This window comes from Sorex araneus, chromosome 1 (assembly GCF_027595985.1).
Source record: "Sorex araneus isolate mSorAra2 chromosome 1, mSorAra2.pri, whole genome shotgun sequence".
Lineage (NCBI taxonomy): Eukaryota > Metazoa > Chordata > Mammalia > Eulipotyphla > Soricidae > Sorex > Sorex araneus.
In genome coordinates this window covers 440,449,518-440,502,386 of record NC_073302.1, presented here as the reverse complement: position 1 = coordinate 440,502,386, position 52,869 = coordinate 440,449,518, and the positions used below count along the sequence as shown (strand labels likewise).

Here is a 52,869-nt window from a genome sequence, read left to right as displayed (position 1 = left end):
CCCAGGGATGGGGGCGCAAGGCTGGAGAGGCACAGGCTGGGGGTCCCAGGGATGGGAGTGCAGGGCGGGTGGGCTTTGGCATCAGGTGGTGACTGGCAGTGCTGTGGCCTGGTGGTTGCGTTCCCTTCCTGAGCTTCATTTCTCCCCTCAGTCAAAGGCGGGCACCTGCTTCGTGCTCCTGGGCAGTAGCTGTGGAAGGTTCTGGAGAGGCTCCTGTTTAACCCTTTAGAACAGTCCTTGCTATCCATCTAAGACACCCACAGAAGCAGGGACCCTGTGTGTCTCTGGCCCATCATTTATGTCACGGGGTGGGGGGAGTGTCCCAGGGCTCAGGGGGCAGGGGTCTGCTCATTGTCTGTGTACCTGGGGGGTCAATACTGTCCTGCGCACAAGCATGGCTCCCCCTGGCCCTCTGGCCCGGAAGCCAGAAGGGGTCCCAGGCTGGGTGCCTTCAGCAGACGCTGCCAGTCTCAGTTCTCTGGAACTTCCCCAGCGAGAGCACTGGAGTCTCCCGGGCCGGCTCAGTGGGAAGCCACATGCTGGGAGGGAAGACCGTCAAGGGGCCGTGGGGGTCGACAGAAGCCCCCTGAGAAAGGAGGCCGCTAGCCCCTGGGCTCCCGGTGCGTGACTGGCCACTCCTCCCTGCCTCTCACTGTTTCCAGTCTGGCAGGCTGGGCTGATCTGTCCAGACCTTTCTATAAGTCACCGGTGTCCCAAAGTCCAAGCGCGGCCTCCCGTCCTTCCGTGGCCCGGCCCGGGAGGCAGGAAATGGAGCGGGTGTCCCTGAGAGGGAAACCCGTGCCACGGCGGGCCCGGAAGGGCTGGGGGCCTGTCTCTTTAAATCTCAGGTAATTTGGGAGCAGAGGGAGTGTCCACCGGGCTCCTCCCTGGCTCACTCCCAGGAGGAGTTCCAGGCTGGGCGCAATCCGGCTCTGTCACTTCTCTCCGTCTGTCCAGTTGTCTGTCTGTCCAGGCGGTCCCCTGGCTGCCCGGGCCAGGCGGGATAGACCAAGGGAGTTCTTGGGCGAGAGGCCAGGCCGGCCCTTGGGAGGGCCCATGTGGTCCCAAGGCTGAGTCCACTCTGGGTCTGGCCTTGGCCTCAGCCCCCCCAAGGAGCCGGCCCGGACCCCATGGGTTTGTCTCTGCCCAGGGAGAAGGGGCTGATTCTCTGCCTGTGGAGAAAGTTCTGCAGGTGGTTCCAGAGACAGGAGCTATGGACCCAGAGCCGAGATGAGCTGAACCTGCTGCAGCAGCAGAGGTAAGGGCCGCTCGCCCCATCCCGCACCCGGCACCCCTGCCTCCCTCCTCCTCCTCCTCCTCCTCCTCCTCCTCCTCCTCCTCCTCCTCCTCCTCCTTCCCCCCTCTCCTCCGCTGCCCTCCCTGCCTTTGTTTGGCACCTCTCTCTGGACAGCGTGTCCTTCCAGGCCTGGCCTCTTGAGAGCACTCCATCCCGAGAGTTTTGGGGCAGGGCAGGGCGCTCCCCAGGTGTGAGGTGGGTAGGGTCCGGGAGGCGGGGGTCTCTACCATCCAGCCCAGTGAGCCAGCCCCTCTATCCAGGGCCGCTTCCAGGCGCTGGCCGGCCGGGCCCCTGCCTCCTCCAACTCCCGCACCCACCCACCCACCCCCACTCAGCCGATGGCTGGCCAGACTCAGGGCTTGCCCGCTGTCTGCTCTCACCCCTCCTGGGCCCGTGAACACGGTGGGCATGGCTCAGTGGGGGCATGAATGAATGGAGTGGTGGACGAGTGAGTGAGCGGATGGAGTGAGTGGATGAATGAATGAATGAATGAGTGAATGATGAGGCAGAAGGGGACGCAGCCTGCACAGATGCGTTGTGTGGCATGGGGCACTGGACAGGCACCCACAGTGGGTCGCTAAGTGTTGGGGGCCCTGCAGAGGAACACAGGGGCCCCAGTGCTGGGTTCACGGTCTCTCCTGGGAGCCAGGGGCCTGGGCCGAAATCACAGCCGTGCCTAGGGGCATCGCACCTGGGGCTCTCAGCTCCTGGAAACTTCCCGAAGCTCCTTTGAGGCTCTTCTCCCCCCCCCCTCTGACTCTCCTGGGGGGCTGCAGGGTTCGACTGGAGGGGGGACAGGAGAGGAGAGGATGGACCAGGGGGTGGGGAGCCTCAGGCTGCTTCAGAGGCAGGGACCGAGGCTGTTCCTGGGGGAAGTTGAAACATTTGTGCCTGGAGGTCTCTCACCTGCCAAAGAACGCTCTCTATCTCTGTCTCTGTCTCTGCCTCTCTTTCTGTCTTTCTCTAAATTGAATTTGACTTCCTGTCTCTCAAACTTGCCACCCACAGAAAGGGTCTGTTTGGCTCCTCTCTCTTCTCTCTCTCTCTCCATCCCTCTCTCTCCCTTCTCTCTCCATCCCTCTCTCTCTCCCTCTCAATCTCCCTTTCCCTCTCTCTTTACCTCTCCCCCTCTCCCTCTCTCTTTCCCTCTCTCTGTCTCTCTCCATCTCTCTCTCCTTCTCTCTTCCTCCCTCCCTCTCTCTTCATCCACTCTCTCTTCTTTTCTCTCCATCTCTCTCTCTTTCCCTCTCTCTCCATCTCTCTCCATCCCCCTCTCTTTCTTCCTCTTTCTTCCATTTCTCTCTCCCTCTCTGTCTCCCTCTCCCTCTGTCTTTCTCTCTCTCTACCTCTCTCTGCCTCTCTCTTCCTCTCTGTCTCCGTCTCTCTCTGTATTTCTCTTTCTCTGTCTCTCTACCTCTTTCTCTCTGTGTCTCTTTCTCTCCGTCTCTCTGTCTCTCTGCCTCTTTCTGTCTCTTTCTCTAAATTGAGGTCTGCTTCCTGTCTCTCACGCCTGCCACCCACCTCTCTCCCCCCGGGCCTGGAGACTGGGGTGCAGGCATGTTTGCCTGATGACACACTGGAGCCGCAGAATGGGGCTGTTGTTGGGGACAGCTCTCACCTTCCCACTCCTGGGTCCCCGGGCTGGGGGCACAGGCACCCACAGCCTGGAAGGGGGGCCCAGGGGTGGGGATGCAATGACCTGAGTCATTGACCTGAGTGGGGTATCTCCACTTGTCTTTCTGCCCCAGTTCTTACTGCCACTGGGGGGCCTCACCCGAGCAGGTCTGCGAGGCCCCCACCGTGAGGACCCCAGGGAGCGGGAGGGCAGCCCCGAGAAGGACTTGAATGGCCTTGAGGGCGGCGTCCCGGGCTGTGCCGCCCACCAGCCTGAGTGGAGAGATTTCCATCCGATGCAGGGGTGACCCTGAAGGGCGACGCAGATGTCCTGGGGTGGAGGGACGTGGGGACAGGAGCCGGCACCCACCTTCTCACCTGTGAGCCCCTAAAGCAGCGAGATGCAGAGCCCCGGGAGCAGGCAGGGGGTAGGATGTGTGCTCTGGGAGCACTGTGGGTGAGAGGAGCTGCTGCCGAGAAGGGAGACGGGGGTGCTCCCCGCTGAGGGGACCCGCGGGCTCTCTCCGGCAGACTTCTCTCAGGCCTTAGCAGCCCCTCTGCTGCTGCCGCCACTCCGGGCGTCCCGGCCTCACTCTCAAACCCTTCCCCGTCTCCTTCAGCAACCTCCCCCCGGGGCCCTGCGACTTAGGGGGCACCCGCCGGGCCTGTGGGCACCGAGTCTGCCACCTGCCCTGCTCTCGGGATGCCCCCGGCCTTTGACAGGGGGAGCTTGGGGCCACTCCGAGCCCAGTGCTTGGGAGTCATTCCTGGCGGGGTTCGAGGACACATCCAAGGCCGGGGATGGGAACCCCAGGGCTGCTGCATGCCACCGACCCCGACTCCGGCCCCCCAGCCATGTCCGTGGCCCCACCCATGATCTTGGGCCCGAGTGGACCCCCTCGGCGCCTTTGTAGGTCGAACAAGCCGGTATTCCTTGTTCCAAAGGGCAGAAATGGGTGTCGGGGAGCAGTTTCCGGCTTCAGCTGCCGTGGGTCCAGTGGCTGAGGCTGCCCCGGAGACCCCAGAGAGGCTCCCTCCCTCCCCAGCCCCTCGCCCCAGCCCCGCCTCCTCCGCTGGCACCTTCTCTGCGCAGCCCCTGCAGGCCAGAGTCTGCGAGCACTGTGAGTGGGAGTCTCCGGCCCTCAGACACATGTGCTGCAGGTGGGGGCAGGGGGGCGAGGGGGGCGCACAGCAGCCCCAGCCCAGCCGTCTCGGCTTCCCCTGTCCTTGTCCATAACGGGGTGCAGGGATGTGTCCCCCACAGAGTCGTGCAAACTATCTCCCCCACACGCCACTGTTCCACTGTTCCTTCCTTTCATGTGGTCACCACTCGGGACTGAAACACCCCCACCCCCCCAAGAAAAAAATTGGGAAGAGTCACAAAACTAGAAGAACCACATAATTGAGTGGTGAAAGCCTGCGGCTAGGTTCCTGGGCGAGTCTGCAGCTTTAACTCTGTGTGAACCGGCTCTGACGGGGGCGGGGGCCGGGGGGCGCGGGGGGGGGGTATGCCTCAGTTTCCTTTCTTGAAAAGCTCAAGAATGGCTCAGCCAGCGAGAGGGGGTGATAAGGGCAAACGTGACCCCCAGCGAGCTGCTTCTTTGGAAGCTGAGAGGCACGTTGGTCATGTCAGGATGTTGTGACTTAAAGAAACACAGACCCCCCGAACGGCAACTCCCGGTGCTGGCGGGAACTTGGTCCTGTCAGAGGGACCCCCAGGGAAGGGCCCCGGGAACCATCCTCCAAGGAGCCCGTGAGCCACCCCCCCATGCTGGCGCATGTGTCTGAGAGGGTGATGGGGAGAAATCAGCGACCCTCCTGTGCCTCCCAGTCAGCCCCTCCTCAACCCCCCGTGATCCCAGACAAAGGGACTGAGAAGAGGCTCTGGGAAGGCTCGTGTGGACAAGTCACGGCAGGCTGCAGCTGGACAGGCGCCAGGGCTCCGGCCACTCTCTAGGGCCCGAGGTCCGCCTGGGGTTCTCCTCACACCCTGGGTGCTGACCCAGCATGAAAGCACTTTCCTCTGCAGGCCCCGACCCCGATGCTCACACGGGGCACAGGCGTGCACACACCGCCACACGCACATCGGTAAACACAGACCCCTGTGGACACAGCTGGCACACACAGGGGGGCAAGGTGGTGGGCACTTCGGGGGGGCAGGGACTTCACAGGTGGCACTACAGACGGCATTCATAGGTAGGCACACAGGGGTCGCACAGAGAGGCAAGTACTCACAAGTAGGTGCTCACAGGGAGCACACACAGGTGGAACCCACAATTGGGTACTCGCAGACACAGCCGCAGATTGGTATACAAAAGTGGTGCCCGCAGGTGGCACAGAGGTGGGCACTCACAGGTGACACACAGGTGGACACTCCAGATGAGCACTCAAAGATGGGTACACTCACAGATGGGCACTCACAGATGGGCACACACTGGCACTCACAGACATAAACACACAGATGGGCACTCTAGATGGGCACACCCAGATGGGCACTCACAAGTGGGCACTCACAGACAGCCACATAAAGGTGGGCACTCACAGATGGGCACACACAGGTGGGCACTCACAGATGGGCACAGACAGGTGGGCACACACAGACGGGCACACACAGATGGGAACTCACAGACAGGAACACACAGATGGGCACTCACAGATGGGCACACACAGATGGGCACTCACAGATGGGCACTCACAGACAGGAACACACAGATGGGCACTCCAGATGGGCACAGAGATGTGAACTCACAGAGGGGCACACACAGATGGGTACACAGATGAGCACACACAGGTGGGCACTCATAAGTGGGCACTCACAGGCGGGCACTCACAGGCGGGCACTCCCCCCTGTAGGGAAAGGCGGACAGGGTGAGAGTATGGGAAGTGGGCAAGACCCTCACTAGGGCCCTTGCACACCCGACTGGAGCAGCAATTCAGCCCCTGGGTGCTCTGTGTCTGCCCGGCCACCCTCTGGGGGTGCCACAGTCCACTGCTGTCCCCGACGTTGAGTCTGACCCTGTGCTGTATTAGTAGAGCTCAGCGGGCATCCAGAGAGGGTTCGAGCAGCCAGAGAGGACAGCCTTAGCCTGAACACTGAGGCACAGAGAGGAAGCTGAAGGAGACGGTTTCCGGTTTAGGGCCCGGCAAATCCGTACACGCTTAAGCCCCTTCGCTCTCCTGCAGTTTGGAAACTCTCCCCCTAGGCTTCCTTGGGGGATCCCATTAGCTTGGGCTTCCTTTGAACAATCTCTTAGTAGGTTTTTGATTTCTGAGAAAGTAGTCGGGGGATTTCTCATTCTTTTGAAGGTACAAAAGCCTCCTTTTAAAAGAATACGGTTGCACGGTGAGTGATTCCCCAAAAATCCTCCTTCACGCACATTTGCTGAACTGAAGAGGCTTTATTACCCTGCAGGGGCCGCCGAGCCCCAGAGCCAGGGTTTCAGTGCAGCAACAGCCCCGAACCTGAGTCCGGAACAAAGTTTTAAACATTTCCTCTCGCATCCTAAAGGCTCATCCATCCACTTTCCCATTAGCTAAACCCAGCAAGCACCACCACCGTCCAGAAGCCAGCTGCTTGCGGGCAGCCTTGGATGGTTAAGAAATGTTTTCTACTCGGCACCCACAAGGAGTACTGTGTGATAGCTACTTAGTCTGAACTGGGACTTCCTCTGGGCACCGTGTCCTTGTGTCCTTGGAGGCTCTCGGCCTGCACCCCAGCTATTTTTACACAGCCACCTGCTTCTCTGCTCACTTTGCTTCTCTGCTAACGCAGGGTCACCTCATCACAGGAGATTATGGGGAGTTAGAGCCCAGAATCTGCGCTTCTCCACCCCGGCATGAATGAGACGCGTGACCTCTGTCCTCTTGGCACCAGATGCCTGGACCGTCCCTTCCCAAGGCTCCAAGTCATTGCCAAATCTTTTGGGAAGCAGAGGGGACATCCGTGCCCCAAAGGCAGCTGGATAGCCACGTTTGTAAATACTAGGAGCTGTTGAGATTTCCACAAAGTTAAAAAAATTGATTTGACTATAGGAAAGGTATTTTGTCAGCCTCCTGTCCGTCGCCTCCCACTCAAGGGAGGTAACTGACAGACAGCTGGTATGGAGGTGTAGATTTTGCTCCACATCTAGATTTCTGTGCTGCATTGTTAGTGAGAAACTATCCATGCCCAAGGCACAAGAATCTCTGGATAGGTCCTGTCCTGCCCCCTTCGATGGAGCCCACAGGTGTGGAGGTGGCCGGCTCTGCTGCCCCCTTCTGGCCACGTGCTGCTACTTCAAGGACTGTCTCTGTCTCCCCCGCACCTCCAAGCACTGTCCCCCGCCCCCCTGGGCCGCGTCTGCTTTTTGCCAACCAAAGCAAGTTCGGTCTCAACAAACTCGGTTGCTTTGGCACTGAAACTGTTTTCTTATCGAATCCAGTCTGACCGAGGACACTGGATAGGAATTTCAGAGAAACAGTCACCTAAGCTCTTTGTCTAGGTACATCCTGGGTATGGTGTTAAAAAGAGTTACTAGATGGAGCCGGGATTTGGTTTCAGTGGCAAAGCACAAGTCCATCCCAGATACTGTCCCCAGCCTCCTAGCACCACAGGGCGTGCCCTGCCACCCCGGACCCCTCTGGCACCAGCCCTGCGGGGAGCTACTGTTCCAGCATTGTTCCTTGTGTGTCTCAAAGTCCCGTATCATTGAGCATCTGTTTTATCTGGAAAATCTGCAGGTCGAGGTCTGACAATAGGTCCCTATTCTTTCCAGGTTCGAGAGAGCTGTTGGAAGAGACAGGCAAAGGGCTATAGAGGGCATGGAGGTTTGTAGGGCACCTTGGTGAGCTTGAGGGACCTACAGGAACATGTTGGGGACCCACGCCCTGACCAGCCTTCAGGAACAGGAAGCAGAATTTGGCTGTGGGTCTGAGAGCCCACCGTCCCTTTGCTACGAGCCATCACGCCCTTAGCCAGAGGGGGCAGGATACTGGAAGTCCACTGGGTGGACAGGGCAGGGAAAGGATGCAAAAACGAAGATCTTTTTTTGATATTGAAGAATTCAAAGACTTCATTTTTTGCGTACCCTCTTTAAAAGGATTACTGGAGAGCATATTTTAGCAATCAAGAGTGACTCTAAACACTTAAATTTCTGTTTCCCTTCCACTCCCAAACAAAACAAGGGAAACTAGAAAATAGCGTGTTATACCTCTCCAGGGTGAGGGACAATTTAAAAGAATGTGTAAGGACGGGACAAGGGTCATATATTAAGCAGATGTTGATCAAGTTAAAGGGTATATTAAAAAATTGGTTGTAACAATGTAGCTTATGTAAAAATAAGTTTTCTAAATCACTGTGGGATCTGTTCATGTAATCATAGACTAGAAAATGTGTGTGTGTGTGTGTGTGTGTGTGTGTGTGTGTGTGTGTGTGTACGGGCACTCAGGGAGGGGGGAGGAATTGATAGCGAAATGCTTGAGATAAAACAAGATGAGAGAAATGGGGGAGAAGGCAAAAGTTGAACTCTTAACAAAATCTTGGTCATTTGTCACATGAATCTTGAACTTGTACTAAATCCTTTGAATTACTGAAAAAATAAAAAAGGATGCAAAGATGGGAGAGTGGCTGATGTTTACCTTCCCATGCTACAGAGAGAGAAGAAACAGTATATGTGCAACACACAAAAAAAGGAAATAAAGAGAGGAAGCACTTTGCATTTCTAGGGAAAGGTGTGTGTGTGTGTGTGTGTATGTATTTTGGGGAATATGATATTCTAAGGATCAGAACAGATGGTTGGGAAGTTGGTGGAGGTGACTGCGATGTCAAATACTTGCTTTGCAGCTGTGTTTGCATACCAAACACACTATTTTTTTTTGTTGTTGTTTCACTTACATTGTGTTTGCCCAGGGTGGGCTGAGAGGATGGATGGCTCCTGGAGATAACAGGGAGGGCCAGCCAAGCCGTCCCACCCCTTGGGGACAGTCACCAAGTCATTCAGCCTGCAGGTAGCAGCGAGGCCTGCACTGGGCCCCGTCTCTGGAGCGGGGAGCAGAGTTGAGACAAGACTAAGAGTTGCAAGGGGTTGGTTGGCTCTGGATTCAGGGTGCCAGGGGTGTTAGGACCGGGCCTTGGGCATTGAAGAACAATGTGGTCTGGGATGACGGGGCAAAGGACTGGGTCTACAGAGTGAGAGTGAGGAAGCAGGCGAATGATGCAGGTCACAGAGAGACTGCACCCATCCTTCGGTGTTGAAGGATCCGCAGCATTTGGTGACTGTGATCACCTTTGTTGTTTTTAGGGATTATCTTTGCAGCTTGGAGGAGGCTGGGTTGAGTATAAACAAGGTGCAGGGAGAGAGCTAGTTCGGAGTTTCACTCCTCTTCGGCTGGAGCTGATTCAGTGAGGGTAGTCCGGAGGAGGAGGAGGAGGAGGGGACAGATGGAATGAGGAGAGAATGTTCTGTGTTGGAATGGCTGGGCCTGGGGGCCTGAGGTGGGGACCTGGGGCTCCTGGGGGCCTCTCCCCCAGCTCAGGACTCAAGTTTCCCAGACTGACCAGCACCCCGGGTCCTCAGTAGCCATCCACGGGTAAATCCAGCTATTTCACTGGCGCCCCAAGAAAGGCCAACTCGACTGGCCCAGGGCTGAGAGAGGAACCAGACTGAGAAGAGACCCCCGAGTCTGGCTCTAAAGTGTCTCAGTGGGCGGGGCTGGAGCGATAGCACAGCGGGTAGGGCGTTTGCCTTGCACGCGGCCGACCCGGGTTCGAATCCCAGCATCCCATAAGGTCCCCTGAGCACCGCCAGGGGTGATTCCTGAGTGCATGAACCAGGAGTGACCCCTGTGCATCGCCGGGTGTGACCCAAAAAGCAAAATAAATAAATAAATAAATAAATAAATAAAGCGTCTCAGTGGGGGGTAGGGGGGTGAAGATTTGATGAAAGGAAAGCAAGTCCCTGTTCACGGCAGGAAAACTCCAGAGAGAATTCAGAGGGTCTTTGCTTCCAGAGATGCTCCTGAGGGAGGCGCAGAGAGGGTTAGAGAGACCTGGGGGGCGGCTCTGGGCAGAAGGGACCCCCTCCCTAACCTGCCCTGCCACTACACGAGCGCGCGCGCAAAAACACACACACACACACACACACACACACACACACACACGGCGGGAATGCTCCCTGCGGATACTGCAGGCCCGGGCCAAGCCACCGTCCCGGCACCCCTGCCCGGGAAAACAGGCTTATCTCGGCAGGCGTCCCTGGGCACGGAGCATAAAGCTGGGCTGTGCCCGAGGTCAGGAGGGCAGGGGTGAGTGTTTGACTCCTCCCAGCCCTCCACGCACAGACGACAGCCCCCCCTCCCCCCAGCCCGGTGCCCACGGGCCTGCCCCCACCGCAGCTGAAAAGGGTCTTGTCACCTGCCTCGGGGAGCAGGGGGTGGTGGGGGTCATTATGCCGACGCCACCGTCTCTCTGGTGAAGCCACTGCTGTCCCCCCCACCCCCCAGGATCTGGGAGTCCCCCTTCCTGCTGGCCGCCAAGGAGAATGACGTGCAGGCGCTCCACAAGCTGCTGCAGTACGAGACCTGCGAGGTGCACCAGAAAGGTGAGGGGCGCCCCCGGCCCGGCCCCTCTGGCCCAGCCTGCCACCTCCGCCCCCCACACACTCTCCCCCCCCCCCCCGTGCTCGCCAGGGGCCCTGGGGGAGACGGCGCTGCACATCGCCGCGCTCTACGACAACCTGGAGGCGGCCGTGGTGCTCATGGACGCCGCCCCCGAGCTGGTCTTCGAGCCCATGATGTCGGAGCTGTATGAGGGTGAGGGCCCCGCGGGGCTGCTCTGCCTGCAGAGCTGGGGGGTAGGGGGGGGGCGCGCTCGAGCCCCGGTTCCCTCCACTTACTTTACTGCCCGCCCTCCACAGCTGCCCCTGACACGCGCAGAGCTGGGTGGGGGCAGGAGTATGCTCCTCAAGGAACCCTGAGGGTCCATCCACCTTCCCCTCCTCCTTCTCCTCTCCTCCTCTCCTCCTCCTCTTCCTCCCCCTCCTCCTTCTCCTCTCCTCCTCCTCCTCCTCCCCCTCCTCCTCTCCTCCTCCTCCTCCTCCCCCTCCTCCTCTCCTCCTTCTCCTCCTCCCCCTCCTCCTTCTCCTCTCCTCCTCCTTCTCCTCTCCTCCTCCTCCTCTTTTATCTCCTCTTCCTCCTCCTGCTCTTCCTCCTCCTCCTCCTCTCCTCCTTCTCCTCCTCCCCCTTCCCTCCTCTCCCACTCCTCCTCCCTCCACCTCCTCCCCTCCTCCTCCTCTCCTTCTCCTCCTCCTCCTCTCCTTCTTCCCTCCTCCTCCTCCCCCCCGCCCCCCCCACACCCCAGCTGCCCAGAAGGAGATGACCACAGCGGGAGGGGTTCTCTGGGGCCCCGCAGAACCCGGGCTCCCCGTGACGGGGTCTCTGGGCTCCAGGTCAGACGGCCCTGCACATCGCCATCGTCAACCAGAACGTGAACTTGGTGCGCGCCCTGCTCGCCCGCGGCGCCAGCGTCTCGGCCAGGGCCACGGGCACCGCCTTCCAGCTCAGCCCGCGCAACCTCATCTACTTCGGTGGGAGCCGGCCCGGCCCGGGGAAGGGGGGCGCGGGGGCAGGAGCCCAGGAGGGGGCAGGGGGCAGGTCTGTGCCTGGGGCCCCGAGGGTTGGTGGGCGGGCAGGGCAGCGCCCCTCCCTGCCCCGCCTGGTCCTGCTGCCCAGGGCCTCTCCCGGGGAGCAGAGGGCCGGCCTGGGGAGCCCTGCCCTGCCCTGCCCTGCCCGCGCCGTCCCCCCACGAGCCCTGTGTGTCCCCAGGGGAGCACCCCTTGTCCTTCGCCGCCTGCGTGGGCAGCGAGGAGATCGTGAGGCTGCTCCTGGAGCACGGCGCCGACCTCCGCGCCCAGGACGCGCTGGGTGAGCACCGGGCCGGGAGGGCAGACTGGCTGGGCCAGAGGCGGGCACGGCCACTGACCCCCGCGTGCCCCGCCCGCAGGCAACACGGTGCTGCACATCCTCACCCTGCAGCCCAACAAAACGTTCGCCTGCCAGATGTACAACCTGCTGCTGTCCTACGACGGGCTGGGCGGCCAGCTGCAGTCCCTGGACCTCGTGCCCAACCACCAGGGCCTCACCCCCTTCAAGCTGGCGGGCGTGGAGGGCAACACGGTGGTGAGGGCGCCCCACCCCCTGCCCGCGGCCCTCCTCCTGACCCCTGCGGGTTGGGGTCAAAGGTCATCCCGAGGCATCACCTGGTTTTTAGAGCTTTTGTTTCAGATTTGAGGCTCTCTTGACCCCTTCAGCCAGGGCCACCCCACTGTCCCCGCCTCCGGGGTCCTGTCATTGCTCGCAGCTGTAGCCCCCCAAGTCTCGCGCCTCCCCCCTTCTCCCTTCCCGCGGGGTTACAGGACAGAAGAGCAGTTGGCCCTCCCTGTGCGCTGTCCTCGCAGACACGCGGTCCCGGCACTCTGGGCCCGCCCCCCTGAAGCCCCCCCTGGACCCCCCAGATGTTCCAGCACCTGCTGCAGAAGCGGAAGCACATCCAGTGGACGTACGGGCCGCTGAGCTCCACCCTGTACGACCTCACGGAGATCGACTCCTCGGGGGACGAGCCCTCCCTGCTGGAACTGATCGTCACCACCAAGAAGCGCGAGGTCCGGGCCGGCGGGGGGCCGGGCGGGGGGCGGCCCGGGGGCACCCGGCTCTCTCCCTGAGCGCCGGGCCGCGGGCTCTCTGCGCAGGCGCGCCAGATCCTGGACCAGACGCCCGTGAAGGAGCTGGTGAGCCTCAAGTGGAAGCGGTACGGGCGGCCCTACTTCTGCCTGCTGGGCGCCGTCTACCTGCTCTACCTCGTCTGCTTCACCGTGTGCTGCGTCTACCGGCCCCTGAAGCCCCGGACCGACAACCGCACCAGCCCGCGCGACACCACCATCCTGCAGCAGAAGCCCCTGCAGGTCGGCCGGGCGCCTGATCCTCCCCGCAGCTCCTCCTCCTCCCGCTCCCGCTCCTCCTGCTGCTCCTCCTCTGTCTGATCTTCCTGCTCCTCCTCCTTTTCCTCTTCCTCTGCTCCCCCTGCTCTTCCTCCATCCCCTCCTCCTCCCCCTCAGCTCCTCCTCCCGCTCCCCCTCCTCCTGCTGCTCCTCCTCTGTCTGCTCTTCCTGCTCCTCCTCCTCCTTTTCCTCTTCCTGCTCCTCCTGCTCTTCCTCCATCCCCTCCTCCTCCCCCTCCTCTCCTTCTTCTACTTTGGTCTTGGGCCATACCCAGCCGTGCTCAGGGCTGACTCCTGGCTCTGCACTCAAGCTCCGAGACGATCCAGGATGTGGGGGGTTGAACTCAGGTTGGCTGCAGGCAAGGCCAGCACCTTCCCCCCTGGCCCTGGCTCTGGCCGTGGGTCTCTGCACTTCCTTTCTCACACTGGGATCCTCTGCCTGCCCTCCATCCCCGGGGCCCACCTCACAAAGTCAGCAACACCACATCTGAAGGGGGTGGGGGCGGCGTGCCGGGCCGGGCAGGGTTACGGGGTCAGGCAGCTGTGACTAATCCTCAGGGCTCCGTTGTCCCCCAACCCAACTTCAGGAGGCCTACGAGAGCCCCCAGGATCACCTCAGGCTGGTGGGGGAGCTGGTGACGGTGGTGGGGGCGGTCATCGTCCTGCTGGTAGAGGTGAGTCACGGGCCGGACCGGGGGCGGGGGCAGGGGCTGTCTGTGAGGGGCGGGCCAACCGGAGCCGCCAAGCACAACACCCATCTCCCCTCCCCAGATCCCAGACATCTTCCGCTTGGGTGTCACCCGCTTCTTTGGACACACCATCCTCGGGGGGCCGTTTCACGTCCTCCTGTGAGTCTCCCCACCCTCATGCATCCCGCCCTCGAGCTGCAGCCCCTGCTTCACCCCCAGCCCCCACTCAGCGCCGGGACTCCAGGCTTCTGCCCCCAAGACGCACACAGTCCCGAGGGTGGAGCTGGCGAAGGCAGCGGCGGGGGAGGGGGCGGGTGTCGGGGGTGTCCCGTGACGGCTGCCCGCTCTCCCCAGCATCACGTACGCCTGCATGGTGCTGGTGACCATGGTGATGCGACTCTCCAGCACCCACGGCGAGGTGGTGCCCATGTCCATCGCCCTGGTGCTGGGCTGGTGCAACGTCATGTACTTCGCCCGAGGCTTCCAGATGCTGGGCCCCTTCACCATCATGATCCAGAAGGTCTGTGCAGCCCCCCAGCCCCCAACCCCTGGGAGAACGGGGGGAGGGGCGGGGCTGCCCCACTTCCGGGCAGGGTCAGGTCCTCCACTCACCGACCTGGCTGGCCACACGTGGTCGCCCCCATCCTCAGCCCCTCCAGCAACGTGCCATCATTCTAGTTCCTGTGCCACACAGACCAGGAGATGGGGTCTGGGGGGCCACGGGGTGCCCACGGGCCCTGAGAACAGGACAGGCTACTACTGGGCATCTCAGGCTACACTGGGGAGGGGCCCTGGTGAAAGTCTTTCCCCCCTTGCCTCCACCTAGATGATCTTTGGGGACCTGATGCGCTTCTGCTGGCTCATGGCTGTGGTCATCCTGGGCTTTGCTTCGGGTGAGATGCCTGTCTGGGAGGGGCCGAGGCAGGGGAAGCTTCACGGGCTAAGGGTGCCCCTGAGCCTCTGGATAAACTCACTTGGGGGTGGGGGCCCCTGGGGTGGGGGAGAGGGAATCAGAGCGGGGAGACAGAAATCAGAAGGAGGAGGCAGAAATCAGAGGGGAAGGCGGAAGTCAGGGGGAGGTGGCAGTCAGAGGGAAGAGGCAGAAATCAGAGGAGGAGGCGGAAGTCGGGGGGGGGGGTGGAAGTCAGAGGGGGGAGATGGGAGTCAGAGGGAGGAGGCAGAAATCAGAGGAGGAGGTGGAAGTCAGAGGGGGAGGTGGAAGTCAGAGGGGGAAGATGGGAGTCAGAGGGGGATAGTGGGAGTCAGAGGGGGGAGTGGAATCCAGAGGGGGGAGGAGGGGGAGGCAGAAATCAGAAGAGGGAAGGCAGGAATCAGAGGGAGGAGGAAGTCCCTCTGATTCCTGGAAGTCAGAGGGGGGAGGCAGAAATCAGAAGGGGGAGGCAGGAATCAGAGGGAGGAGGCAGAGATCAGAGGAGGTGGAAGTCAGAGGAGGAGGCGGAAGTCAGAAGGGGAGGTGGAAGTCAGGGCGGGAGGTCGTAGTTGGAAGCGGGGAAGGTGAGAGTTGGAGGGCGGAGGTGAAGGTCAGAACAGGGAGGTGAAGTCAGAGGGGGAAAGTGGGAGTCAAAGGGAAGGGGCAGAAGTCAAAGTAGTGAGGCAGAAGTTAGAGATGGGAGGTGGTAGAGGGGCAGGTGGTAGTCAGAGGAGGGAGGCGGAAGTCAGAGGGACCACGCAGAGGATGACCTGTCCCCCAGAGGGGATGCAGGATCGGGGGTGGGGAGGAGACTGCTACCCAGGACAGGATGCAGGAAGCCAAGGCCACGGGCTCCCTGGGGCCCCTGTGCATCTGTGGTCGCCATGGTAACTCTCATCCCCTTGGGTGGAGCAGCCTTCTATATCATCTTCCAGACAGAGGACCCCGACGAGCTGGGCCACTTCTACGACTACCCCATGTCCCTGTTCAGCACCTTTGAGCTGTTCCTCACCATCATCGACGGGCCGGCCAACTACGACGTGGACCTGCCCTTCATGTACAGCATCACCTACGCGGCCTTCGCCATCATCGCCACGCTGCTCATGCTCAACCTGCTGATCGCCATGATGGGCGACACGCACTGGAGGGTGGCCCACGAGCGCGACGAGCTCTGGCGGGCACAGGTGAGGCCCCCGGCCGCTGCCCCCTAGCCGCCCAGTGGGGCGGGAACAAAGGCCAACCCCAGCCAGAGGCTGTTAGGACCCCAGATGAGATTTGAACCGAGTGTGTTTCAATGAGTCGTTCATTCATTATTGAAAATTATAAAATCCCTTAGCAAGCTGGGAGTCAACACACCTTTCTTCACCGAGCAGACGAAAACCCTGAGTACCTTACCCAGTGCCACATGTTGGGAAGTTTGTCCCTGTCCCTTACAGAAGGAAGCTCTTTGGATGCTTCTTGCAGACCTGGTTTCAAAGGTTGCAAATTCCCCAAGCTTTGGACGGTTTTTGCCCGGTAAATAATGTGATACAAAGCGTAACAGGGGCCGGGGAGGAGCCATACGCCCATGATGACGATATAGCCTCGAAGAATTCCTCCTCACCCTTTTCTCAAAGAGTAAAAGCCTTTTTTTTTTTAACCCCCCCTCTCTCTTGAAGTCAACAGAATAGGAACCAACCAGAAATAAACCAAAACGGTGACTAAAACAGCTTTCAGTACATTCTGTTATGGGATTTCAAAAAAAAAAAAAAAAAAGGAGTATCACACCTTCTTGGCGATATATAAGTCTGCATAATTTGACCCAGAAACAGTGCGAGTTTTTAAAAAAAAAAAAAAATGCCACACCAACCTCCCCCAGGTAGCAGATGCTGTCTTTGGCCCCGGAGAGAAACACAACGCAGTTGGGGACAAAAGGCCTGGGGACATACGGCCGCAGAGCATCCTCTGAAACACCCAGAGCGTCTCTCTGCCTGCCTGCAGAAACCATCTTGTTAAAATAAAAGTGGGAATCCCCCGAAAGTGGGCGTCGGTGGAACTGAGGCTCCGGGAGCCTGCACCAGATGAGGCTAGCTCAGGCAGGAGGGCGGTTTTACCCCTGCAAGCTCTCCCCCACCAGCTGCCTGGGCCAGATGTTGGAGCCTGCAGCGCCCCCGAAGCCCTCCCTGTAGCTCTTACTCAACCCAGCCACTCCTGAGTCTCTCCTACGCCCTCCCCCTTGGAGAGGACGGCACGCACCCCTGCACATCACCTGGCGACTCCCAGCCCAGGCTCGGCCTTCCCCTCTGCTCCCCGACCCCTGCAGGTCGTGGCCACCACGGTGATGCTGGAGCGGAAGCTGCCCCGCTTCCTGTGGCCTCGCTCTGGGATCTGCGGGCGCGAGTACGGCCTGGGGGACCGCTGGTTCCTGCGGTGAGTGCCCCCGGGTGGGTGGGCTGCGGGGTCCTGCCCATAGACGGGAGGTGAGGGACCCCGGGGAGGGGGCCTGGGTTCCCGCAGGGCTGCAGGACCGCTGAAGAGCAGGAGGACGGCGAAGGGAGGATGCGGCGGGCCAGGACAGCAGCCCCCGCCCCCGCCCACGCCCCCCTCACCTCCCCCCCCTCGGGCTGGGCTGTCCGCGCTCACGCCGGCTGCGTCCCCAGGGTGGAGGACAGGCAGGACCTGAACCGGCAGCGGATCCAGCGCTACGCACAGGCCTTCCACACCCTGAGCCCCGACGACGGCGGCGACGGCGGCGACAAGGACGGGGACAAGGACGGGGACAAGCCGCAGCCCCTGCCGGGCGCCCACCTGTGCCTCCCCAGCCCCTCCGTGTCGCGGAGCACCTCCCGGAGCAGCACCAACTGGGAGCGGCTGCGCCAGGGGGCGCTGCGGAGCGAGGTGCTGAGCGAGATGCGGGGCGTGGTCAACAGGGCGCTGGAGCCCTGGGAGGCCTGGGAGTACCAGATCTGACGCCCCCCAGGCCAGGGCGGGGAGAGCCGCTTCCTGAACTCGCACACGCCGGGAGTCACGGGGCCTCGGCACCCACACAGGGTCAGACTGAGAGGCAGCTGCAGCCCCGGCGCCTGCCTGGAGGCGGTGCGTGTGCTCAGGGCCCAGAGGGAAGTTCGCTGCACTGTCAGAGCAAAGCACTTTAAGGACGACGGGCTGGCCTCTCCGGGAGGGCCCCCGTTTCAGGCCAGTGTCAGAGTGGGAGGGGGGCAGCCCCTCCCCAGGGAGCTGTGGACAGCTGGGAGGGAGCACTGCTTTGGGAGGAGGGGTGAAGCTGGGGGAGTCTCGTCACCTTCCAATAAAGTCCTTCCCATCCTGGTTCTGTCCACGCGCTTCCGCTCGGCCCCCTCCCCGCCTCTCCTCCTCCAGGGCCTCCCCAGACGGAGGGCTCGCCAGAATCCTTTCTTCCCCTTTAATGAGGGGGGCGGCCCGTGGCGGGGGGTGGGTGGGTGGGTGGGCGATATCCTGGCTGCCCTGCGGGCGGGACAGGCTCGGCGGGCAGTGCTCACACCTCCACGGAGCCCGGCGGCCGCAGGTGCTGCTGCAGCAGCTGGACGTTGTGCAGGAGTTTCTTCTGGTGACCGGCCAGGGTGATGCCCAGGGCGGGCAGGTCTCTGCAGGGGTGGGGCGGGGGGAGGGTCAGGTCCTGCACAGCAGCATCTCTGGGAGCCCCAGCCAACCCCCTCCCCGCTCCCACTTACTCCAGGCTCAGCTGGGCCACATCCCCGAAGGTGCAGAGGCCGAACTTGGAGAAGTTGTCCTGGTAACACTCCAGGCCGATGGCCGAGAGCCAGGCCTGGGGCGAGTCCAGCGAGGGGAAGTCCAGGGCCATGGGGTTCAGGAGGGCCTGGGAAGGTCTGGGATGGGGGGAGAAGGGGTGCAGGCGGGTCAGAGTCCCCCGCTCTTCCCTTTGGAACGGCATCTCTCCCCCCTGCCCCCCCCCACTGCCTTTTCTCAGGCTTTGCCCCCCCCCCCCCCGCATGCCACACCTGTCCCGCGGCCCCCCGCCAGCCTGCAGAGTGTCCGGTTTGCGGATCATCTTGTCAAAGGCCGCCACCAGCTGGTCAAACTGAGGCCTCTGGGTCCGGTCCTTCTGCCAGGTGTCCAGCATCAGCAGATGCAGCCCAGGGGGACAGCCTGGCGGTGGTGGGAGCCGGAACTCCTGCTCGATGGCACTCAGGACCTGGGGGTTGGAGGAAGGAGGGGCTGAGGGCAGGCGGGTGCTGGGGGGAGAGTGCCGTCAGGGAAGGGGGGCTGGGAGCAGCGGGGAAGGAACGGGGGCGGGCAGGGGGGGCTCCGTCTGTGGGTGCTACTATGGGGTTGAGTCTAGGGGCCAGACAGTCGGACGCGTGGGACGGGGGGAGGGGGTGCGGGAAGGAAGAGGGGTCGGAAGGGGCCAAGCAGGAAGAACCCGGGGAAAGACCGGCGGGCGAGGCGGGGGTCCCGACCCACCTCCTGGTCGCTCATGTCCCAGTAGGGCCGTTCTCCGTAGCTCATCACCTCCCACATCACCACCCCGAAGCTCCAGACGTCGCTGGCGGTCGTGTGCTTCCCGTGGGCGAGCACCTCGGGGGCGGCCCAGCGGAGCATGCAACCGGGGCCCTGGAGCGGGGGTGGGGGGGGTAGGTCTGAGCACGGCCAGCCGGGCGGTCGGCACATCCAGGGGCTCTGAGCCTGGACGCTCGGACCCCAGCGGCTCTGCCACAGCCTCCCAGCACCCCTGGGGGCCGGGCTGCTCTGATGCCCACTCAGAGCCCTGCACCTGCGCTCTGCTCACATAAGGGGCAGGAGACAGGGTCCGTGGTGCGGCCGGAGGGATCCCAGGAATCCCACCCCCCACCCCTTGGAGGACACGGGGTCTCCCCCGCCCCCCCCCACCAAGCCACCGCTCTCACCTGCGGGCTGTGACCGAGCCGGGCCACTTTGCAGACCAGGTGGCTGTTGACCAGCACGCTGTGGGCAGAGAGTGCCCGGTGCACGAAGGCCAGGCTGGACAGGTGCCACATGGCGGAGGCCACGCCCCGCTGCATGGCGACCAGCTGCAGGCTGCTGAACTGGCCCTCCCGCTGCTGCAGGGGCAAGAGCAGGCGGGGAACCTCAGGGCCAGCGCTGACGGGCACAGAGGGCGTGGGGACGGGGATCCAGAGAGGGCACAGAGGGCACCACGGGGATGGGGATCTAGAGAGAGGGCACGGGCACAGAGGGCACCACAGGGATGGGGCCCTGGAGGGGGCCTGGGAAGGAAAAGGAGGCCGGGGAGGCGGGCGCAGGGGGTGAAGGGTGGGGCGCCCGGGCACTGACCCTGAGGAAGCTGTCCAGGGGACCCAGCTCCATGAGCTCCGTCAGCACCATGAGGGGCCTGCTCTTGGTGACCACGCCCTCCAGCCGCAGGACGTTGGGGTGCTGGAACTGGCCCAGCACGGCCGCCTGGCCGAGGAAGGCCATCTGCAGGCTCTCGGCCCCTCCAGCCCACAGCGCCTGGATGGCCACGGCCTGTTCCCGCCGGCCTCGCGCCTGCAGGCGGCCCCGGCGCACTTCTCCGAAGGAGCCTGGGAGGACAGGACGGGGCGGGTGGGCACAGGGCGTGTGTGTGTGTGTGTGTGTGTGTGTGTGTGTGTGTGTGTGTGTGTGTGTGTGTCAGGGTGGGGGTGACCCCGAAGGCTTGGGCTCCCTCCTGCACACTGCCCAGCCCTCCATACCTGCCCCGATGACCTCCTCTATCTTGATGTAGGCCGGGTCCACCTCCCGGGCGAACTCCCGGATGGCCTGGCAGGGGTCCTCGTAGGTGGAGGGGTCGATGTAATACTTCACGCCCAGCCCTAGGTGGGGGGGGCACGCCTCTGAACCTGCACCCTGAGAACCCGGCCCGGCCCCGGGACCCCCAGCCTCACCCCACCTGGGCTACCCAGTCCGGGGACCCCTCAGCCTCACCCCACCTGGCCTGTCCAGCCTCATCCCGGGAACCCCCCAGCCTCACCCCACCTGGGCTACCCAGCCCGGTCCTGGGGACCCCTCAGCCTCACCCCACCTGGGCTACCCAGCCTCCTCCAAGGGACTCCCCCTGCCTCAACCCACCTGGGCTGTCCAGCCTCGTCCTGGGAACCCCCCAGCCTCACCCCACCTGGGCTATCCAGCCTCGTCCGAAGGACTCCCCGTGCCTCACCCCACCTGGGCTACCCAGCCCAGTCCTGGGGACCCCCAACATCACCCCACCTGGGCTACCCAGTCCCGGGACCCCCAGCCTCACCCCACCTGGGCTACCCAGTCCGGTCCTGGGGACCCCCAACATCACCCCACCTGGGCTACCCATCCTGGTCCCAGGGACCCCCAACATCACCCCACCTGGGCTACCCATCCTGGTCCCAGGGACCCCCAACATCACCCCACCTGGGCTACCCATCCTGGTCCCAGGGACCCCCAACATCACCCCACCTGGCCTGTCCAGCCTCGTCCCGGGAACCCCCCAGCCTCACCCACCTGGGCTACCCAGTCCCAGGACCCCCAGCCTTACCCACCTGGGCTGCCGTACTGCTGCAGGTGCTCCGTGTAGCCCGTGCCACGCCGCTTCCTGGGGGACAGACGCAGGCTCTGAGTGACACTCGCTCCCACGTCCCTTCCCCCCCCCATTTCCAGGTCCCAGCCAAGGGTGCGGGAGGCAGGTTCTACACGGTGGGGGCGGCCGGGTGGGACTCCAGGAGCGTGCTGGAGCTCACCTGTGGAAGACCACCGCCAGCACGGTGATGGCGGCCAGCAGGAGGAAGGCCAAGGCACCCAGGATGGAGCCGATCACCAGCGAGAGCTTCTCCGGCAGCTGGGTGGACAGCTCCCCTGCGGGGCCAGCAGGGTCATGGGGTCATGGGGCAGGGGGAGGAGTAGGGGGCAGGTCTCAGTGTCCCCTTCCACCGCAGACGTGGGCTGTCTGGCTCACTCTGCCTGCCCGCCCGCCCCCCCTCACCTTCCGGCAGCGTCTGGAAATAGACTTTCCCCCCGAAGGGGCCGTGGCCGGCTGCGGTCCGCGCCCGGACCTGGAAGCCGTAGATGTGGCCGGGGCTCAGCTGCGTCACCGTGGCCGTGTTGGTCTCGCTGGTCAGGGTGAAGGAGCGGGACTCGTCCTCGGCCTGGGGGCGGCGACAGCCACTCAGTCCTGCAGTCCCCGGCAGCCGCTGCCCAGGGACGTGTCCACCCCCTGCTGGCCCCTCGGACCCCCGGCAGCCCGCGGGGGCCCCTCACCTGGTCGTAGTAGCGGAGCTGGTAGTCCAGGATGTTGCCGTTGGTGTGGTCGGGCTGCGGCCAGGACACAGTGATGCTGTTGGGCGCGCGGCTCACCTGGTGCACGGCGGGCACTGCGGAGGGCACTGTGGGGAGGGCGAGTCAGGGGGCTCTGGGCTAGCTAGCGGGGGGCGGGGGTGGGGGGCGCAGGTGGAGAGGCAGGCGAGGCCCCGGGGGGCGGCGCTCACCTTCGTGGCTGGTGCTGACGTTGATGGCCGCGGCCTGGGGCGCGTCGGGGCTGAGCTCCGACACCCCGTTGACCGCCTGCACCTCCAGGATGTAGGGGATGTGGGCCCGGAGCCCCCCGACCAGCACGCGGCTCTCGGTCAGGCCCCTCTGGCGGGGGTCGAAGTGCACCTCGTCCCGGCAGCGGTGGCAGCCCCCCGCGGGCCCCTCGGCGCGGCCCCCGCACTCCTTGCACACGACGTTGAAGAGCAGGTCCCCGCGGCCGCCCAGCTCCCGCGGCAGGCGCCAGTGCAGCATGAGCGCCGAGCCCTGCACCTCGAACCAGAGCTCCCGGGGCGCCGACGGGGGGCCTGCGGGCAGGACGGGGGAGCCCAGGACACGGGGTCAGCCCAAACGCAGGCGAGACCCCAACCCCAGGCCCCTACCCACGCCGGGTGACTCACCAGTGCAGGGAGCCTCTGGCGGGTCGGAACCCGCCCGGTAGAACCCTGCCAGGCAGGGGCACACGGGGGCTGCAGGCTCGGGGGCGTGGCTGCGGGCGGGGCACGGGGAGCAGGGGGCGTCCCCAGACAAGGCCTTGTACGAGCCCTTGGGGCACGCTGAGGAGCAGAGGAGAGGGAGTCAGGGTCACTGGGCACCCCATAACTCAACAGGCAGTGCTCAGCGCCCCTGACACACGGCTACACACCACACATGCCACACATACACAACCACCACACACATGTACACACACCACCATGCACATCCATATGTACACACAATACCACCCACATAACACATTGACATGTACACACATGCCACATGTATACACACCACCACACGTGCCCCATGTACACACAACACCCATCATTACACATGTACACGCATTACCACATATGCTACATGTACACACACCACACCACCATACATGTACACACATCCACCTGTACACACACCACCACATATGTACATACATACATATGTACAAGTGTGCCAAATGTACACAAACACATGCCATTACACATGTACACACAACACACAATCACACATGTACACACATACACATGTACATACATCACCATGCATCCCCCATGTCCACACAACACACCACTACATAGATAACTTGTAAATGCATCACATGTACACACACCACTACACATGCCAAATGCACACATACCACACCACACATGTACATACATTTATAGGTATACAGAACACACATCACCACACATGTACAAAACCACACATGTACTCACATCCACATGTACCCCAACCACCACACATGTCACATGTTCACACAGCACACCCCAAACATATAACACATACCACACACACCATTCATACAACTACCATACATACTACATACACACCATACATACGCAACTCACACACACCTCATACACAACTCACACCTCACAGATGACACATACATCACACATTCCATACCTTACGCACACCATCCCTCACACTCCCACCACACACTCCACACACATCCCCCCATACATCCACACAACACATATGCCCCCCCAGGGATCACTGCTGTCTCTCCTGCTGTGGGCGGAGGCAGCAGTGTTTCCATTGATGGGAAAGGTGAGGTGTGGAGGGGGCGACTGGCACCCGGGAAGCAGATGGCGGCGTCTGCCGGGGCGCGTCTCTCTGCAGAGCCCCTGCATGCTCGCTCAGTGCCCGGGCGCCTCCCGCCCAGCCCGAGAGCAAACGGGGCAAAGGACCCCATCCCTGATCACCCCGGAGCTTAGCTCCTTAGGGTTCCCATTTCTCAGTCCTGTGGTTCTGGGGGATGCTCAGTCCTTGCTCTGTAAGCTTCCAGAAGCTTCCAGAAGGTTCCAGAAACTTCAGACCAGCTGAGAATAGCAAATGTCTGTGCTTCCAGGAAAGGAAACGGAGGAAGACAAGAATGCGTCCCTAAGACAGCAGATCCCTGATGTTCGGGGAACCACGAGGCTTAGGGTGCTCTGAAAACGATGCGTCCCCGGGGTGGGGGTGGGGCCCTTGGGGCGGCCCCGCCCGGAGTCTCACCTTGGCAGGCCTTGTCCCCGTGCGCAGGCTGGTAGCCGGGCCGGCAGCGGCAGCCCCCCACCGACACCATCCACTTGCCCTCCCCGTTGCAGTGGAGCCTCGGGGGGCTGCTGCCGGCCTGGAGACCCCCTCCATCCTCGTCGGGCTCCGCATGAGCCACGCAGGTGCCCACGGCCGCCACGAGGGACGCGCCCCCCGCGCCGCTGGCCTGCGTCTCAGGGAAGGCGGCGAAGGCGCGCAGCGCCGACGGGCAGGCGTAGGAGAAGAGCTTGACGGCCACGAGGGCCAAGCAGGCGCCGGTGTCCTGGAAGGCCACGTAAAAGCCGCGCTGCGTGAGCGGCCCGAAGCTCCGCTCCTTGACGTTCAGCTGCAGCCCCGCGCGCGGCTCGGCCCCGCGCGGCCCCAGCGCCCAGGCAGACGAGGCGGGGAAGCTCTCGTCCGCGGCGATCGTGTCCACCTTGGTCCAGCGTTTGAGGTGCCAGGCCGTGGCGCTGTCGGGGCCGTCGGGCTCGTCGGCCTGGCGGTAGTAGAGGGTGAAGGTCTCCCGGCACGTGCCCCCCGCCACCCCCAGGCTGGAGCACGCGCGCACCGAGAAGTGCAGGCGGATGTGCGCGCGCTGCGCCCCTCCCCGCTCCACGAAGTGCGTCTGCAGCCAGTTGTCCTGCGTCGTGCCGGGAGGGACCCCTGCCACGTGGCACGCCTCGAAGGTCCGAGTGAGGCGTCGCTGGTCATCCAGGACGCTGACCTCATCCCACTGCAGCGGGAGGAGCAGGGAGACAGAATTATTCGTTGCGCGTGTGCACGCATGCATGTATGTGCGCGTAAAGGGCAGGAAAGGGGGGATCCAGCCCTGCCACAGGGACCGACTATATTAACGCAAAGTGCACCAGGTGGAGTTACGCCAAACTCCTGTCCTCCTTCTGCAGGGCAGGAGCAGGAGCCCTGCCCACCTCTGCTCAAGGGTGCCTTCCTGAACGCCACCCGCCCCTCCCGCCCCCCAGTTCTCGGTGGGACCAGGGACAACGGTTCTGAAGCAGATGGCACTCACCCCACCTGGCGGGTAGGTGAGCCAGCCAATCTCAGATGTCTCTCCAGTGGTGTCCAGCAGCACCTCTGCCCAGGGAGAAGGGCAGTCAGTGGCCCAGACAGTTGAACCGCCCTCCCGGGTCCAGGGACTGGTTCAGCCAAGAACACGGCTGTCATCAGATCCCCCCTCCCCACTTCTCCCTGGCTTCACCCTCGTCTGCCTTTTCTCAGTCTCTCTCACCCCTCGCCCCTGGCCGGGAGCAGCTCTCCGAGCACCCCCTCTCGCCCCCCCTTACCTTCCAGAGCCAGCCCCGAGGACGCCAGCACCAGCACCCACAGACTGTGCACCATGCCCGCTACTCTGCTCCCCAAGCGGGCAGTGCTCTCAGCAGCCATGAGGCATCTTCGGGGGTGCCAACATCGCCCTGGCCGCCACCCTGCTCCCAGGCGGGGCTGCTGCTGTGCAGGGCACTGTCGGGCCACACCTAGAACCCGGAGAGGGTGGTGGCAGGAAACTGTTGCTCCACCGGCTCCCAAACCTGCCCCCAATGTCTCCGGAGAGGCATTGCCACCCCAGCACCCACCAGGGAAAGAGTCAATGCAGAAGGTCCCTTGGGAGAGGGGGAGAGGGTCATGCACCTGGCCCCTTCTTCCGGAGACCCAGTAGGTGACATGACATTCGTTGCTCTTTGAGCTCTGCAAACCTCACCTTTTCCTGCAATGAGCAATTCCAGTTCTCGCTTTCTTTTCTCTCCTCTCTGCAACTTCAGCCTCCCTGGAGGGAAGTCAGCAGATACTGGTTATTAGAAGCAGATGGGCGGGGCTGGAGCGATAGTACAGCAGGTAGGGCGTTTGCCTTGCACGCAGCCGACCCACGTTCGATCCCGGGCATCCCATAGGGTCCCCCGAGCACCGCCAGGGTTAATTCCTGAGTGCAGTGCCAGGAGTAACCCCTGAGCATTGCCAGGTGTGACCCCACTCAAAAAAAAAGAAAAAAAAAAGCAGATGGGCTAGAAAGGGTGCCACAATTATTTCCCCCTCTCTCCAAAGGAGCAACGGAAAGAAGTGGAAAGAGAGGGGCCCCCGAAAAAGAGCCACGTGGGGTGATAGCAGAGCGTATGGGTGAACCGACGCAAAAGGAAGTCAGCACAGACTGGTTTGTGAACGCAGACTGAACAGGGGTCAGCACTGTGGACATGGGTCAGGCACACCTACATGTTGTTGACAGAGAGGGACGCCTTTCCTCTGGTGCACACAAAAACAAACGTACCTTCAGATATACCTAATGATGCTGCTCATTTGCTCTCAAGGCAAGGAAGGCCATCGCGCCATTGGATGTGCCACCTTGCCCTCTGAGATTAATCCTGCCTGGGTGGGGAGGCCATAGCCATTGGCTGCCTCTCACTTTGCCCCGTGATGAAGAGTTCAAACTGGCTCTCTTGCAAGGGCACCTGGCAAGGTGTAGCCAGTGGCATCTAAGAATCTGGCCATGGGGTACCACGGGCTTGGGTCCTCCGTGCAGAGATGTGAATAAGAATACCATTACGAACTTGTTTGTAAGTGAAAAGATTATGGCTCATTTAATCTCTAGGGAGAGAGTTAAAAAGTCATGGCACAAGGGGCCGAGTCATAATACAGTGGGCAGAACTCTTGCTTTGCACATGGTCAACTCGGGTTCAATCCCTGGCTTCCCATATGGTTCCCTGAGCACTGTTGGGAGTGATCCCTGAGCGCAGGGCCAGGAGTAAGCCCTGAGCACCACCAGGGGCCCAAAAACCTTTCTAAAAAAGATGTCTGGTACAACTTAAAGAATCATTTTATTCAGTGTATTGTCAATTGGCTGAGCCGAAAATCATTCCCGAGTATCAGCAGAAGTCCAGAAGGCCACGGCATGTATGTGTCAGGATCTTGAGGAAGGGAGAGGAGGGGCGTTAGTGCATGCAGGGGTGACCTACCTTCTCTGTAATCACTTTAATTTTTGTATTTTTAAAATCTTGCATGTACTGCATGTACTATTCTTTCCAGCCAAAACACCAACCAGAAGCTCTTCCCCTCCCCACTCCCCCCGGCACCCTGCCCAGTGCCAGGGATTGAGCCCAGGACCTCACACATGAGGTACAAGCTCTACTACTGAGCCGTGTCCCCAGACCCAGCATTGCCTTTATAGCCATATTTAGAAACTGCCTGGTAAGATGAATCCCAACCAGGTTCACACCAAACCCTCCACATCAAGCGTCCCTGGCCTTCAGAAGCACAGGAATAGGAAAGATGGTGGCCTCCATGGCCGCCAGGGAAAACGGGCTCACATAGCCCTTGAACTCGCTGGTCTGGAGATTTTTGTACTAGATACAAATCTCTCTTTCTGAGTCTCCCACATCTGGGAGCTGCATGGGCGAGAATAGTAGATTCCATTTTCTTCTATTGAAAAGTAAATAAGAAGCATATTGCTCAAAAGCCAGGAGAGTTTTAAAAAAAAATCACTTCACAGTTGGATCCTGTCGGTTCCTGGGTATCTCTAACACCGTGTTCCACAGTGCCGCTGCGAACCACACCTCTCTGACGGGAGCAGAAATCACACCGGGAAACTGTAATTAACTGATCCATGCGAACATCATCTCTGGATTCCTCCTAACATTTTTTTTTTGTTTTGGGTGACGCTGGCTCTACCGAAGGTGAAATGCTTGGTGGGGTTGCCCGTGGGGTTCTCTCGGAGATAACTGGCAGTGTACAGACTCCATGTGCCCTTGGATGGGCTGATGTGCAGTGCTCTATGCCAAGGAGCCACTGGAATGCACTTCTCAAGTCTCCATAACCTTCTCTGGGAAACAGTGTTTCACATATAGAGGCATGGAAGAAGCATCTCCAACTATTAATGTCACTGTTTCTGATGTACAAGGCCAATCAAGAGGTTGAAACAATACACAAGTTGGATGATTTTTTTTTTTTTTTTGGAAAACTGTCAACTTATCTAATCTATACCCCAATAAAACCAAGAAAAATACATTTCCATGTGGCAAATTGTTCCTAAGAAATAGAAATTCTTGGCAAACACTTTTGCCAATCCTAATGGAAACAGTTCCTTGATTAAATAAATGCGTCAACAACGAGGAAGATTGTGAAGTACAAGAGTGGCACCATCACCGCGGCCACACCACCCGCGTCCTGGAGTCATTCATGTGCTATGGATACCTCAGCTCTCGATGCCTTGGCAGACCAGAGTGGGCAGATTCTGACCAGCACTGGAGTCTTAGAACACTGATATCAAGAAGAGAAAATGCCCACCACAAAAGTCTTGGAACAATGAAGGCTATTATGCCATTATCCAAGCAGATATTCTTTAAAATAGCCTCTTTCAGTCAAAATGTAGATTCTGGAATCTGCATGAAGAGAGATCTGTAAGCACTGTTTCTTCCTAAACATCTGAAGCAAATAATCATGGGGGTGGAATAGTACAAAATTATTTTTGAGAAACAGAAAATAAGAATGAAACCATATAGTATGGATAATTATCAGGTATGCCACAGAGAACTTTCTAGAAGATGTGGAAAAGTGAAGCATTTGCTTGGATAACCTGCAATGCAAGTAACAAAGAAGGTTGTGACTGCAACAGGGCGGGCAAGCATAGTCTTAGCATGCATCGATGACAGTATGAAGCTGGCCTCATTCCAGAGGATCCGGAAATGGGCAAAAGCAATTACAAAAATGTATTGAAACAGTTCTTCCATCATCAAGAGGAGTCAGAAAGGAAAAATACATGGTGGTACTGCACGTGAATTGCATTTTCAGAAATTAAAAAAAAATTAAAATGTGGTGGGGGCAGGGAGCCACACCTGGCAGTGCTCAGGGCTTACTCCTAGGCCTTGTGCTCAGGGATCATTCCTGGCTGTGCTTGCAGGACTGTATGGGGTGCAGGGATTGAACCCAGCTTGGTCCTGTGCAAGGCTATATTATCTCTGCAGCCCTATAGTTTTTTTGTTGGTTTGGGGTTCACACCCAGCGATGCACAGGGGTTACTCCTGGCTCATGCACCCAGGGGTTACTCCTGGCGGTGCTCAAGGGACCATATGGGATGCTGGGCATCAAACCCGGGTCAGCCATGTGCAAGGCAAATGCCCTACTCGCTGTGCTATTGCTCCAACCCCAGCAGCCCTATAGTTTTTCAAAATTTTACCTTAGTAAAATTACTACCAAAGGTAGTCATTAAAAAGAAATGGCGGAGGGGCTCTCACTGCACCCAAAACTGTCTTTTTTGCTTTGGGGTGAAGTCAGGTTGCTTTGAGATTCAGTTGCAGAAGACTGAAGGTAGAAACAAATTTCATGCTAAGAAGGGGCGTGGCCTAAGGAGACTGGGAAGTGAGGTCAGCTCTTGCTTATAAGACAAATTTATTTATTTAAAATCCAAGATCTTTTCTTTACTATACGAAAAGAGTCTCGATGGCAAGAATGAATGTATAGAAAGAGGAAATTCTATTAAGATGGGGAGTACATTGCTGTCAGCTAATTCCTACCTCCTTCAGGAAAGCTTCAAAGGCAGAAATATGGGCGACAAGAACACCGTAGCTCTATCGACTCCTGCCTGGAATACTAACACGCAGTGCTTGGAAGGTGACACGCCAATGAGCCTCCCAGGGCTGACACGTCTGGGACCTCTTTCTGCGTCAGTTCCAAGTGTCAAGCACAGGTGGCCCACCACGCAGAGAACCACTGACCCTCTTCCAAGCCAGGTCCCTCTGTCCTCGCCCTTGTGGCTGGCTGGAGAGTCCCCTGGCTTCTCCAACTTATGAAAGGAATTGGTCTGGGCTGAGAAATCTCCTAACCCCAGGAGGAGCAGAAAATGTTTTCCTCAATCAGGAAAACATTCACATTTCAGATGGGTACATGGTTTTAAAAATACAAACCACTAAAGCAGCAGAAATGAGTATGCACTGAGGCAACTCAGAAAATAAGACTGATTAGAGAAAGTTTCCTGGGACAGAAATTGCACATTCTATGACTTCCAGTTCTTTCTCAGCTCCTTCTATGGAGAGAACATTTTATGTCCCTTCGCTACAGCAGAAATACCGCTACATTTCTTGGTTTTACAAAAACACCGGCTTCATAGCACTGGGATCATATTTTGCTTCCAGAAACCGGCAAAGATGAAAGAAGTGTAGAATCTTCGCTTCTAAAGCAAAGATTATGAGTTCTGCTAGCTATAAAAAGGAAGTGCTTTTTCAAAATAAAGATGAGCAAATCTGTGAGAATTAAAAGAAAAATATTAGCTGGAATCAAATTACAGCATTACCCGTGGTAATCTTATGACCAAACTAAGTTGACACACTATGCTATATGCAGCCTGGTTCACAAAGTGAATTGTTAAAAGCTAAATAATAGCAGCCAAAGAAGCTTGCAGAAAGAAATAGCAGGAGATATATTGGGCCATTAAAATTGGTTATTGTGGGAGGCAGAGAGGAAGGAGGTAGGTGGAGGGGGGGTGCTATTAACTTTGTCTTAACACAGATTTGAATTGTTTTCCTTTTTACAACGAGAACATCTTATTTTTTATAAGTAAATACACCCTCCGGGCTGGGGCAACGGGTTGACGCACATGCTTTGTATGTGGGAGCCCCAGCTTCGAACCTCAGTACTGCCCCGTCTCCTGAGCACCCCTGGGTGTAGGTGGGGGGGGGAAGGTGAAGGGGAGTGGAGAAAACCAAACATGAACGTACCACAATCTCAAAATTACAACCTAGTCCAAAGGAAAAAGAGAGAGAGAGAGAGAGAGAGAGAGAGAGAGAGAGAAAGCAAAACAAGACTTACAACTCAGACTAGTACACGCAAAATATATATTTACAGATTTCATTTGCGAAAGATCATTTTCCTCCAAAATCTCTACAAGGGATTATGGGTTAAACAAGAAAGCCGGGACGGAAACGGAGGAGCTGGGAGTGAAGGGAGGCATGAATGTCAAGCACAGAAGCAAAATAACTTTGATCCCTGGATTTTCTTGAAGCTTCTCTCAAGACCCCCCCTACTCCCCCCCTCCGCCAAGGGTGCCGCTGATCACAGCACGCTTCCCCCACAAAACGTCACAGCACGTCAGGACTGAGATTCCACAGGGAGAAAGAGGACCCAGCTGCAGGGGCTGGGTGGCGGGCAGGGGCGGGCCCGAGGGCAGAATCAGCTCTGCTGTCACACCTGTTACACGGGGTCCGTGGGGGAGGGATCAGAGCCACAGGCCTGTCCTCCATCCTGTTCTGCAGCTGCTTAACGCCCAGGAAATTCCAGGCTAATCCGTGCGGGGCTCAGCGCTGCCATCTCTGCCCTTTAATCTCCCCTGACTGAGTCCCAGCCTCCGCCGGGAGAGGGACCCCACTCCCTGTCCTTAAGAGTCCTCCACACCAGACAGGGAGGAGCTGGCTGGCCTCCAGGGCTGCTGGAGAAGCCACTCTGTGGATGACCTGGCACAGGAGCAATCCCTGGAGGCCCACAGGGGTCGGGAGCGTGTCCCCAGGCGCACGGAGAGGCAGACGAACGTGCCTCCCACTCCCTGGCAGAGGAGAGGTGGGGAGGAAGCTCTTAGCATGCAGCCAGTGTCTGGGTCTAGCCAGCCGGAGCTGAGGAGCAGCCATGCTGGCCGTGAGCTGACCGGGGAGACGCGGGGCTCAGAAAAGGGCACGGGTGGGCTGGAGCGATGGCACAGCGGGTAGGGCATTTGCCTTGCACTCGGCCAACCTGGGGTTCGATTCCCAGCATCCCACATGGTCCCCTGAGCACCGCCAGGAGTAATTCCTGAGTGCAGAGCCAGGAGTAACTCCTGAGCATCATTGGGTGTGACCCAAAAAGCCAAAAAAAAAAAAGAAGAAGAAAAGGGCACAAAAGAGTTGGGGCAGTGGGTAACGCAGGTGGGGGACCCGAGGAGAAAGGCAGGAGGGCTGGGATGGTGCTGGTGTGAGTATGCACCGGAGTGTGGATGAGGTGAGGTGGATGTGGGGTAGAGGAGGATTGCTGAGAAGAGTGTGTGTGTGCACACGTGCGTGCGTGCATGCATGCATTTGTGTGTGTATGAGGGGTGAGAGAGAACGATATGTGAGTACTGAGCATGTGAGAGAGCTGATCTGGTATGTGAGTTGAGTGTGTTTAAGAGACCGTTGCACAAGTATGTGTGAGAGTGTGTGAGAGATGAGAGTGCACTGGTGTGAGTCGTGTAAACTGTGTGTATGGAGGATGTGTGTATGGGAGAAGAGCGTGCATGAGAGATGAGTGTGTGTATGATGAGGAGTATGTGCGGGGGGTGTACGTGTAGTCTGTATGAGATGGGTGTGAGATGGGGGTGAGTCGAGGGTCAGTGTGTGAGAGGGAGGAGAGTCCGAGAGACGAAGGTGTGGACCTGTGACAGTGATGGACACGTGTGAGCTGCACGTGAGTGAAGCGAAGAGAGTGAGTGTCTCTGATGTGTGTGTGATGAAATGTGTGAAGTGAGTGTGAGAGAGAAATGAAAGCCTGTGAGAGAGAGGAGTGTGTACATGGGAGCGTTGTGAGAGAGTAAAGAGTGCGTGCACATGAGGCGCGTTAACAGTCTGTGCGGAGCTGCGCGTGTGAGAGAGGAGTGTGTGACATTTGTGCCCGAGTACATGTTAATGCTGAACATGTGAAATGAAGGTGACTGAGAGGTTAGTATGTGTGAGAGATAAGCGTGTGAGAGTATTGAACGTGCACGTGCGAGAGGAGTGTGCGTGCAATGTGAGTGGATGTGTGTGTGTGTGTATGTGTGTGTGTGTGTGTGTGTGTGTGTGTGTGTGTGTGCAATCACGGGCCAAGGCTGCAGAGTGAAGATCCGAGCAGTCCCCAGGCTGGCAGCAGCCTCCCAGCCCTGGGGCTCCCCTGGGCCTGTGCCCGCTCTGCCACCAACCTGCTGCCTCCCCTCTGAGCCGCAGGCAGACCTGGGAGGGCAGAGAAGAGGGGGTCTGAGAGGGGCCTACCGCCTCCAAGCCCAGCCACCCCTTCCTTCCACCAGGGGCTGCAGGGGGTAGGATGCGGGCGGCTGAGGACCCCGGGCCAGGCGGGAGCCAGGTCCTGTCCTTCCTCAGCTCCGGTCGTCACTGCCTGTTGCTCCTCAGTGCGGGTGACACAGCAAACCGTCTTCTCGTGCCCTGAATGCCCAATGGGCTCCGAAGGAGTCCCCTTCCCCGGCCACGCGCACCCCACTCACAGCCTCTGAGGAGCAGGCCCAGTGCCAGGAAGAGCCTCGGGCGGGGTGGGGGGGCCCATCGGTTCGGTCGGCTGGAGCAGGCCTGGCCCCCCAGCCCTTCCCGTCCCTGCCCGAGTCCAGTCCCCTGCAGGTGGCGGCCAGGTTAACTGACTGGGAACAGGCCCGGCTGCTTCTCTGCGCGGGCACTGCCAGGGACATTACCACATCCCTCTGCTGGGCCCATGCCAGCTCCCCCAGGGACAGGAGGAGAGTGCCAGACAGCCAGGGCTGCTGGGTGGGGCGCGGGGCAGGCCGGGCCCAGCACCCAGGAGCGGGAGGGGTGGAGCTGGGGGCAGGAGAGCAGCAGACGGTGGCCGGGTGTGGGGATCAGCGCTGGGGAGCATCCACGTTCTCCCTCCAGCCCAAAGCTTACAGACAGTCACCAGGGAGGGTGGAGGACAGCTGGGGGGGCGAGCAGATACGGGGTCCCCCTCCTCGACCCTCCCGGCTCACGGGGGTGGGAGACAGATCATGGGAACTGCGTTCGGGGGGGGGATGGCGAGGACCCCTATGTCAGGACCCTCACTGGGGGGGGCAGGATGATGGGGTGTCAATGATGGTGCTCCGAGGGGGCGGGGTGGGAAGCGAGCGGAGTTCTGAGCCCCTCGGAGCGACTCAGCACTCTCCCAGGAGCACCCCCCAGCCCGGGATCGCGGGGGCCGTGTCTGGAGGGCCCCCCGACTTTGGCACCCTGAGTTGCTCTGTCCCTCTGCGCCCCGACGCTCTGCCGCCAACTCGCGCCCCCCTCCCCGGGGCTCACCTTCCCGCCGGCCGGCTCCGCAGGTCTGCGCGCCCCGAGGCCCCCCGATCCGCGCCGGGCTCCGGGCACCCGCTCGGCGCCTCTCTGGGATTCCGGGGCGCCGGGGTGGCCCTGGAGGCGGGGCGCGCGGGGGTGCGGGGCCGCGTCGCGCTCGCCGTGGCCACGCAGGGTCGCGGGTCCCTTCGCCGGGCTGGGGCGCGGCGGCTGGATGCAGGCGCCCGGCCCGCCCCCTCGGTCCCTCCCGCCCGGCCCGCCCCCTCCGGCCCCTCCGGCCGCGCTCCCGCTGCCTCTTCCGGGGAGCGAGCCGCACCCCAACCCCCAGCCTCGGCGGCGCGGGGCGCGGGGGCGCAGGGGCGGCGGCCGGGGCGGGGGGGGAAGGCGCGGGGGCTCCCGGGGGTGCGGGCCCGGAGGGGGGGCGGGCAGCGGCGCGCGGGGGCGACCGGCGAAGCCACCCCCACCCCCGGGGAAGGAGGGGTGCGGCGCGGGGGGGGGCGGGCTGCACCCCCTCCCTGCTCTGCGCTTTGGGCTCCAACTCTGGCAACTCAGCCCCGCGGTTTCGGTACCCACTCAGGCTGCAACTCAGGTGGGCGTGAGCTCCGGGAGAGACACACGCAGAGGGAGGCAGAGGTAGGGGTGGTGGTGGCGGGGGGCGGGGGGGGGCAGAGTAACCGGGAGATCGCGGGGGCCGGGGGTGGAGAGGCGGCGGGGAGAGGGGCGTCTGGGCGGGGCTCGGGCGGGAGGACGCCTCCCAGCCCGCCTGCAAACTCTGCTCCTTCCCGGAGGGGGGGGGCTGGGGTGGGGGTCTGCAGCTGGCGCTGCGCCGGGGCTTCGGACGCCCCCTCTGATCCCGCACCTCCCCCCCCCACCCCCTCCCACGCTTCCGGCGCTGCAGGAGACCCGGTTCCGAAGGACCAAGTCCACAAAGTCCGGGCCTGGCTCCCGCCGCGCGCGGGCAAGTTGCAGCATCTCTCGGGTGCCGCCTCCCCTGCCCGCCCCCAGAAAGCCGCCGCGCCTGCAGGACAGGCGGTCCCGGGGCACTCCGCGGGCGCCCGAAGGCCGGGGTTGGGGGTCGGAAGGGGGGCCGCCCGGGGAAAACGTTGCTGCCCACCTCTCACCTCTCCCCCCCCACCGGGGGGCTGGATCAGGGGGTCTATTGTTCGGGCCTCCCGGCCGCGAAGTGTTGCTACCACCTGCTGGTCCTTTCCAGGAACGCAGGCCCGGGGTGGGATGTGCCTTCGGGCCGGGGGGCCCCCCAGCGCCCCTGCCCACCTGCTCCCTTCTCCCGCGCTCCCTTCATTCCTTCTGGGGGTGGGGGTTGGCTTTGCGAAAGCGCTGGGTGCCCAGGGGCCCCCATCAGCGCTGGTACCCGAGGAGCAGTCAGAAACCGGGGGAAATTGTGAAAGAGGTCTGTGGAGCCCCAAGCTCAATAAGCAAAACAATGAAACTCATTAAGAGGCACCTGGGAGAAACGAACAGGCGTTCGGGAATCGACTGCCAGCAGACGGATGTTGACTGATTTTGCTCGTGGACATCATTAATAAGTTCATTGGCACGGAGAGTCTCTAACTCCGCCGGCATGGAGGGGCCAACTCTGCCGTTCTCTTCGCTCTGAAACTCACTGGTAGAATGTCTTTGCCCAGAGCTGTTTTGTCCAAGGCTTTGCAAAGATTTTCCTGGAGAAATCGGAATTGACGTTGTGTGGGTCTTATATAACCATCATCCTAGCAACATGGCTGATTCCCTGAAAACTATGAGAATGAAATTATGGGTCAAGGCTTTTTTTTTTCAAAAGCGTGTCTTTAAATCATGGTTCAACGGAAGTCTCCACAAAACCCCAAATTAGAAGTTTCTTTATTTAACATACCTAAAAATCCCCGTGATAATTTGCCACACACCTTGTACTGACATTGCAATAAAAATAAATTCCTTTCTTTTGTCCCAGAGTTTACACTGCCCATTTGGTGTTCCTAAGATGAAATTAGGTTTTTGTTGTCTAACGGGTATGCAAGCTCTTCTTTCCTTTTTGTTAATAAAATTCAAGAGGCATCTCGTCCTGGAAGAAAGCTCCATTATACTCTGGAGGCAGAAAGGTTTAAAGCTGTGATTACAGTTGGCCCTGCGTAGTAATCTACCGTGTTATCAAACCCAGTTTTAAAGGGAGCTGGATGGGAGGAATGCATTGTTGACTTTTGCTGCCATCTGCAGCTATTAAAACCACAGTGCTAAGTTTCTTTTTAAACTTAAACATAAATTTTTGCTTTAATTTATGAGTCCCTGGCACACAGGTGTTTAGGATATATGAGAGTCAGTGAATAAAAAAGACAAAAAGACAATTTAAACGTATTCTGTGCCAAAGGACAGTACTAAGAACTTCATGGCTGCCAAAGTTGTGTCTTGGGACACAGCATTCCTAATGTAGATTTGGAACTTTCAGAAGCTTCAGGGAAAAAGTCTTCTCATGGGGTGGCTCTGGGATTGGTTCTGCCTTCTTCTTTTTCCTTTTTTTTTTTTAAACATCACTCCCCAGATATACAATTTTCTTCTTCCTTATTTCCCTTTAGGATGGCTAAAGCAAGCTGGTGTTATTATGAGCAAAGTGCCTTACAAATGATTTCAGTGATCAGAACAATAAAGGAAAAAGTAATAAAATCATTTGTTAGGCTCCCAAATCTCTTATTCTAAGACAATAGCGAGTCCCAGAAATGCCACGTGCCCCCAAATCCCCACCCAGCCCTGGCGGGGCCCTTCACTCTCCTGTCTAAGGGCATTATGACCTCCAGAGGTATTCTTCTCAGAGATTCCTGTCAGTTCTCAAGCATTCTGTCCAATGCCCATTCACGCAACAAAATCTTTTGTTGTTGTTGTTTTGCCTTCTTCTCAGAATCTTCTGGAGTGTTCTCAGGTTTTCTTAGAGTATGGGTTTGTTTGAAAGACAAGCCTCGTTTGACCTGTCGAGCCATGGTGATGGAATCCAGAGTGCTCAGAGTGGACCCTTTGATCTTCCACTTGGACATCACTTATTTTATTTAATCTATTATGTGTGTTATTTTTGCAGTGCCAGGAATCAGGCCCAGGGCTTTGCTTGTGTAAGGCAAAAAAAAGTGTTCTGCTGGGCACCACCTCCAGGCCCTGGGCATCACTTGAACCAAGAGATAACAAGAATTTTTCAGAGGTTTGAGCAGGATGAAAATGTGGATGACTCTTTCCTCATCAAAGAATGTCATGGCAGGTAGAGATGAACTTTGTGAGTAACAGAAAAATTGTACAGCTGTGGTTTAAACAAATGGAGTAATCCAGGAATGATCTGGAAGCCCACGTCAGCAAGACTTAGTTTCTACACCTCTGTCTTTCAGGTAAGGCCTTTCCTCAGCAGGTCCCCAGAGCTCCAGTGATGATGTTTTGGGGTGCAGTCAAGAAAAAGATTCACTGTATCACTGTCATCCCAATTGCTCATCGATTTGATGGAGTGTCCCTTGTGAGACTTGTTACTGTTTTTTGCATATCAAATGCGCCACGGGTAGCTTGCCAGGCTCTGCCGTGAGGGCGGGATAATCTTGGTAGCTTGCCAGGCTCTCCAAGAGGGACGGAGGAATCGAACTCAGGTCAGCCGCGTGCAAGGCAAACACCCTACGCACTGTGCTGTCGCTTAAAGAGAATAGCTTCAGCCAAGTGAGTGCTCTAGAAACAATCTTTCCGGAAGCTTCATCAAGTCCCAGGACCCCCTACTGCAAATGCACAGTAGGAAATGCATGCTGTTCCAAATAAAATTAAAGTTCTTCACTAGACAATTAGAATAGAATATTAGACAAGGGCCAGGGGGATTGCCCAGGTGTAGAGGCTCTGAGGTCTAACCCTGGTGGTACAACTGGTCCCCTAACACCTCCAGGCTGGAGCAGCACTGTGCTGGACTCCAAATCATCAGGTCAGAATCACTGCACTGAGCACTTCAGAGTGGTTCCTGCAGGAACCCTGAGGTCTCTTAGGGGTGGCCTTGCATTGTTTTTTTTTTATTTTGTTTTGTTTTTTAAAGGATATTAGGTAATCAACAGCCTTTACCGCAGATGAACTAAGATGATCATAATGATCTGGATCTTTTCCTGCTTTCTATAGAGTGGGTAGCTTTTCCTAGCATATTCTCGTTAATAGTTTTCCTCCTGACCATCAGCTTTGGATATATAGATTTGCTGTTTGAAGAGGACTTCGATGGAGCTGGAATGAATGGAAATGAAAGAAGGTCCCTCACATTCAAATAGTGATGACACCTTAAAAGAAAACTAACAAACCCTCTGAGCCATGTACATAAACTATACAAGCTGGACACAAATCTTGATTGTAGTAAGAGTCAGTCGGGGGTGGGGAGGCATTCCCAGGCACAGGGCAGGATTGTTGAGGGTACCCCTATAGTGTCTTCTCTCTTCAGATACAGACAGGAGATGGGCGGGTCCACAAGATGGAGCAGCTCGCCCCCAGGTTCCCTCACTTGGGTCCCAGTGTACTCTGAGAACACTTGTAGTTCCCCAACAGGAAGGGGGCGTGGCATTGCTGTAGAGCTGCCTCCAGCCCTAGGGGTAACCGAGCACTTCTGGGCTTCCAGGCTCTCATCCAGGCCTCTAGACTTGCATTCTCCAGAGCTTCCCAACCCACATACCCCCATCCTAACTTTAAAAATAAGGAAATAACTCAGTATCAAGGAATGAGTCAACAAGAACACAATTTTGAGATCTTCTGCAAATCCGAGGGACTGTGGGAAAAGTGTGTTAGGGAAGAGGAGAGAGAAGAAACACCCTGACCAGAGGGATAATTCAGCGGGCTGGAGTACCTGCCTTGCAGGCAGGGGCCCCTGGTCCCAACCCTGGTACTGTCTGGTCCCCCTGAGCACCATCAGGAGGAGTCCCCAACCATCACTGAACATGATCCCCAAAACAACAGCAACAAAGAAAACCCTTATGTTCTCAGTGAGTTAGGAATTGCTACAAAGTGATTGCTTAAATGCTGGGATTAAAAAAAAAAAAGAGTGAGAAATAAAGCAGAAAAACCAACATGAATGTTTAATTGTGCAGAAAGTAAAAGACAAAAACAAAGTGCTGTAAATGTGTGGGACAAACCAGCCAGGGAAATGTAATAAGAACCTGAACATTCAGGAATGAGATATAAATAAATTATTTTTTAAATGACAGAGAAGGTAAAAAGTCCTGGAAAATGCAATGGGGAAATTCTAACCCTACACTGAGAAAATCATTCCAGAATGATAAGATGGATCAGATCCTTGATAAGGGAACAATAAGAACAAATGTATTGAAACTCATTTTAACGTCTTACAGCCAGAGCGACAGTACAGTTGGTTGGGCGCTTGCCTTGCATGTAGCTGACCTGTGTTGGCTCCCCAGTACCCCCTATGGTCTCTGGAACCTGCCAAGAGTGATCCCTGAGCTCATTACCAGGAGTAAGCCCTGAACTCTTCTGTGGTGTTGCCCCAAAAACCAGATAAACAAGTCAAGATACAGCACATTTCTATTTCTTCCCTGAGACATCAGTCACTGAGAAAGCAGTGGGGCACGCCACTGGAGTTTGAGGAGGGAAGGATAGAGGGTACCTAGTCAACTGCTGAAAAAGCATCCACAAGGCTGAGGCCAGGAGCCAAATAACTGTCCTGCAGTTTCCCTTTTCCAGTTAAAGTGGAGACCAGACCTAATTCTGGTTCGCAAGAGAAAATAGAATTCTGCTGGGGGCACTTCTAAGAAAGCCCTTGGACTGCTATAAAAAGACACAGATCTGGCTGACGTGGTCCTTCTCCTTTGTCTTGCTTTGAAATGGTCCCTGGAATATTTTTAATGTGACAAAATTCTCTGGAGCTAAAATGTATATTTTTAATAACACTGTGTAATTATTTTACAGTTCCTCAAGCCAGACGTCTGGGTCTAAAAAAAAAACCCCAAACATCAAGGTGTAGGCAGGCAGGATGGTTTTCCTTTTGGATGCTAGAGAATCAGTTTCTTGCCTTTCCTACTGTGATTTTAAATTCCTGAAATCTGAGCTTTCTCAGTCTTCAGAGCCAGCACTGTGGGCTGAGTTTTCATGTTCTTTGTCTCCCTCTTCCACTTCATATTTCTGTTTTGTTTTGTTTTTTGGGGGGGTCACAGGATTCAGGGACTGTTCCTGGTGCTAAGGATCAAACCTGGGTTGACTGCATGCAAAACAGGTACCTGACTTGATGTACTCTCCATGCAGCCTCCCCCTTCCACTAATTAAAGACACATGTGATTATATTGGGCTCATCCAGATAATCCAACACTATCACTCCATCTCCGGGTCAGTTAGCTAACAACTTAATTATAACCTTCATTTACCTTTACTGTGAAAACTAACATAAAAGATCCCAAGGATGAGAATGTGGCTATCTTCTCATACCATCATTAACCACAGACATGATGGCTGGAACTTTAACAGACATACTGGCAAATCTTGGGTTCAGACAAATCTGAACCCAAAGCATCAACCACATATATCTCTTGTTCCACGAGAAAAAAATGCACTTGTAGTTGGGATTTTTGTTACCTGTTGCTTCATAGGTACCTATTAGGTAGAGTGTCAATTATCACAGTCCCAGTCAAAGCCGTGCTTTTTCCAAAAGGCAAGGTAAGATTAGATCTGCAAATTCTTATACTATTTGCCACTTTATGTCTTTTACACCAAGATATACTACAAATGTACTTCAACAATTAAGATATAAATAAGCAATTGCATTCTTCATTAGGGAAGTTACAGCTGAACAAAAGTGGTTATAACCACTGAAATGAACTAAAATTTTAAATAAACTATAGAAAAGAATATGAACCTGCAAATCACTAACTATATAAAAAGAAAGGAAAGTTTAGTAACTGAAAGAAATTACAACAGTAAACTATCCCACATAAATGTAGAAAGAAGTATTTTTAAGGAAAAAACTAAAGTTCAGATTAGTGAAATGCAAAACACTAAAGGGAAATAGATGGTATATCATCAGTGTTAACTTCCTTGACATCTAACAAAGGAAGTCAAGAGTTATTGTTGTCATAATTAGATAAAAAGGAACTTTAATGTTTTATGATAATTGTGTAAGATTATCTTTTAAATAGGGTGCTAACCTTATAATCACTGATAAAAGATAAAAGGAAATGATATAATTTATTCATACAAAGTCAAAAATAGATTAAAGATAACTGGGAAGTATTAAAATATAGAAAGCATAATTACAGCAACAGATGTCAAACCAAGCCTAATATCCTAATAAGCATAATACTCTAGAATGATTTTTATAGTAAATCAGTGGATTTAGTACATTGTAAAATTTCTTCATGTACCAAGTAACAAAAAGTCTCTTACAGTTTATAATACACTTAAGTTAGTTATTGTCTTCTGCACTTCTCGAAATAGTTATATAAACGAAATAGTATTTGAGGACACTTGATCCTTTTTTAAATTTCTCAATTAAAATGGAAACTTTCAGGAGGAGAGATAGCCCAGAAGGAAGGCACGTGCCTCCCACATGGCCTCTATCCAGTACCACATTTGGTCCTGAGCACTCCAGGAGTACTATCTGATCATTCCCTTTAAAATAAAACTAGATAAGATAGAGGAGGATCCATTATGACAATACTAGTTGGAAATGGTCACTCTGTACAAGAACTAAGTCTTGAAAGCAGGTAAAAGGATATACATGATAACCTTTCAGCATCTGTATGGCAAACCATAATGCCTGAAATGAGAGACCAAGAAAGAAAAGGATTCTCAGCAATGGAAAACAAATTATCAAATGCTTCCTTTTCAGCAAGTCCGACTTTAGGGAAGAGGAACTCCAAACAATAATAGTGAGTTTTGTTGAAATATTGAATGTAATTAAAGTGAAAGTAAAGTGAAATTTATCAGTTACACAGGTGGGGTGGGGGGTAGGGGTTGGGGGGGGTTAGGAGTGGGGGGTGGGATGGAGTTATATTGTGATTCTTGGTGGTGGAATATGTGCACTGGTGAAGGGATGGGTGTTCGAGCATTGTATAACTGAGACTTAAACCTGAAAACTTTGTAACTTTCCACATGGTGACTCAATAAAGAAAACATACATATAAAAAAATTAAAAAAACAAACAAAAAAAAGAAAGAAAAGGAGAGTGAGAGAAGAGAGGTGTCTGGGGTGCGGGGTGGTTTGAGGGGTGGGAGGGAAACCAGGGGCATATGTGCTGGGAAATTTCACTGGTGGAGGGATGGGTGTTGGATCATTGTATGACTGAAATACAATCATGAACAGCTTTGTAATGCTCTCTCTCATGGTGATTCAATAAAAATAAAGAAATTAAATAAAACTAGAACCAGTAACATACAAGAGAATAGTTTAAATTAAATATATGTATATTGAGATACGTTAACTATGCAGTTAAAATACACACAGAGACACACACTCAAGCATATGTGTGCAAGAGGAAGTAACAAATTGCCATTCTCTATTTTCTACCTTTTTTCTTCTCCCTTTCCTTTCCATGAACCTTTACCACCCAAGGAGCGATGGGAAGACGATGTTGATTTATCTACTAAATTGATGAGGCTCTTGCAAGCAATAATTTTAAAGCTTCATCTGAGTCTTTGTGTAGCTAAATCAGCAATCACGTAAAGGATACAACTTAGCAATGAGCTCATTTTTAATTTATTATAAACTCAAAGGTATGCAGTGTGAAAGTGGTAGATGACTTTTTTTTTAAAAAAATCTTGGTACAGTCCCATTAAAATGTAACACAAATATAGGCTTGAAGACTTTAATCACTTTAAATGAACACACAAAATTATTTATTTCCGTAATGAAAAATAAAGTAAATATCTTAACTGAATTATATTCAGTCACTGCATTCAAATAGACTAATGAAGTAGAAACACTTAACAGATAATGTAAAATGTTAAATAAAACTAGAGTAAATCATAGAAATTACCCATGTTAAAGCTCATAAAATCGTCACTGACCACTCTGATTTGCCACTTCCCCCTCCCCTTAAAAACCTAATTGCCACAAGGAGCTTTTCTTCCCCTGCTCTTCATAGTACTGTAATTATTAACTTTCTATGAGTAAGGTGGGCTTCATGAAATGTTAGCTAATTAGGGTTTTCCTCCTTATAATTTTGTTCTATAATATCTATGAGATTACTATTTGGCCTCTAGAGTTGTACTTTTCTGAATCATCACTGTCTGTTGCTACTAGAAGAAATATGACATATTTATGACTCACAATGGTTGCAAGATAAAGAGGAGAGTGGATTTAGTACAACAATGCATTATTCTGCTGGAGATCTCAAAGTAAATAATTCAGAATTTCCTCCAAAGAGACTTTTAAATACCAGATTAATTTAATGCAGTGTGTGGAAGAAGAACAGAAAAGGAGACATCACTCTACATTCCTTAGAAAAAGAAAGTCAAAACTTAGTGTTGTTCCAACTAATCTTCCTACTTAGAGGGATTTTTTCTCCTTTGTCATCTAGTTAACTCCCGTTCTTTATTAAAATCTTGTTCACAATCCAGAAATACACTCTCACGTATATGGTCAACTGCGTTTTAACAAGTGTGCCAAGACCAGTCAGTGAGAAAACAACAATTTTCTAAATAACAGATGCTAGAAAAACTGGATATGCACATGTAAAAGAACTCACAAGTATAACTCAACTTATAGGGATAAACTTGAATGGATCAAAGATGGAAACACAAGAACTAAGACTATTTTTCATGCTCATTGCAGCATTATTCACAATAGCCAGAAATGGAAACAACCAGAGCGCTTGAGAACAGACAACTGGATAAAGAAACTGTGGTACATCTACACAAAGGAATACTACACAGCTGCCAGGAAAAATGAAGTCATGAGATTTGCTTATAAATGGATGGACGATGGACATGGAGACTATTTTGCTCAGTGAAATGAGTCAGAGGGAGAGGGACAGACATAGAATGATTGCACTCATTTGCAGGATAAAAAGACATAGTATAAGACTAATACCTATGGACAGTAGAAATGAGAGCCAGGAGGACTGGTTTATGGTTGGAAACTAGTCACAAGTTGTGGGGGGGCCAGTGTCCGGGAAAGACAGTTAAGATAGAGAAGGGACCACTATGACAATGATAGTTGGAAATGATCACTCTGGACAAGAACTGAGTTGAAAGAAGGTAAAGGGATTTACATGATTACCTTCAAGTACCTTATATTATTTTGTAAACCGTAATGCCCAAAAGGTAAGAGAGAGGAGAGAGAGGAGAGTGAGAGAGAGAGAGAGAGAGAGAGAGGAGAGAGGAGAGAGATAGGGAGAGATAGAGGAGATAGAGGAGAGAGAGAGGGAGAGATAGAGGAGAGAGAGGAGAGAGGGAGAGAGAGAGGAGAGAGAGAGGAGAGAGAGAGGGAGAGAGAGGAGAGAGAGGAGAGAGAGGGAGAGAGAGGGAGAAAGAGAGGGAGAGAGAGAGACAGAGACAGACGAGAGAGAGAGAGAGAGAGAGAGAGAGAGAGGTGTTTGCTGTAGAGGCAGGACGAGGACTTTGCTGTGGGAAATGTGTGCTGGTGGAGCGATGGGTGTTGTAACATTGTACGCCTGAAGTCCAATCATGGGCAACTTTGAAACTATGTCTCACAGTGATGCTACAAAAATAAATTTAAAAATAAACTAGAAAAACTCTTGAAAGAAAAATTTGGAGGAAATCTTTGTGATTTCATGGACATAACATCAACATCAAATTTACTGTATACTAAATGATACTATCAAGAAACCAAACATGTAATCTACAGAACAGGAGAAAATATTTACTGATTATCTAGCTGATGGAGGAGCTGATGAGCTATCCTAGGAGTATCACGTTTCACTCAAGTGAGAGAAGGAATCCAGAGTTTTCATAAAAGAACAGATACAAATATCTGATAAGCACATGAAAAGGTGCTCTACATCATTTGTCATAAGGAAAACACAAATAAACTCATAATGAGATACTACTTCAAGCCTAACATGATATATACAATTTTAAAAGCAGAAAATAATAAGAATTGATGAGGATGTGGAGAAATTGCAACTCTGGTGGACTGCTGGTGGGAATAAAAAATGGTGCAGCATTGGTAGAAGACAGTTTGATGTCTTTATAGAAAGTTAAACAGTAGTACTATGTGATCTTAATTTAAGTTTCAGGCATTTAACTTAACTAGCAGAGTGGAAATCAAGGGCTAGCACTGCAGGTAGGGCATTTGCCTTACACTCGACCGACTCGGGTTCAATTCTTCCGTCCCTCTCGGAGAGCCCGGCAAGCTACCAAGAGTATCCTTCCCGCACGGCAGAGCTTGGCAAGCTACCCATGGCGTATTCGATATGCCAAAAACAGTAACAAGTCTCACAATGGAGACGTTACTGGTGCCCGCTCAAGCAAATCGATGAACAACAGAGCGACAGTGCAGTGCTACAGAATAGATACCAGTTTACCAATATTCAGAGCAGTACTAATCACAGTAAACAAAGCATGAGAACAACTCATGCTTTTTTTTTTGATTATTTGATAAATAAATGTATATATAGCTGAAGCCATAGCACAGCGGGTTGCACCTTGCATGGGGCCAATCAGGTTCTATTCCTCTGCCCCTCTCGGAGAGCCCAGAGCCTGGCAAGCTACCGAGAGTATTTTGCCCCCATGGCAGAGGCTGGCAAGCTACCCATGGCATAATCAATATGCCAAAAACAGTAACAAGTCTCAGAATGGAGACATTACTGGTGCCCACTCGAGCAAATCGATGAACAATGGGATGACAGTGATACAATGATAGATTATAAAATATTGGTGAATCAAGAAAATTTATTATATCTTGATATATGCTACCTGTGTGGGCTTTGTTACTATTGTGATTTGCGAGAAAGATATAGGAGGACAAATACTGTTGAAGTCCAGTTTTATGGGTTTTAAAGAAAAGTCAATTCAAAAGGGACAGAAAATAGAATAGAGCTACCAGATTTTGGAAAAAAAGAATTTTTGTTGGGAGAGATATAAAAGTTTTGAGTATAGGCAGCAGTGATGATCACAAAGCTATTAGGGCATTTAAAAAATTAATGTAAGTGGGTAAAATGATAAATATAAAGTTATGGTTTTACCACAATTTAAGAAAAATAATCTCAGCTGAAAGCTTATTTTTCAGAGAAGCCTTCTGAATTCCCTTTATATTTGCTCACAGAAGACTATGACTGTTTTTCTTTCATCACATTTATTCTGCTTTGTAAATAAATCTTTACTTGTATGATTTTGAGGAAAGTCTATGATTTCCATGTCAGGCTTGCTGGCTAATCTTCCAATCTTGTGTACCCCTATTGAAACAAGTTGGCATAAAATCTTTTATTGAATACTTTCCCCCAGTATTATAGGAAAAACCAAAAATCAATTTTGAGTACCACATACACTGCAATTATCCAAATATTTTCAAGCTATGACATTTATGGAGTCGACTCGTTTTAATAGGCTGCTTAAAAATATAATTTAGCAAGTATGGCATGAGTAGGCCACACACAAACACAGATAGAGAAACAAGCCTAATTATTCTATTGTTACATCACTTAATTATCCACCAACAAATTATAGATTGTAGGAAGGATAATTATTCCTAATGGCCTCCAAGAGCCATCATTTTCTTTAATTTGAATTTTGGAGGAATTGGGAGAGGTAGCTGATTAGGATGGGGTAGAGCAACACATTTTGATTTTAGGAAATTAATTCTGAACATCAATAATCATGGCACGTAAACAAGTTTCCTATGAGAAGCTATGCATTCTATAATTGGCTTCAAGCATATTGACAGAGGGACATATTCTGGCTTTTTATATCTTCTAATTTGCAGTAACTTTTCTTGCAATTGTTAATAGTTCAAGGATTGACTCCCCTCACCACTAAAAATTGAGGTTCCCTCCTATTTTCCATTTTCCTTTCTTATCTGACTGGGAAATTTAAGATTTTCAGTGTTTTTCACTGGTGAACGCTTTAGATTCCAAATACCCAGAGTAATGTCAACAGAATTTTCCTTTTATGAACATTTTATTAGAGTAATTCTCTCTTTTTCAGAAGTAGAGGTAGTAAGGATGGTGAATTCAATGCCATCTGAACTGAATGAACATTTTCTGTCATTTATTTACATTTATTAGAGCATTGGGGTTATTTAATTATGTGCCTATTTCTATTTAATCTGCTATGTTAGTAATAGAAGTTTTCGTCAGTCATAATTTTCTGCTTTCCAAATGGAAACAATTTCATGTTTTTGTAAATAAATGATCAAGGCCATTACGACTGTGTTTGTTGGGTCTCTCTCGCGTTTGTGTGTAATTTTGATGTGTGCCTTTCTCCATGATCTCAGGCTTTCCCATCTGCTAAATGCCACCAAATAATCTCAGAAAGAGGCTGTGAGGAAACTGGTTGGCAGAGAGACAACACACAAGCAGTGAAGTTGGTATAATGTGATAGCAAGTGCGCTGGGTTCTTCCTCTCAGCAGCCCATCTGACAGTCCCCCCAGCGAGAGTTGCCTTCCTCACAGGAAAGGTTTGGGGCGGCTTTGGGGGGCAAGGGTATTGCCACATTCCTGCCAGAGTCTGGCCAGAGGCTCTGAAGGAACAGTTAAATCTGGCTCACTCTCCCTGTTACCTAACCATAAAGAGCTGAGTGCTAAAGGGTTTCCATCAAATGAATTTTTTCAGTAGTAATTGGATGGAAATTTCAGAATGTCAAGCTATAAATAAGTGAATGAATAAAAAGTGGGGCACAAAGGGGATGACATTTTTCTTTCTTTTCAGTGAAAGAGGCTGGTCAGAAGAGGCATAGCATTCAGGCACCCTGACTCAGGTGCTCTGTCGTGCCAGGTGACTGGGGTAGGAGCGGGTAGATGATGACCTAGAACAGGCTTTCCAAAGGCCAGAGAGGGGGCATCCTGGTCACAAATGCCTTATTTCTGGGACGGGGCACTTCTGGGTCACTTATCAGGAGTCTCTTGGGAAAATCCATTGACAAACATTTTTGTCTGGTTTGAGATAGGAGAAGATAGTTTTCCTTTTTCTCCTCTCCTCTCCTCTCCTCTCCTCTCCTCTCCTCTCCTCTCCTCTCCTCTCCTCTCCTCTCCTCTCCTCTCCTCTCCTCTCCTCTCCTCTCCTCTCCTCTCCTCTCCTCTCCTCTCCTCTCCTCTCCTCTCCTCTCCTCTCCTCTCCTCTCCTCTCCCCTCCCCTCCTCTCCTCTCCTCTCCTCTCCCCTCCCCTCCTCTCCTCTCCCCTCCCCTCCCCTCCCCTCCCCTCCCCTCCCCTCCCCTCCCCTCCCCTCCCCTCCCCTCCCCTCCCCTCCCCTCCCTTCCCCTCCCCTCCCCTCTCCTCTCCTCTCCTCCCCTCTCCTCTCCTCTCCTCTCCTCTCCTCTCCTCTCCTCTCCTCTCCTTCTTTACTTTTCCTTTCCTTTCTCTTCTTTTCTTTCATTGAATCACCTTGAACTACAGTTACAAAGCTTTCATGTTTGAGTTTCAGTCATACAATGATCAAACACCCATCCTTCCACCAGTGCACATTTTCCATCACCAATATCCCCAATATCACCCTCCCCATTCCAGTCCTCTCCCTGCCTCTATAGCAGGCAATCTCCCCCATACTCTCTCTCTACTTTGGGGCATTATGGTTTGCAATACAGATACTGAGAGGCCATCATGTTTGGTCCTTTATCTACTTTCAGCACACATCTCCCATCCCGAGCGATCCCTCCAACCATCATTGACTTAGTGATCCCTTCTCTATTCCAGCTGCCTTCTCCCCCAGCTCATGAGGCAGGCTTCCAACCATGGAGCAATATTCCTGGCTCTTGTCTCTACAGGATAGGATAAATTTCTTTTTTTTTTAAATTTATTTATTTATTTATTTTCTTTTTGGGTCACACCAGGCAATGCACAGGGGTTACTCCTGGCTCTGCACTCAGGAATCACCCCTGGCGGTGCTCAGGGGACCATATGGGATGCTGGGAATCGAACCCGGGTCGCCCGCTTGCAAGGCAAACGCCCTACCCGCTGTGCTATTGCTCCAGCCCCAGGATAGGATAAATTTCTAACATGGTAATGAAGCCCAAGAGTAAGCCAAAAGGATTCCTCAAGAAAGCAGTAGAGGGGCTGGAGCAATAGCACAGCGGGTAGGGTGTTTGCCTTGCACACAGCCGACCCGGGTTTGATTCCCAGCATCCCATGTGGTCCTCTGAGCACTGCCAGGAGTGATTCCTGAGTGCAGAGCCAGGAGTAACCCCTATGCATTTCCAGGTGTGACCCAAAAAGAAAAAAAAAGAGAGAAGTGGAGACCAGGATTCACTGCTCCCCTACAGGGTAGGACATGGGGTCACCTCTCAGAATCACAGTCACCATTTGATAGTCCCATTGTTCCCTCTCCCCAAGGTTTAAAAATCACCAAGGAACTTGGCCTGGAGGACCCTTGAGATATTTTCCTGGGCAATCTGTGATGGAGGGAGAAAGAGCTGAGGAAATAGCTGTGTGGTGAAAGGCGATAATATAAGAAAGAGGGAAAGATGGGGGCAGAATTCAGGGCGAGATACGAGGCCTGTCACCTTGAGAGTAATTAGCCAGAGATTCCCGTGCCCTCCAGGTCAGAGACAGGTGTCCTTACCTGAGTTCTCTTTGGTCTTTTTTTTTTTTTTTTTTTTGACTAATGGCTGGAGTGATAGCACAGCGATTTGGGCGTTTGCCTTGCATGCCACTGACCCGGGTTCGATTCCTCCATCCCTCTCAGAGAGCCCGGCAAGCTACCGAGAGTATCTCGTTCGCATGGCAGAGCCTGGCAAGCTACCTGTGGCATATTTGCTATGCCAAAACAACAGTAACAAGTCTAACAATGGAGACGTTACTGGTGCCCGCTTGAGCAAATCGATGAGCAACGGGATGACAGTGCTACAGTGAATGTCCATGAGTAGAGGAATCGCTAACAGAACTGTTGAGAAACACAACCACAGATTCCCAGTCTCTAAATTATTCCTCAGAGGGGAAATTCCTGCTAACTGGGTCAACACACTTACGACTCCCCAAGGACAGGAAGTAAACTTTTTATTTTAGGTCATGCCTGGTGGTGCTCAGGGGTTCCTTCTAGTTCTGCACTCAGGAATGACTCCTGGTAGTGCTCTGGGCAACACAGGGAGAGCTGAGGATTGAAGCCCAGTCGGCCAAGTGCAAGGCAAGTGCCCTTCCTGCTGTACTATCTCTCCAGCCTGTGAAGTTGGGAGGTAGCCTGTAGCAACGGCAGATTTACTCCTAGTTATCACTCTCAGTTGGTGTGTGAAGGTGATGGAGGTGAATGCAGGAGTGACAGGGTTAGAAAAAGCAATCGTTTCAGCTGTATTCATAAACCTATGTTCCAGGCATTGGAATAAAGGTTTGAATTGTTTACTTACTTTTAAAAGTGCAGGGTTGGGGCTGGAGTGATAGCACAGCGGGTAGGGCATTTGCCTTGCAAGCGGCCAACCCAGGTTCAATTCCCAGCATCCTATATGGTCCCCCAAGCACCGCCAGGGGTAATTCCTGAGTGCAGAGCCAGGAGTGAACCCTGTGCATCCTGCTGAGTGTGACCCCAAAAGCAAAAAGTAAAATAAAATAAAATTTAAAAAATAAAGGTGCAGGGAATCGGACCCAGGATCTTACACATACAGGACAAGTGCACACAAGTAAGATCATTGAGCTGCATCCCCATCTTATATCTCAGTTTGAATTGAGACCTCAAAAGACCTTAAAAACTGGGGCTTCTATGTCACGTCCATGTGCTGAAAAGGGAGGGAAAAACACATTTGGCAGCCTCAGTCCTAGCTTCTGTAGCTATGCATGAGAACTGAGTTAATAGTCATTGTCACGCTCAGCCGATCCCTGCTTCCACTTTTCCTCTACCTTCTGTTAGTACCTAATATGAAAGTTCTTGCAGGTAAAAAAAAAAAAATCACACCTTCCTTCACAAGTGATCTGAGAACCAGGGACCCTGCATGCCTGAGGTTGCTGTGATTTTAAGGGACTAAAAATATTGAACAAAGGGACCCCGCGAGGTATCCCTAAAGATGGCAGCACTCTCCTTATCACCATTGTGTCTGAGCCACCAATTTCCCATCGATCCAGAAATTCATTCATTCAGGTCAATAGAGAGACCACCTTTGGAGCCTGTGATTTTACTAGTTTTTCTTTTCTTTTTATTGAATCACAGTGAGTCACAAAGTTACCAAGTTATTAAAACTCACCTGATTGAATTTCAGGCATACAATGTTCCAATAGCAATAGCTTTACCAGTGTCTACTTCTCTCCACCAATGTCCCCCCGTTACCCTCTGGCCCCCAGCCTGTCTCCACGGCTGAAGCCTGTTATCTTAGTAGCCAGAGGAGTCCTGCCATAGAGTGGACTCAGTTTCCCGCTGACTTTAGCTCTCAATGGAAGAAGAAATACTGGCACTAAAATGAGCACAAAGTTGTAGGAAGGGAAGGTGAATTCCTTTAAGTGGTCTATATAAACTAATTTTTTAGAGTTATGAAAGTTTTTTATAGATATGGTTATATCACAGGATATAACCAGGTATGAGATGGTTTATTATTGTGACTTTGATTTTATTTCTTTTATTTAATTAATTTTTTTGCAGACTTACAAAGTTTCATGATTATGTTTCAGCCATACAATGTTCGAGTGCCCATCCCTCCACCAGTGCCCTATATGGAGTATATATATATATATATATATATATATATATATATATATATATATATATATAGTATATATCTTCAGTGATTCCTGGAAATGTGTATTCTGGCAGTATCAGGCTGTACAAAGCAACATATTACCCGCTAGGTCATGGAAAACGCATATCCTCAGGACCATTATCCAACCTCACAAGTGGCCATCTCCTTGTTGAACCTGCAGTTGACCCATTGGCAGGCTGTTGCATCTTTCTGTTGAGCAAGGAGTTTCCAGGCTATGGACCACATGATATAACCAGAGTACTGGACAGCTTCATATCCGTTTCTACATGCCAAATGTCTTCTTTGGTTAAAAATGGTATTAAAATAGGATCTCAGGGCCAGGGAGAATATACAATGGTTAGGTCACATGAGCCAGTTGATGGAACCACATGGTTCACTTGGTGTAGCTCTGGAGCCCCCTGAGTCTTTATGGGGTGGTCGAGGCCATTCCTGGGACCTCAGAGCACAAGCACCCTGCATCCCCGGGCCCTGCACCAAGCAGCAAGACTGGTTGGCTGAGTATCACCAGTAGGACTTTGGGAATTCTGCAGTCCCTCTCCCAGCAAACAGTGCTCACTTCTGTCCTGAAGAAGGACTATTAGAGACTGGAGTGGGGAATCAGCCAAAGGATTCTGGGTGGAGTCGTCTTTTTTTTTTTAAAGGGGAACAGAATGTTATAAAGTACTGAATTTAAGGAGTAAAATTTTAGACTAATGAGAATAACAATAAGGAATTAAAGCTAATAGACTGCAGGCCAGAACATTTGAGCATGGCCAGAGGCTACTCCTGGCTCTGTGCTCAAAGGAAATTCTTGATCCTGGTTGGAGATCCAAGCATGGTGCTGCAATTGAAATGGATTTGCCTGCATGCAAGCTAAGTGTCATAACAACTGTACTATATTTCTGTCCCTTTAAAATGTTTTTTAATTTAATTTAATTTTTTAATTAGTGAAAGTTACAGATTTATACATTTTTGTGCTCATGTTTCCCCCATACAAAGTTCGAGAACCCATCCCTTCACCAGTGCCCATTCTTGGGTAGAGTCCTCTTATTTCTTGCTTTAATTTGAACTGCTTGTTTTCTGGTTTATTATAGAACCATCAGTCTGGAGACCCTGGGATTTTTTTTTCTATTGAACTTTGGGGTTT

General features: G+C 54.3%; 2 protein-coding genes and 1 long non-coding RNA gene across 5 annotated transcripts; 2 read left to right on the top strand and 1 right to left on the bottom strand.

Annotated features, from left to right (window-relative positions):
• The first annotated feature begins 1,115 nt into the window (after positions 1-1,115).
• TRPV6 (transient receptor potential cation channel subfamily V member 6) lies at positions 1,116-17,732 on the top strand. The gene is made up of 15 exons (XM_055138875.1): positions 1,116-1,258; positions 10,391-10,488; positions 10,577-10,699; positions 11,335-11,472; positions 11,711-11,809; positions 11,889-12,064; positions 12,400-12,546; positions 12,634-12,846; positions 13,469-13,555; positions 13,653-13,729; positions 13,925-14,090; positions 14,397-14,463; positions 15,417-15,685; positions 16,804-16,910; positions 17,141-17,732. Exons 1-15 carry the CDS (start codon positions 1,131-1,133, stop codon positions 17,448-17,450), a joined length of 2,205 nt encoding a protein of 734 aa, XP_054994850.1. The 5' UTR covers positions 1,116-1,130; the 3' UTR covers positions 17,451-17,732.
• A 154-nt stretch (positions 17,733-17,886) lies between these two features.
• Positions 17,887-35,694, bottom strand: EPHB6 (EPH receptor B6). 3 transcript variants are annotated; one of them, XM_055138861.1, is made up of 19 exons: positions 35,436-35,693; positions 25,696-25,761; positions 25,283-25,471; positions 25,009-25,073; positions 24,550-24,714; positions 23,961-24,477; positions 22,388-22,543; positions 21,947-22,294; positions 21,720-21,844; positions 21,445-21,607; positions 21,203-21,317; positions 21,005-21,057; positions 20,189-20,308; positions 19,791-20,038; positions 19,385-19,558; positions 18,942-19,091; positions 18,479-18,672; positions 18,191-18,346; positions 17,887-18,103 (listed from the first exon to the last, which is right to left on the bottom strand). In XM_055138861.1, exons 1-19 carry the CDS (start codon positions 35,521-35,523, stop codon positions 17,995-17,997), a joined length of 3,201 nt encoding a protein of 1,066 aa, XP_054994836.1. In that variant the 5' UTR covers positions 35,524-35,693; the 3' UTR covers positions 17,887-17,994. The 3 variants fall into 3 exon arrangements, with proteins under 3 accessions (XP_054994836.1, XP_054994826.1, XP_054994842.1); XM_055138851.1 differs by having other exon boundaries at positions 23,961-24,714; positions 35,436-35,694; XM_055138867.1 differs by lacking the exon at positions 35,436-35,693 and adding an exon at positions 33,977-34,180 and having other exon boundaries at positions 23,961-24,714.
• LOC129404890 (uncharacterized) lies at positions 34,380-44,195 on the top strand. The gene is made up of 3 exons (XR_008630231.1): positions 34,380-34,559; positions 37,032-37,329; positions 43,727-44,195. It is a non-coding gene; the product is annotated as an uncharacterized LOC129404890 (long non-coding RNA).
• The last annotated feature ends 8,674 nt before the right edge of the window (positions 44,196-52,869 follow it).

Coding starts and splice junctions, on each gene's coding strand:
- TRPV6 (XM_055138875.1), top strand. CDS start 1,131: ATGGGTTTGTCTCTGCCCAGGGAGAAGGGGCTGATTCTCTGCCTGTGG. Junction 12,547..12,633: donor TCACCACCAAGAAGCGCGAG/GTCCGGGCCGGC, acceptor CTCTCTGCGCAG/GCGCGCCAGATCCTGGACCA. Junction 12,847..13,468: donor TGCAGCAGAAGCCCCTGCAG/GTCGGCCGGGCG, acceptor ACCCAACTTCAG/GAGGCCTACGAGAGCCCCCA.
- EPHB6 (XM_055138851.1), bottom strand. CDS start 35,523: ATGAACTTATTAATGATGTCCACGAGCAAAATCAGTCAACATCCGTCT. Junction 22,295..22,387: donor GCCAGAGGCTCCCTGCACTG/GTGAGTCACCCG, acceptor TCCTGCCCGCAG/GCCCCCCGTCGGCGCCCCGG. Junction 18,673..18,941: donor GGGACATGAGCGACCAGGAG/GTGGGTCGGGAC, acceptor TCCAACCCCCAG/GTCCTGAGTGCCATCGAGCA.